At 38.6% G+C, this 72,089-nt stretch overlaps 1 protein-coding gene across 2 annotated transcripts; it reads right to left on the bottom strand.

The window, feature by feature from the left end:
* Positions 1 to 20,397: 20,397 nt before the first annotated feature.
* rgs8 (regulator of G protein signaling 8) lies at positions 20,398 to 47,788 on the bottom strand. Of its 2 annotated transcripts, none has more exons than XM_085436801.1 (5): positions 47,573 to 47,788; positions 28,387 to 28,500; positions 26,737 to 26,798; positions 23,031 to 23,197; positions 20,398 to 22,442 (listed from the first exon to the last, which is right to left on the bottom strand). In XM_085436801.1, the coding sequence occupies exons 2-5, from the start codon at positions 28,485 to 28,487 to the stop codon at positions 22,248 to 22,250; spliced, it is 525 nt and encodes a 174-aa protein (XP_085292927.1). In that variant the 5' UTR covers positions 28,488 to 28,500; positions 47,573 to 47,788; the 3' UTR covers positions 20,398 to 22,247. The 2 variants fall into 2 exon arrangements, with proteins under 2 accessions (XP_085292927.1, XP_085292928.1); XM_085436802.1 differs by having other exon boundaries at positions 28,387 to 28,496.
* Positions 47,789 to 72,089: the final 24,301 nt, after the last annotated feature.

Raw genomic sequence — 72,089 nt, 5'->3', positions numbered from 1 at the left:
TTACTTACAACTGGGCTCGTCAGGCACTCTTCTTGGCTGCAGTGGTTATTATTATATTTACATGCTTCCAGCTCCTGTTTTTGCTTGATGACAACTCGTCCTTTTCCACTCGCCTTTTTAAATACGTAACGGCGGTACATGTATTCCGTTACTCCCCAACACTGAGTCCACTATATAACAGACTTTGAAATAAAACAGGTTGCTAAATGCAATAATAATAATAATAATAATAATAATAATAATAATAATAATAATAATAATAAGCATGGCACTGCACAGGTGACTGCCAGCATCACAGAAACTCTTTTGCACATCACTGGGTTTAATTTGACAGTAAAATGTTCAACTGGCATTTGTCCTTTTAAAATTTTGTGTTGTCAAATTGATTCTCGACACCTCCTTTGTTTTTTTCCCTGATTCAATGCCCTCTAGGTGCAAACACAATCACACTTTACACTCTTTATGAGGCAGATAAAGGTGTTCATTCCTGGGCATTATGGGAAGGAAATGTGATATTCACTCTGTTTAATTATATTTTCCTGAAAGCAGGGTGGATGTACTGCCAACTGCAGGACACAATAAAGCTGAAGCTAGACCGTTTCCCATATGGCAAGCTGAGAGTTGCTTATCTGGGATTTGTTTGTCATATTCATATTACAGTAAAAAAAAAAAAGGACAGGCACATAACCGGTGTTATAACTAGAACCAATAGAACAAATATTAGAATCTGGGTTTCCTCCTGACAGTTGGAACTTTGTAATGTGCTACTTATGTAAGGTTACAGCCATGGGCGTTTCAAGGAACTGAGTACCCACAAGGGCAGTGTGATAAATGCAATAGCCTCTGCTGGTAACATCCCTCCCCCTAGGATTAAAAACCCCACTGTGGTGATTGTCACTTGTGAATTCCCAAGAAACAGCTAGATTCACCATAACAGTATTTTAAACCACTTCAAATAAAAACCATTATACAAAGAAGGATATTCAGCTTCCAAGTGTTTTTTGGTTTTTTTCGTTTTTTTTACTGTTTAACAAGGAATCACATATCAGCCTGGAATCTTATTAGACCTATTAAGCTGTTACATGCTTAGAATGAACTGATAAATTAAGGTACAGCATCAAGACATGACATACATGAGGTTAACCTGACAACTAATTAATAATTCTACAATTCCTTCTCTGAACAACACCAACTATTAATTCATGTGACATTTTTTGAAAGAGTTAATAACTGTAGTTATTAGCAAAAGCAGTACAGTGATACATAGCTATGAACTACTGAACATCAGCAGGACTATACACTGATCACGCTGTTCAGGGCAAACACATGGGACCTGTGCAGTTGTCCTGTGATGTCTGGCACTGGGTTTGAACCTTTGCATCCTGTGCGATAGGTCCCGGGGGGAGTCTGCTGGCTGACTCAGTGACTTGGGCTCTTTGTTGTACTCCTGAACAGTGGAGCAGGGTACACTGCCCGGCCGTGGGGCAGCCACTGCCATTGGGGAGTGCTGTTGCCATATGTGGGTGTGTTTAGTCTTTGAAAACTTTTAGGCGGGTGGTACATGTCAAAACAGTATGTACAGGGTGGGCCATTTATATGGATACACCGTAATAACATGGGAATGGTTGGTGATATTAAAGTCCTGTTTGTGGCACATTAGTACATGTGAGGGGGCAAACTCCTCAAGATGGGTGGTGACCATGGTGGCCATTTAGAAGTCGGCCATCTTGGATACAACTTTTGTTTTTTCAATAGGAAGAGTGCCATGTGACACATCAAACTTATTGGTAATGTCACAAGAAAAACAATGGTGTGCTTGTGTGGAGCAGGGAAATTATTTTACTGCTATTGTTAAATAATCATCATCATTACCCTTGCATTAATAATAGAATCTGCAGCATTGATATTGTATTCAGAGGTTTAAACAGTGTGTGTCTTTTAGAAAGACCAAGTGCAGCAGTTGACAGGAAGTTGCAGAGAGTTTGCAGAAGAGTTTGCAGAAGAGAAAGCAGAAGTGAAAGCAGAGTCTAAGTTATTCTGAGGAGCAGGTTAGACGAGGCTATTTGAATTACTAGGTTATTCAAATTGTCTGTTATACTTTTATATTCTTTTACTAAGCTCTTAGTAGAGGTTCTTGATTAAAACATTTATTCAACATAGTACATGTAGTTTCAGTTAGGTTATTACACATAAGGATGAGCCTCTGGTCTGGTAAAAGGTCAGAAGTGCAACGGGTGAGATGAGAGGGCATGTAAGGTCAACACATACACACACAAACACATTAGTTAGACTCATTTATAGGTGAGAAGTTGGTCATGTTTGTCTCTGGAAAGAGGAACAGCGTCTGGCAGGATGTGGGGCTCGTGTTCCAGACGAGACGAAGACAACGTTCTTTTAAACTGTGTTAAAAGTCATTGTGGTTTTGATTTGACGTGTGTATATATTCTGTCTGTGACGTATGAAGGGGCGTCGTTAATTCAAACCCTGATGCTATAAAAATCTGTGTATGCTTTGATTAAGTCGAAGATCAAGTGCTGTCTGCGTACAGTGGTCTTCCCACGCGTGTATTCATTAAAATCAATTGTTTGACCAAGATCTTCTGGACCTGGTTGTTTGTACTCTCCTTCCTCAATTATGTGAACCTTAACACTTGGTTTCAATGTAACGTAATCCAAGATGGCCGACTTCTAAATGGCCACCATGGTCACCACCCATCTTGAGGAGTTTGCCCCCTCACATATACTAATGTGCCACAAACAGGACTTTAATATCACCAACCATTCCCATGTTATTACGGTGTATCCATATAAATGGCCCACCCTGTACATAAATGTCAGGACCCATGGTTTCCCAGCTGGCAGCTTTATACAAAATCAATTTGTATTTTTTTTTAAGTGACCTTTTGGTCTTACATGAATGATGACCCTCAGATGCAAAGGCGTAATGTGGCTCAGCGATTGAAAATTGCCTGCCAACAATAATCTGCATTTTCTTAACTTTAAATGATGCTCCTTTTCTTACAGTAAGGCAGTGCTTTCAGTTGAAACCTGATATCTGGAAAAGCACTATCTGGACTATCTGTTTGGCACAATACAAATGACCCATAAGACATTTTAGTCCAAGAATATCCCTAAAAAGGAAGTAGTGCAAACCACGCTGCCTTTGATACAAACACATTTTAGCAAAAACATTCACAGTGTGCCAGGGCCAGGCAGCACTGATTAGGTTAAGTCAGCTGATACTGAGGGGACTAATTTTGCTGGGGAGGATTTAACTGCGCCATTTGGTGCCATCAAAGAACAAAGGTTTGCCTGAGAAGCCTGGGGGAACCCGGCTACCCACTCACCTACTCATACAGTCACGGTGATGTCAGCACAGCTCTTATCAATCCTGGTGACAAAGCCGGAAATGAGACAATGTAGGAGACGGTGTGAAATATGACTATGACTGACCAAAGGCCATTTTTGGAAGTTGGGTAGTCACTGTCCTTGGAGCTGGGTGATGCTAGTACTTGATACTGAAAATTATTATGAAAGGTTTCTAGCTAATTGTGATGACTATTACACAACTGTTCCAGCCAAACAAGGATTTAACTACTATGTGCTTCTGACAAAAAAAGCAAGAAAGTGCTCCGAGCAGTTACAATGTTTTTGCCTCAGTTTTCTGTTGCTTTTTACAGCAGAAAACTGAGGCATTTTAATGGCTATAATTCAGGTCAGGAGAATAATATTCACCAGAACATGTTAATGTTTCATACAATAGTTTCCAGTGTTATAAATAAAGCACAGATGTGATGCTGAGATAAAGCTGAGAGAGAAGGCGTTAACATCTGATTTCCCTGAAACTCTTTTGGTGAATTGAATTTAACCATGAGTTTGGATCATCTGTCAGCTAGCAATGCCCTCGAGCTTCGTTCCTTTGTTTCACAACAGCACCACATATTCTTTATAAAGTGCTGGTCATTTTTTCCTGTTGTTAAACTGCTACAGCTCAGACTTCCTGTCAGATAAAAAATAAAAATAAAAAAACCCACTAATGCTCACAGAATGGAGACTGCACAGACACTTTTCTCAGAAAGCCCCTGGGTGTCTTTACCCAGTAGTCAGACTTAGAAAGAGTGTTAGTTTACAAGTGATTTAAGAGAGTTCTTTGATCGCACAAAAGGTCATTTGATATATCTGGGGGGGCTTTAGCTTAATAAAAACACAGAGTAAATGACTGAACATTTCTGCTTCAGAGCAATCTCAGAGGAGGTTATCACTTCTCTTCACTGTTTATGCCATCTGTAGGCTTTGAATTGATTTCAGCTACTATATTATGATATCATGATTTACCAGGTGTATTGTAATGGTGTAAGAATAACATGCATTCATCATGCTCAGTACAATATCAAATGCAAGTCATTTGATATTGTATTGAGCATTTGTTTCTTTTTTACTTTTTGTGTGCTATTTTATGGCATGTAGTCTTGAGGTATAACTGCCTAGCTTATATCTATTCATGTGGCATTTAAATGGTGTAAAAGTTAGTAGTCAAAATGGATATGATGTGCTATTTATGCATATTCTATAAGAATGATGTGCTATTATTTACACCTGGGATTCAGTGAGAGGCAAATAGCTGACAGTAGGTCAAATCTCCATTTCAAGCAGAGCAGAGCTATTCAGTGGATGCACAATATCGCAACAGAATCTTTTCAAAACATGTTGCTTTGTTTCCTTTTCCTCAACAGCACACTCTGCCTCAACAAATAAGACAGTCTCGTTACTTTGGAGACAAAATCTTTATTCAGAACAGTACTTATCATTTGGCTGTGTTATGACAAGAGACAACCAAAGAATTAAACATTTTCAAGATTCATGCCTCGGTCCTCAATCAAAATGAGAAAAATATAAAGAGAATTTTTAAAACTTTTATTACAGTCTGGTTTTTGTTTGTTAGGATAGGATTTCTTGAAAGAGTTCTGGATTTTCTAGTTTATAGTTGTTACAGCTATTTAGTAACTTACCATGTAACTAGAAACTATTTTTAACCTTCCACGAAATCTGATATGAACCTCCCTGAGAAATGGAGCTACATGTCAAGTAGATGCATCCCACAGAGACTTGAATGGGACAGGATTAAGAGATGTTTTTGGTTTCATTATAGGTTAGACTTGAGTTGGGCTCGGGGTATGCCCCCTTTTGTTGGTAAAATGTTTTTGGGTTTTTTTCGTAAAAACTCTGATGTATACTATGAGCAAAATTAAGACCAGTCTACAGACCAGTATAAAGACCAGTCTAGTTGCAGCCTTTTGGTCTGTGACCAGGAGCTAAGGCTACAGTTACTACTGGAACCTGGGGCTGAGATTAGGTTGATGTTGGGCTGAGAAGCAGGAGGACAGACTGAGGGAAAGTGAGCTTGGAAGGATCCAAGTATAACCACTAGATATACCACATGATAGTATCACATTGTCTCTGCTATGTTCATGTATGGGGTTTTTATTTAATCATTTTAATTTAAATTGCAGAATTATTATTTTTTTTATCTTTAATTGAATAAAAACTGCAAAATTGTCAACTTACTCAGTGTGTACCATGCCTTCCACATTGCATAGCCTCTTTCTTAAGGAATTGTAACGTTTTCTTTGCTATATATATTTTAAGATTATGGATTCAACTGATTACATTCAATTTCTCAGGTTTGAACAGAAAAAAATCCTATTAATTAAAATAATTTATTTAATCATTAATTTCTGAGGTGGTTTTTTTTACAGCTATCAAACAAAGGCAAAGTAAAAAGGATGAATGAATAATGAATTAATGTGCGGTTATAATGTTTTTTAAAAGGTTACTCACACTAGAGTAAAAATAGGATAGTAATCTCCTTGTGACTAGAAAAAAAATGGTGTTTGCCCAGTAACTGCACTGAATAATTTGCACTCAGCACCCAGTTGCAAGAAGTTGCACAGAGATTGAGAGTGATGCATGCTGATCCACTTTCAATCTCAAACTATCTTCTAACAATCTCTGTCTGACTCAGACTGACCGTCACAAGGGTTTGAAATAACTCCTGTTTAATTCTTGTTGTAGTGTCTTTACCTTACAATATAGTAAGCTTTGAGGCAACTGCTGTTGCGATTTGGTGCAGACTGATTGCCTACATGTTACAATACATTCGAGTCAGTCTGTGCTGATGAGTGCAACTCGTCTGAAATGTGCATCTTTGCAATAGAAGACTTGACTCAACTGGTTGTAAAAATCAGTGATGCTGAGCACCTATGAGGTTTTGATGTTAAATTGCGGCAACTACATCTCTATTTGTAAACGACTTTCTAAATTTCAGGTTCAAATATATGAGATCCTGGCTGTACTCAGGATTTGACTTTCTGTGCATGTAGAAGGCAACAGAAATGTGAAGTTTAATCAGTATCACAAACAGATCACATGTAATTGACAACTTGACCCAATTCAGACTGCCTTTAGACTAACTGTCATATTGCTGTTTTATTACTGTCTTGATGCTTTGAAGACAGCACATGACTGTGATACCTGGTTCCCATCTTGGAACCAATGATTTGAAAGGCAACAAGATCAGAAATTGCACAAAGTCATAATAATTCCAGTCATGACATAAACTCCAACTACAGTTTTCTCTAGTGCGATTGTAGCATAAGAGCTGAGGCTGATGAGCCAGAATGTCTATGAGTAGAGGTTAACGCAGCTCTGGTCACAGGGAACAAAAATGGGAGTAAAGCCAACTTTGTCTACCCCAGTCAGAAAAAGAAAGCCATGAGTATTGATAGGTTTGTAGCATAAACCTATTCGCTGGAACGTTCAAGACGATTCTACTACACAGCAAGCAAGACACAAGCAGGCAAAGTTCTTTATGTTTCTCGTATACAAGGAAGACCAACTGGACAAACGCCGGTCCTTCGCTTGACCCCAGTTGCTCTTGTCCGCTCCCTCGTAACACTGCTCTTTTATTGAGGTTACATGAATATACATAGGTTCATTAACATATGACGTGTACACACACACAAAGAGTACCTTGCCTGTGCGTTGTGTAAGTATGTATGTGTGTGTGTGTGTGTGTGTGTGTGTGTGGGGGGGTCAAGATGTGACCTCATAAAGGACTTCCCTAAACCTGCTGGTCTGGAAGTCCAGCAGTTCATCTAAACAAAAGGCACTTAGACTAAAACAGACATAGATTTGTTTATCCTACCATAAAACAATAAAAGAAGGTACGACCTCTCCCATGCTCCCAGGATGTAGGTGTGGATGCCAGCACAGTCTTTGCTGACCACTAAGGATCACACATCCTATCACTACACAATCGATTATAAACCTCTAAGTATATATGGTTAGATATTTCCCAATACAAATGACAATAATAAAATATAAATCCAACAAGTATGATTGCATGAGCAGCGTCTGTTGTAGTCAGTGGTGGTGGCAGAGCTGATTGCTGGAAGTGGGACTGATTGAGGAAGTGGATGCAGCTGGCGAGACTGTGCTCAGGTTGTGGTGCACCTGTCTCCACTCCTGCCATCAGGCACACACCAAAGCACAAGAAGGGACAAAGAGAGAGGCTACAGGCATACTACATGTTACTTTTAGGACTAATTAAATTAGAATGATGCATTAAGTGTATATTGTCTGCACATATATTATTCTACTTGCTCCAATTACAAAATGTCTCCATGCATGCATGTGTTAGAAATAAATGCAATTCATATTTATTGTGTCAAATCAGAATACTGAATACCACCCAGGAAATGCACCACAGGGCAGTCCTGATAAACCAGAACTGACATTTACCTTCATGAGTGAGTTTTAAATCAAAGGTCATATCTCACCTCTAGCTTACTCAATCGTGTCTGGGTCAGAAATGTACCTGGGGCTAATCTAGGACACTTAAGTTGCAGGGCCTTACTTTACCTCTGCAAACAGCCCTGTCCATATTACTTGCTGGTCTTTTTACCCCGTGTAACCTAAAATTGCAAGTCATTTAACATCAAAGGCTATCCATCTTAAGCCTAGTCAAGATCTTTTGGTTTCATTCAGCCTCATATGTCGATGACAAAAGCTCATCTTAGACTCAGCATGCTCTTCTCACAGTTCACTTCTGTGTAGGTTTTTGTTGTTGCGATGAAAAGACCGCATTGAGATTATCGCATCTACATGAGCTGCTGCATTGCTGCCTTCGCAATTACCATTGCCAAGGAGAAAATGAAAAATGACACTGTGGTCCAAATTCACCTACTAAAAACATGACCAGCAGGCAATAATATCTGGTTATTTCATAGTGAATTATACCCTGATGGAAATTCTCATAAGAAATCTTTTCATCTTTTCTTCACGAAGCTTCCATTAGCATAAAAAGTAGGTCAAGGAGCTAAAGAGATTCTTCTTATTCTTCTAATTAGGTTCACAGAGAGGCATACCCAAACTTTTCATCGTTTGATATAATTACGTGTTCAGGTTTAATTTTTCAATTTGAACAAAAGGCAGCTGAAAATGTTAAAGACACCTGTGTTCTTGTCCATGTGTCTGCACGTAACATGTTGTGAAATTCACCTACTTTTGCTATTATTATTAGATGATGTTACTTACCACATGTACAGCATCTGGATCTTGCATGACACCTGCAGTTTTTTTCCTAGTTGCTAACAATGGGGTCCTTTCACGTGTCAAGCTGTAATAATTCCCACCATCTGGTAATTAACTGTGAATACTTTTAGGAAAAAAATATTTTAGGGTGTAAAATTTAACTCTGTATTGACAAAAGAGCCCATAAAAATACAGATATAATATTAAAAATTAATTCATTATTATTTTGTGCAGTTGAATATTGTACCAATACACATCCTTCAAAATCCTTCAGCACAGCTAGGCTTGCCTCCCAGCATATTGTTTGGGGACCACTGGTCTGCAGTTTGTGACTTTGGTGGTAATGTCATTGTCATCTTACAGCTAGCTATGGTTGGGACACTCTGTTGGATATTCTAGGTCCTCTACATTGTTTGTGAGTCATTGCTGTCCATGCTAGCAAAGTTGCTGTTGCAGTTGATGGATACCATGGTAGGTAATATATGTCTTGTATCCTCTACAAAGCGTAGCATAAATGTATAAAAGTGGTTGCCATGGGTGGTTTTCATTCTAATAATTTGGATTGCACTGTTGTTTCCACATGAAGCCTTAACCAAGGGTTAAATTGGCTTCGCTATGTGGTGCTGATTGTAAATCACTTAAGCTGCAGAGTACAGCTGCAGAGTACATTGAACAGCTGATGACACTTCAAACTAACTAAACAAGTTGTCTGATGTGTAAGCTTTCAGTGTACTGCCTGGCCATAGATGTTTATGTCAGTGTATAGCCAAAAGTGAATCATTGTGTTGCTCCAGAATGACTTTACACCCGAGGAGCTGATGAATTCGTAGCAATCATTTTTCAAATAACAGCCCCACGTTTTCCTGCTTATCTGGTTGCTTGTGTTCATGGGCAGTTTGTGTTGAAGACAAGGTCAGCTAGAAACTCCCCCTCCCTTCCCAAACATCTGAGTCTCAGGTCATTGCCAGTGTTTCCTGGCATTACATCCGCTTGTTTGTTTGTTTGTTTGTTCTTTTCAGAAGGTCCATCAGAGTGGTGACTCAGTAAAGAGCGGAACAGGAGAGCAAAAAGCCCATGAATGGAAATATTTAAACAGAAAGATGAATTTCAGGGAAATTCCTGCTGGTTAATCTGCCCAGTATACGAGGTTTGCCTAAGAGGTGTTTTACAGGGATAGCCAAAATAAGACAAACGTCAACAAATCAAACAAACCTTTTTTTTAATGATTTTGTGCTGTCTTTTTTTTTAATATGCTCCACTATGCATAGACTTCCTCACCTGTTTGCACGGCTTCCTGGCTCAGAAACTGTAAAAATGATCATTTATATATTTAACAATACATTTACCCTGAGAATGAAAGAGAATGATTGATAGAAGTCGTTATTTAGTAAAGGCAATGAAACATTATGAAAACACCCCACTACACATAATGTAGATTGCTGACAAGTTGTACATAAATTACTGAAAGTATCCCATCAGTCCTATAAGGATTAATAGCACCGCTATAGATATTTGTACTGTGTTGAATAATGCAAAAAATGCACCATTCAGGCCTGTATTGTAGAGTGGTCAGTAAAATGCACACGACAGCACATCTGGAGTTTGTCAAAACAGACCTAGACTCTCAGACGACTAAAAATAAATTTCTCTCGTCTGATAATACAAAGATTGAACTCTTTGGTCTGACTGTCAAGTGTCATGCCTGGAGGAAACCAGGTACTGGTCATCACCTGGCCTATACCAGCCCTACAGTAAAGCATGGTGGTGGCAGCATCATGTTGTGGGAATGTTTTTCATCATTAGGAAATTAAAATCTAGTTGGTGTCATTGAAACATTCAATGAAGCAATGTATAGAAACATCCTTGATAATAACCTGCTCCCGAGCACGCTCGATCTCAGACTGGTGTAAAGGTTCATCTTCCAACAGGACTAAGCATACAGCTTGTGAATGTCCTTGAGGGGCCCGGCCATAGCCCTGAGTTGAACCCGAGTGAACATCTCTGGAGATATCTGAAAATAACTGCACAGCGATACCTGCCAAATCTGATGAAGCTTGAGAGGTCTGCAAAAGAAGAATGGGAGAAACTCCCCAAAAAGGTGGGCCAGTAGGTGTGTCAAGCTTGTAGCATCACACTCAAAAAGACTTGAGGCTCTAACTGCTGCTAAGGGTGCTTCAAGAAAGTGTTGAGCAAAGACTATGAATTCTTTTTTATTAATTTGTAAGAATTACAAGCCAACGTTTGTACGTTTTTTACATCACATTATGGGGTAATGCCCACTGATGTGAAACAGTGTATAGGTGTGAAAACTACATGTGAAGATACCTGACAACTGTAGTTCTGTAATAAATTGTATTCTATCTAGACAGACGCTTTTCATTCACTAATTGAACCAAAAATGCTGGGGGATTTTGTGCTTGGACAATTCAACATTTGTGTAGTGGTCATGTTCGGTCTCTCTGGGAGTCATCTGGCTTTGTGCATGTAAGAGCCTCATGGTGCTCATCTGTCTGATTGTTCTCTGGGGAGGAAAGAAGCAGCCTACAGCAGGGCCAGCCAGATGCTCTCTGTGACTGTTAAACAATAACTACTGAAGTGTGCTCCTTCTTCAGCAACACTATGATCTGTAACTACTCCCAAGGGGCATTTTAGACAGAGGTCAGACAAGCCTACAATGTGCAAAATGTCCTGACATTTGAAGTGACAATCTGTTAAATTCAGTTTTTCATTGCTGGTAATAACTGATGATGTGTGTTTTTCGAATAAAATGAATTAATTTATAGAGTTTCTTTTTTCTCTCCCTCAGTTCTAATTGTGATTTACATGTTTACACCGCTTACATGATTAGCATTCTTAAATTTCATCACTTGTGACTAGGAACTATAGAAGAAGGCTGGTGCACCAGTATACAGTTACAGGCATTACAGATCTGATTAAAAACGACTGCTTATACTAACAGCTGTCAGTCATTGTGACACACTTATAATCACAAAGATAAAATACCAGCGTGAAACAAGCAATGCCCACCAATGCCCACGTGTCACTTGACTTTATGCTGGTGCATGCTAACATTTGGTAATTCATAGTGAATTCTCATTGATGGCAATGTCATTAATCTGGCAGATGTTTGTCTACTAATTAAACTAAGGGGAAATTAAAATTTTCAGCTCATGATGGAGCAAGATGAAAAACCACTGCACAGGGATTCACTATCAAGAAGCCATAATGATCTTTAGCTTGTCCCAAGCCATTTTGTCTTGCAGGTGCCATAAAATGGAAACTCAACCTTTGGAAACATAAATATATTTACCAAATGTTTTGACAGGTCAGTAATACATGTCACAAAAATGGCAGAATCCATCTTTTGTCACGGCGAGTGAGAGGAGTCGTGTGGAGGAAATGAAGGGGGATCCAAACGCAGGCAGTAGTGGAGAGGTGAAGGTGGTTTATTGAACACAAAATGAGGACAAACAGCAAATGGAGCTCGAACTAAACTATACAGGGAAACAGCTAAACTATAGCGCAGAAACCAGAACATGAACATGAAGCAGGGCGAGCAGAAGCAGACGATGGTTAACAGCAGGGTGAACACACGAGCGAGACACGGTGGTTACACAGACGGACCAGCAACTACAATGACGGAGGACACGACTTAAATACACACAGAGAAACACGGGAATTACACACAGGTGGTGGACACAGCTGGGAATAATCCGTAAGACGAGACAGAGGTAAAACTGAACACTCACATAAGACGCAGACCTTCACAATAAAACATCACACGCAGGCTCGACATAGAGAGACAGACAGGAGATGACATATGAAACTAAGCCCACATCTTAAACCCAGATAAACAGAAACATGGAACTCTCATAATAGACATCATATTCATCACCATAACACGACAAGAGAACAAGAACACAATCCCTGATGCAAACTTAAATCAAAACACAATAAACTCAAAATACTGGGTCCAACGGCGACGAACTCTTTCCGGAGGCCGTCCCCGAAGGCCATGATGCCATCTTAGAGGCCCGGAAAACGGCCGGCAGAGGCGAGGCAGAACGGGTCGAGCTGGCTCCGACGGCGGTGTGGCAACCGCAGGATCAGACGAGGCGGGACCAGACGAAGGCGGAGCCGAGGCCGGACCAGACGAGACTGAAGACACGGAGGCCGGACCAGACGAAGGCGGAGCCGAGGCCGGACCAGACGAGACTGAAGACACGGAGGCCGGACCAGACGAAGCTGAAGACACGGAGGCCGGACCAGACGAAGCTGAAGACACGGAGGCCGGACCAGGCGAGACTGAGGTTGAAGCGGAGGCCGGTCCAGGCGAGACTGAGGTTGAAGCGGAGGCCGGACCAGGCGTGGATGACGGCGACGAGACAGAAGCGGAGGCTGGACCAGGCGTGGATGACGGCAGCGGGACGGCTGCGGAACCTGACGGCAGCGGGACGGCTGCGGAACCTGACGGCAGCGACGCTGCAGGAGGTGATGTGGAGATGTGCTGGCTGGGTCCTCCAGGACCGTCAGCAGGTGTGAGGATGTGCTGGCTGGGTCCTCCAGGACCCTCAGCTAGCGAGGCGTGGTGCTGGGTGGGCTCCTCGGGCCCTCCAGCAGACGACACTTGAGGCTGGCTGGGTTCTCCTAAACCCCCAGCAGAAGACACTTGAGGCTGGCTGGGTTCTCCTGAACCCCCAGCAGACGACACTTGAGGCTGGCCGGGCTCCTCAGGCCCTCCAGCCGACGAGGCAGGACGCTGGCTGGGTTCACCTGAACCCCCAGCTAACATGACTTGAGACTGGACGGGCTCCTCAGGCCCTCCAGTGAAAGCAGTCTCTGAAGCAGCAGGTACGGAGACCTCTGCCAGTGTGGACACTGGCTGGGACTGAGCAGCACCGTGGCTAGACTCAGGCAGCAACAGTGGGATACAGTCCTCAGAGGGCTGGAAGTGTTCCCCAATACACTCAGCAGAGGACTGAGGCGGACGGGTGAACTCACTTGAGCTCTCAGGGGGTGCTGAGAGCCGAGACTGTTCAGGTGAGTTCTCCGGTGAGGCTGCTGGTGCTGGTGTCTTGACCTCTAGGGGTCCAGAGTTGGCTGGTGACTGACACCCAGCCTCTGGGGAGGCCCTAGAGGGAGCAACTGTCTCTGAGATGGCCAGCTTAAGTGAACCAGCTAAAGTTTGTATGAAGTGTGTTCCCTGCTTGTGATGAGGCTTCGAGGATGATGGCTGGGTTAATGAGTGGGCAGACAGCTGAACTGGTGGCAACAGAGCTATAGGCAGTGAAGCGGCTACAGACTGAACTGAGGGCAGCTGGGCTACAGACTGAACTGAGGGCAGCTGGGCTACAGACTGAACTGAGGGCAGCTGGGCTACAGACTGAGGTGAAAGTAAGGATGGAACAATATGGTCAGAAAAACCAGTTTCAGAAAGGTTTATAGCTTTCCCTGAAGGAACTGACAGAGACAAGAAAGCTTCCCTGACACTTAAATTCCCTATGTTCGTAGTGCTAGGCTCAGCTACTCCGGGCATGGGAACAACAGCGTGAACATAGCCATTAGCACGAAAAGTCGGCTCAACAAAGGCAGTCTTAGGAGCAATGGTCATGGGTGAGACGGAGAAATCCTTATCATGTTTAGAGGAGACACAAAAAATAGCCCCAGAAGAAATAGACCTAGCATCTGGGTAAAAAGGAACAAAAAGAGTGTCTGCTTCACCCACCACAGCCGACTGTTTTGACATCCTGAAGTCCGGCTGTGGGGTGCCGCGCCGGTGACGCGAACGTCGCTTCCTCCCTGCCGACTGCTCCGGCGGGCCGGGCAAAACCTCCGGCAGGAGAAGCTGACGTGACTGTTCCGGGGCGGCCGTAGTCCACTGCTGCTGGACAAAGTCTGTGGATTCCCGAGCTCGCACCACCCCCCGGGCTTTATGCAGGTTGCAGATTAAGCCTGAAACTCCCTTAAGCTGGCAGAGGTAGGGATTTCCTTCCAGGATTGCCTCGATGGCTTTTAACCCCACCACTCTTGCCCTTGCGTTGGTGGTGTGGGTTACCCAGTCCATCAGGCGTCGGATGCGTGCGAGGTCGCTCTCTCCAGACAAAGCTGCTGGATCCATCTTGTGGCTGGTCCGTACTGTCACGGCGAGTGAGAGGAGCCGTGTGGAGGAAATGAAGGGGGATCCAAACGCAGGCAGTAGTGGAGAGGTGAAGGTGGTTTATTGAACACAAAATGAGGACAAACAGCAAATGGAGCTCGAACTAAACTATACAGGGAAACAGCTAAACTATAGCGCAGAAACCAGAACATGAACATGAAGCAGGGCGAGCAGAAGCAGACGATGGTTAACAGCAGGGTGAACACACGAGCGAGACACGGTGGTTACACAGACGGACCAGCAACTACAATGACGGAGGACACGACTTAAATACACACAGAGAAACACGGGAATTACACACAGGTGGTGGACACAGCTGGGAATAATCCGTAAGACGAGATAGAGGTAAAACTGAACACTCACATAAGACGCAGACCTTCACAATAAAACATCACACGCAGGCTCGACATAGAGAGACAGACAGGAGATGACATATGAAACTAAGCCCACATCTTAAACCCAGATAAACAGAAACATGGAACTCTCATAATAGACATCATATTCATCACCATAACACGACAAGAGAACAAGAACACAATCCCTGATGCAAACTTAAATCAAAACACAATAAACTCAAAATACTGGGTCCAACAGACCCAGAACCGTGACATCTTTGGAGGAACAGAACTGGGCCTAGGCCTTCGAAAAAATAAATAAAATAAAATAAAATAAATCAATCAATTTAATAATAAACACATTACGTTTTCATTATGTATTAAATACATTCCCATATTAAAACTACCCCATTACTGTGTTTGTACGTGATATTACTGTGCTGTTTCATCTGTGAGCTGGTTTCTTGTCTATCTGTTACATAATAGAAAAATATTTTGGGGAGTAAACTCTACCACACTCCAAATCATTTGTTCAGACCTAATTTGAGTTGTCTAAAAATAAAGTGAAGAGCACAGTAGAGATACAGACAGTCCCCTCTAGATTCAATACTGTGCTAATGATAGAGGCCAGTGGTATTATAAACCCTTTCAGAATGCATTCCGTTTTACAAGTGTGTGTTTGTATGTATATGTGTGGTGTGTGTATATTGTGAAAATGTAGACTGTAATGAGAGCTGAGCAGGGTTATCTGGCTGAGCTGAAACAGATTTCACAGCAATGAATAACATATGATGCTCCCCCAACAAAAGCACCTCCTGCAGTGAAATGACAGACTTGTATGTGGTCCTTTACCAGCAGAGCATGCCTTGGAGAAATCACTGCTAATCATTAACTTGAAGCTGGATGGCTTTGTTGTTTTCCCCGCTGTATCCCCACGGTTGGGTTGTGAAATATCAGGCCCAGACAACAACACCGTTGATATTTGACTCTTGTCAACATCACATGCACACAGTATGAATGTACCTGCTACCTTGGAGATCCTAACAAACAGTCAGCAATGACAATATCAGAGAGCAGCAGGTATTATTGCTCCTACAGGCTGTTGTAACTAAAAAATAGGAGCTGACACACAAATGCATTAGCTTATATAAAAAAATGTTACAATTTGATTTCCAAATTACAAAAGAACATTCTTATAGCCGATATAATGCTGTATCACTGTGAATTTAAAATAAATCAGCGTTTTTCTTGCTTTGTGTTTAGAGTTGGACGTTAAAGACAGCCTCATTCACACTGGATCAAAAATATGAATATGAAAATATCAACATCCGTGTGACTAGAAAAAAACTGTGGGTTGCTCAATGATTGCATTCAAATATTTTTGCTTTCATTCACAAATAAATAAGCAACCAACTGGTCACCCAGAGGTTCATGTGAATACTCTTGATTGGAAGGCAATTCAGTGTTTCACCTGGTAGGAGGCAATCAATCACTATCCTGCAGCAGCTACATCACTGGTTGTGGAGACATTTCAGTTTCAATTCTGGGTCTGGCTGGACCAGAAGTGTCAAACATATTTTAAATCATGGCCCACATACAGCCCACTTTGTTCTTAAGTGGGCCGGACCAGTGAAAGTCCTCTTCCTGTTACATTTAATCTATAGGATAACTCACCTTTTCTATAAGAAATGGTTTAATTTCAACAGCACCATTCATTCTTTTTCCTTTTTTTGATAAAGTAACGCTATTGTTCAAAAGTCCAAAATCTATGCCCTCCTTCACTCATGCAGTGGGCTGGACTGGAGTCATTGCGGGGCCGATTTTGGTCTTATGTTTAACACCACTCTGACTGTAAGAATGTGAATATCTGTGTAATGTGAGTTTCTCTGCATGTACATAGTAACAGGTTTATGATTTTTGTAGATTTTCGCCATTATTATCTTAAACAGATTACTTATAATTGCTAACCTGACCACTCTCAGCTACAAACAGACAGTTTATTGCACCAAAATTGCTTTGGTGTGTCAAAATGGCAGCTTAATTTGAATAGTCACAGACTTCGTACCCATCTTTGAATAATTTTAAAGGCAGCAAGTTTGCAAGTTCCTGGTGTCACAGCTTCCAACCACTCATGTGGATACGCTTTTGTCACTGCTAAATGCTACAAAAAGAAATAATGTATGGCACTTTGATAAATTAAGTGTATATTGATGATGTCACTGTATTGCTGTGAAATAATGCATTAATGTTCCAAAATCCAGCATTTACAAACAGTTACATCAAGTGTGTTACATAAGTTCATCATCATTAGGCGCCCTTTCCTGTGCCTTTTTTTAGCACAAGCATTCACCCGATGTCAAGGAGAGCAAGAACAAAATGCCACAGACTAAGAAGTCTATTGGATTGGGAAGTGCTGTAAATGTTTAATCCTAATGGCTTGCTTATTTGAAAAGTGATTAAACAACTAATAGCTTAAATGAACAATAAACATATTGTGTTATTAAAAAGTACTAAGGAGTTAGTTTGTATTATGTTAGCCTCAACACTGTTAACAATTAATGTATAATATATTCCTTCACAGTAACAACTCCAATCCCCAAGTTAGCTTGTATCTCTACTACACATCGTTGGGTCTGTGTAAAGTCGGGTGCATCAGTCTTTCCTTGTTTTGATGTATGGGATGAGGACTGAAATGCATAGTAAATGTACCATAAAAACAAAACACATGGCTAAAACATTCTGTGTTCCAGTAATTTTGTATTTTTTGTGTTCCTGCACAAAATGGATCTTCGCGTTTATAGTACATCTCCCATTACCAGTGAAGGTTACCTAATAGAAACAAATGGGTTTTTTTTCAGGTTGTTGCAAAACAGGCAATCCAATATGCTTTGTTGTTTTCCCGACACTGCTTCTGTTGTTTGTCTCAGGGCTGAACAGGAGGAGTAATTAAATGTTCTCTCATCCTCACCATTATCCATAGTCAGGGCAATACTTCGCCATGGGTATTGTGCTTACTATTGATTAAGAGACTAGAGAAATACAGACTGATTGAGAAACAGAAAATATATTTTGAAGCGAAAGAATAGATGGAAAGATAGGAGAAGATTATAGAAAATGAGCCACAATTTGCCGTTTGTTGCAAACCACCCAAATTATCTTTGTAGAGCAACAACTGGTCAAGACGCATATAAAGCCTTATGACTGTCCTGTACATTTACTGTAGAAATCTAGTTTCTGCACAGGGACTCACACGCCCCGATATTATTTTTTTTTCTAAAAAGTGCATGTTTGCCTTTTAGACAAAATATTCAATTTTTACACAAGTACAATGCTTTTACAGCTGCAAGAGCACCAAGACAGGGCTCATAATGGATCGCTTCGAAAGCTCCAGGAACACCTTCACGTAGTTTACTCTATCTCTTATGTTCAATTACATTACTGTAATTTACACTTTCATAACCACAGACAAGACTGGTCATAATGTGTTGAGTTGATGCTCTGCTTGCAGTTACTTCCGTTGTGAGATATGCATTGACTGCTTGCAGTCTGCTGGCCCAGATAGGCTTGTGTTGTGTCTACCGAGCAGGGCACTGTCCCACATTCAGACTGCTCTTCATTCCCAGAGTGACTAACACATTGACAACAACAGTAAAGTAAATGGATGTGTAATGGGGCAGCGGGCGACTGCGTCACCCGAGTGCCCCAAATACAAGGTATATGTGGTAGTTTCAACTAAGTAAAAATAGTATCATGAATGTTTGACGATGCTTCTGCTCTTTGCTTATTTGCTTACTTTTAAAAGAAAAAAAACCTAAGTCATCTAGTCATCAGTCATCATATGAATCACTGCTGATAAAACTTAAAAAAATCTTACTTAGCATAGGATGAGAGGTGAAGATGCTGAGCAAAGTTCTCCATACCTAACCCATCAGCACGCATTTTAATTTAGTTTAGAATTGCAGTAGTAGTTATTGTGAATTAAAATGATCGACTCTGAGTTTAATAACTGGTAACTGTAATTCTTGAATGTGATCATCAAATAATCAAATATCAAACATCAAATGATTATAGAATAATTCTAAATGTTTTGAAGTATCACTGTTCTCTGGACAAGGATGTTTATTGCTAGAAAGAACAAAATGGAAATTGTTGATGTGGCTGGGAATTTCAAACTCAATATAAAAAGTGGAATTAAAATTGATCATGACATAAAGTTTGCATGTAGCTGTTTGTGGTTCAGGATGTTTGTAGGTTAGTTTATGGCATATACATAAGAGTCCTATTGCTTCATTTTTAAAATTAATCATTTAAATTTAAAGAAATAAAGAAATGTACGTTTCTCTTGTTTTTTCAATTACATTCAGCTCATTTACTTCTTTGAATTTATGTGAGAAAGACTGAAAAGTCATTAGCACATGTGCTCAATAGATTGTATTTACTGAATATTTAGCATGCAAAGTCTTCTAATACAAAAAGCAAAATTGAACAACCAACAATTTTGCAATTTTGAATCTGTTCTTCAAACATTTAATTTTAACAGAGGTGTGAATCATGCAGATGGAGAAGTGGCTTCTCATTAATTAGAAATGTTTTGGTCTGCTTTCATTGCTGTTATAAAATGGCTGGGAAACGAGGTCAACCCGTCTGTCTGTGTGTCTGATCAGTGGATGAGTGCATTTTCATAACTCTAATACCGTTTTGGTATAATGAGAATGAAGTCACACAGTGCAACAATAAATGCAGATTAACTTTTTTTAATGCAAAAAGAAGAAGAGGGAGATTACATTCATGTGGAGCACAGTAACATACCATATATGGCAGTATGCTTTTTTTAGTCTTTATCCGTTTTCTGGCATTTCAAACAGGCTGGCCTATGTGGTACACATGCACTAAAGAAAATATTTACCACTCTTTAAGTGCTCAGGAAAGTTTTGCATTATTTCATTTAAAGGATTGGTAGGTTAAGGAGCACATCTAATGCAGAAACACATCAAATGCTGAAGGAGCACACTGACATATTATAAATAAAGTTATATGCAGTATTTGTTTAACATACTGTACATGTTTAAGAATATATAAACAGTAAATCTGAGTATTGCATCATGCAGAAAACTATTTTCAGCAAAGATTGGATGGAATTCAGTGGAAGAGTATCAGCAGGACATTGTATTTCACTGTAACCTTGATGGAACGTCTGCTGTTTATGCTGCTTGTTTTGGTTAATTGGGTATCAATCCATTATAGAATGGATTTAAATTACTCTTTAACTCTACTTGCAAACTTTTTTGCTAGTCGATAATCCGTAAAAAACAGAAGTGAAAGCTAAACTGCCTGTTGAGCTGAGTGAAATGAGCTGACAGATTACCTGCAGTTTAAGATACACAGTATTATGCAATAACAACATCGAAGTGCAATTGATTATTTTGGCACAGTTTCAGATATTAAGTGGTCACTCACTTAGTTGTTCATTGTAAACACACAAACTACCACAGCAGGTATAATTACCTGCATACAACAGTGTCTATTTCACAGACGAGGTAAGACAAGTAGTGGCAGGGCTGAGCAATAAAGCAATAATGATAATTACCACAATATAGTTTCCTCAGTGATAAAATATATCAGAAATATTCATAAATCCAGTGAACTCTTGAAAAGAGAGAAAATAAAGCAGAGAGACCCTCTTCCCATTGAAAAAGACACCCTGCACAACATTTGTGCTGCTTGCTGTGACCCATGTTTTATTGTGATAGCACCCTCTACTTGGCAGAGTAATATAATGAAAGCAAATAAGAAGGATGATGCAGGGCTGCAAAGTCCACAAAGAGAGGGTTGGGAATAGATGCATAAGATGGAAAAGAACATACAACATGTAGGCCACCCAGTGACTTATATATAACCGGTGCTGTTTATTATCCAGGAAAACTTTATTTATTAAATTATTATATAAATTTATTTCAACCAATGAGTACTTGAAATGTGTTGCTTAAACCAACACCTGGTTTCTATGTGTAATAACCATTCAGGTTAGGAACAGTTACTGGTTGTAATATATGTAAAAGAATGTGAACGGGCCACAACTAGACAAATCATTTATTTTGCTATGAAAATTCCTACAAATTTCTGACCAACTGCAATCACGGAGGTAAACAAAGGTGCGATCAAAGAAAGAAAGAAAGAAAGAAAGAAAGTTCAGTTATAAAAAAAAAAATAATAATAACTCAGTTTTAGTTTTATCTGCTTTTTGCAGATCAGTCCAAGTGGTCACATCATGACTACTTGGACTGGACAAGTCAAATTTGGGAAGTAGGCAGCTGGTGAGAAAAAATAGAGTTGGCAAGGCCAAAAAGCTTCAGATTCAGGTTGCAGAATGTTCACTGTTAGGATTTTGAAAATTCACAGTGCACAACCATAGTAATCAGTCACACACACACACACACACACACACGCGCGCACGCGCACACACACACACACACACACACACACACACGTACACAGATATGTTCTTGGTCATAATCCAACTACTTGCTGTGATATGAAGTTTGGTGTCTGGTCTCTCAAGTCTAAGGACCATTGTGAAATCACAGGTTCACAGTTGGTCACAACTGTACTTCCATGTAGTGATCAAGCAGTAACAATCCAGAGGTGCACATGGAGATTACCATAAAGGTTTTCTTTTGCTTTTAGGACTATTTGAACAACTCATTTGATTTCTTTATTGACTGTAAAGTTTCTTTATTACAGAAATGCATATATCAATTCAAACCACCACTTACCAGTCTCTATTTGAGTCTTTTATTTGAGTCTATAGCCTATAATCACATAGTGCATGACTGATATAAAAATAAATAACTTACATAGCTAAAGAACTAACAAAACATAGCAAATATTGTGATAACTATCATTATTGCATGCTACTGTACTTTTATTTTGATATTTCAGACAGATTGCTCAGCAAACCATTAGCTTATAATCATCCACACTCATTGTATTGTATATTGCAGTCCACAGAGACACGTTTTATCTAGAGGGATTGCATGCATGGAGCTGGTGTTGATAAAGGAAACAGTCAAGCAGGTCACCCCCATCCTTGCAGATTCACAGTATTAAGAGATTTCAAAGGATAAATGATCTACAGTAAAGGTCCAGTTTTATTGCCACTGTTTGTCAAACAGACCTTCGTTGTCCTCGCGCTTGTGCCCTGTTGACTATATCCTGGTACATCTTGGACCTGAGAAACCGTGGGTAGGAGTCTTTCTCCATGAGGCTGTAGATTTTACCTTGGACTTCATTGAGGCTGGTTGGGGTGGGATCCGCCAGGCTCTGCTTAGTCTTCTCCCTGGTACGGTAGTCAATGTTAATCTGCCAGGACAAAGAGAGGAAAGAATAATTTTGAAGAAAAGAGTCATTTACTTTCATTAATGTAATAGTCAGTTTGTTAATTTGTCATAATGAATAATAAAATGTCCCCCTTAACTACATGCATGAACCTTCTCTGACGTCTTCTTCTTTTCCTCCTGCCTGGCAGCTCCATATGCAACATCCTTTTCCCAAAATATGCACTATCCATACTCTCCAGTATATGTGCAACCAATCTTGGTCTTATCTCTCTTTGCCTACAAACTTTGTCTACAAACCACTCAACCTGAGTGGTCAGTCCCATCTTGGTCAGTCCCAGTGGACATCTTAGGATCCTCAGCGCTGCCACCTTTAGTGCCAGCTTCTGTCTTTTTGTCAGTGACACTGCCAAACCATCATAGCAGGTCTCACTACCATCTTGTAAATCTTCCCTTTCAGTCTTGCTGCTATCCTTCCTTGTCATACATCACTATCCTGTTACCATGATAAGAATCTTTTAATTTCTTTTGACTGGGTTTATCATGGGTTTAAAGTAGTGAATCATGGGTTTAAAATTAATAGTCAAGTCTGTAGAAAACTGCATTAACTCACCTCTCTTGGTGCCTGAACCTCAACAAACTCCTTAAATATCTTGTTTGCTTTTGACACCAGCTTAGCTGAGCTCTTGATTTTTTTGTAGTCTTCACAGGCCATCCAAAACTCAATATTCTCATCACTGAATTCTGACTTAAGAAATGTCCGGAAAGCTGCCAGCCCATCTGAGAACAAAAAAAAAAAAAAAAAAGAATCAAAAAGTTAAAGAATGTAAAATATAAAAACACATAAGACTCACGTTTCTGTACAGCAGCTCATTTTACCCTTTATTATCTTTTGGTGTATGATGAACATAAGCAGGAAATTGTATTATAGTTACAGCATAAATAAATCAGAACAAAATATTCCAACAAAGAGAACACATTTTTGTCAGCCAAGATAAGTGAGTAATTAATGTGCTCCCTGTTGACATTATGAGAAGTGGGGCATGTTTTTCTATGTGCCTCTGTCATGCTGACATGTCATTTCCGCCCTTTCTGCTGTTTACCTCTTAACACAGTGCAATGCAACAATACTGTTTTGATTGGCCTCGAACAGCATATACGCTTACTGTGGTGCTTAAAAATTTGTAAACACATTACAATTTTTTGTTCTACTTACCAACAAAAGCATGAGAAAAAAAATCTTACATTTTTTTTTCCAAAAAAAAGGAGAACTCAATTAAACCAAATGAGACAAAAAGTATCACACTTCATTTATTTGAGGATGACTGACAGAAGAATATGAATATGTTTTCTGTATCATTTGGGACCTCGTTCATCACAAATGAGTGCGAGAACTGGAGCTAAACATTTCCAGTAAAAATCACTGTTGGATATCAACTTAATGGACATTTTGCCATATTTGTCTCTAAACAAGTATAGGATGATGTCAGGTTTTTGCACATGAACTGTTACGTTTAGGTCGTTTTGCAGATTTTTTGTGTTATTTGAAGGTTGTTTGTAGATAAATGAAACAAAAGTAAACCTGTTTTACGTTAAAGATACACGAGCAATCCACTTCTATGGCTATATAAGCACTAACAAGCACATAGGCACAATTCTAGGTTCCTGTTAGACACCATCACCAGACTTCTTACCCCTGCTCAATCTGGTTTTCCTACCATGACTGTGATTTTTATTTTTTATTTTTTTGCTGGTAAGGTCAATGGTATCAGATCACAGTTCAAGCCAGGAACCTTCCAATCTGTCCAAGTGTCTCAGCCCACCCCATTGTCTGAGTTTTATCCTATTTCCATGACAGATCTGCCAGATATAGTTTGCATATGTGCACTTCTTCATGCCCAATTGATATTCGTTGCAAATGAGGTTCTACTTATCACCTCCACCTCCTGTCCATTATCAGCCTGTCTCTGTCTTCTGTGTGCATGCCAGATTTCTTTAAAACAGTCACTGTCATCCTTTTGCTTTAAAACCTCTCCCCAGATCCCACCATTTCAGACATTTACAGCCCATTTCGAAACCTCCATCAATTTGCTAAATCCTTAAGAAAGTCGTGGACCATAAGTTACATATTTCTCCTGTCCTAACCCTTTTAGACATTTCTGGTACAGAAACATTAACGTTTTTTTCCTCTCGGTATTTTTTCTCCTAATCTGTTATGCATAAAAAAAGGTATTGCTTGTTATTTTGTTCTAACAAGTCACATATAGCTAACAGTGCCCACAGGTTGAATGCATCCAGATGAAACACACAGTATTCTTTTTTAAAGCAAATTAAGGTTAATACCTTATTACAGGAACATCCAGCACTCTGTTCCTATTGATTTAACATCACTTATGTAATCCAAATATGTGTGTGTTTGTATCTACATTTTGTAGTGTGCTGCTCTAATGCTTGGTCAGTGGAAACAGGATGCACAGGTGCATCACGCTCCCTGTGTCTAGGGAAATCCTCTAGTTTTGCCTGGGAAACATTATTTTGTTGTGTGTCAAACTGATGTGTTATGTCATAACCTCAATTTTAATGAAGCTGTTCAAGTGAGTATGACTTTTCAAGACTACCATTTGTTAGCCTAGTGTTATGGAGTTCATCACTGAACAAAACTGGGATGCAGCTGTTGCCACCCACCCTTTGGACTCCAACGCTTATTAATTTTTGCAAAAATCTTGTCCAAAACACGCTAATAACTACACGCATATTACTGACTTGTTAATATTTCAGTGTCTATTAACTGACAGCAATCTTAAAAGTGCAAGTAACACCGTGCAACAAGGATACATTGATTTGGATAGCACTTCAGTTTTGGTGTATGTATGAGAATTATGGTGTGTTTTAAAGTCTTGTTCTTTATTGTCTTTGCTGATGAAATGATGAGGAAACAACAGAGGGAAATATGTGTTTTTTAATCTGCCAGGTTTGTAACTGCTCATAAACCCTGGTATCTTTCACCTGGAAAAGCCCTAAATTGTACCGTATGTAAAGATGAATGAATTTCATATAATTGTACTAAGAACAGAATTCACAGACACCCAGCTAAAGCATTCACCTAGCATTTCAATTAAAAAACAAAAAAAGAGGGTAACTGTGGATTGACATTTAGTTAGCAAGGACACTAAAAATAAAGATGGTCCTGGGTGAACTTTAAAAAAGTGAAATGATACAATGATGGACACCCTAAACCTTTCCTGTAATCGAACTACTGGGATAATCACGTTATGGTTTTAGACATTCATCATTCACCCAATATCCAGCAGTTCAAGCTCACTCATCTTTGGTTATATTCATGTATAACAAAACAATGATTTTAATTATTTGAGACAATATTTGGCAAATGAATTGGCAAAAAAAGACAAACAAATAGCTAGTTATAACCTCATGTGTTTCTTTATCAAAAATTTTTTTTTTATAGTATTTCTCTCACCTTGCTACAGATACTGACACATTATTGCCACAATCATTGGTCATATAACTGGACAGGTATACAGTGTTTTTATTACCATTTTTAGGGAAGCATATGTTGTAAATTGTGTGCTTGATCTATGTACATGTATGCATACGTACAATAAGGAAGACAAAGCTGTCAGCTCATCAAATGTTACTTGGGGGTCAACAGTCCCAAAGGTATCATTAAACTCATCCAGTACTAGTTGACTGACCCAAGATTTTGAGTTGTTCCAGGAAACGTGGATAGGACCTCAATCAGCCTAGATTAAACGTTCACTTCCTACAAACGACGATTGATTTCTATATCAGTAAAAAAAAATTGATTTGACCTTTGAGGTTCAGCAAGACACGAGCATCCTAATTGTAGGAGGAAAATGTTCGAATTTGATTTGAGTTGATCCGACTCTCACCAAATGAATGTGCCCTTTACTCTTTTAGTTTAGAGTTTTCTGTCAAAGATGCTACGTCACATGGCTTGTCAGCAGAAAATAAATCCATGACCCATTTGTGCAGACAGACATGTGAGTTGTGAGTGCGTGCTGCTGTCTTTTTGGTCCAAGGGGAAGGTCAAAGACGAGGATGTGACTCATTATGCGGCACGGACTCTTAACAACAAAGAAATGACACACTTGCATAACATGGGCTTGAGAGGAGAACAGTAAAATTTGTTTTTCCTGAGTGAAAAAAGGAAAGTATTAACGAAACTGGTAGGGGCTTGTTTACTTCTGTATAAGGTGGCTTTCATTTTCTTGGGGCTGGCTATGAGTGTTCTGTGCAGTATGAACTGTTCCCTCAGAAAATAGAAAGTGTTCACTTACACTTATGAGTGAGGAGGTTATCGAATGATTCAGACCATCGAACAACTTCATCGGTTGATAGTCTGATGGAGAGAAAGACAAAAAGAAGTGGCTCAATTACATGCTAATCAACAACTATGCTTTAATGCATTTTGAGTCCCCTGCAGTGTTTTATATAAATTCTTGAATGGCAACTGAGTTTAATGCATGATTAATTCCTCCTCATACTAATTCTTCTTCTCAAGGCCATAAAATATTTCAAATAACAGGTTACTTTTAAAGATTGGAGGAGACAACAGAGCTACAATTAAATGATTAATGTCTTCCACAGCATGTGCAAAGCAGTCTGAAATATTTTAAAACAATGCCACAAGTTACTTTAGTGAGGATGTGTTAGAACATCTGACAGTGTACCTTTTTTCCAACTGGCCAAAATAATATTTACTTGATTACTACTAGCCTAAGTGCAAAAAGGTCTATGCTAAACAGACAATTATGCTGTACAGTTTGCTCTGTCTGTGCGTTCAGCTCATACAGTTAATGACATTGAGAAAAGATTTTTAAAAAATGGGGTATTTATATATATATGAAGATAAATATGGAACTCAATGTCCATTTATATGCAGCAACATGTAAGTAATCTATATATGATTAAGGGACTGTGTGTTTCATTGTCAAAAGAATAAAAATCATAAAAAGTGGCATGCAAGATTAAATTCAATGAAATACTTTGTAAGCAGATCTATAAAAGAGGACTTTTTCATTTCCACCATGAATCTGTATTTACATGCATTATGGTGAACCTGTACATATGAGTAACATGCACCTGACAAAGAAATTTCTTGGACATGCTTTGAAAAGACTGGAAGGTTGGCTAGATCAATTCACACGGCTTGAAATGCCATCGCCTAACATACATTTAGAAGGTTACTGATCCAACATTAAAGTTTTGATGTAACCCCAAAGTACAGTAAGCTTGACTTCATAATATGTCATATGATATAATGTAATTTCGAGGCCGTAAACACAATTTGGAAATACCAAAAATGGTTATATTTAACATTATATAATATTATTATATTATTTTGATATATTACATGTCATTGTGGTGAAATTAAACTGACCAAAGACAATGTTATAAAATGCTATACATGCTATAAATTTCAGCCAGTTGATAGGTGGGTGCTAGGCAATATGATGATATCATAATATCTGATATAGATAAGAATCAGACAGTTTCGAAGCCTAAAGTGCATTTGTTTGCCAACTTAGGTTGGGCAGACAAACAAACAATGGTTTAGTGCAGCAGTAACATTCATACAGTCATTACAGCGGGACATGCACCGCTGAAGTTATCTCCTCTAGTAAATGCCAAGGGTGATTCTTGCACATATGTTATGACTTAGGACTTGCATTAATAATAATAACTATAATAATAAAAATAATACTTGTGTCATTCTCAGAATGTATAATACTTTTGCCGACATACTGCTCAAATGGAAAGCAATAAATTACATTCATATCACCTCAAATTAAAGAAAGTCTTAAAGGCAACTTTTCCTTGAAAGGTCTGATAATTCTAATTATTTCACACAACAACAGGTCAAGCACAAAAATAATTTGTAGTCTTATAAAACCAGCACAGGAAGGCTTGTTTTCTGGCAAACTCACTTCAGACACCTGGCTGTGGTTTCGTGGGCTGGAGGCAGGAATTCTGAGAAGTCATTGTAGGAGTCAGATTTGTGGGACAGGCAGCCTAGTCTGGTCTTCATGGTGCAAATCTTGCTGAAAAAGAACACAGTATTTAATGGTTTTCAACATTTATTTTTTAAATCATGAAAACTGACTTTTGCATCATTTTCCATATTGTCTTGGTACTTTGCAAGAGTCGCCACTTTATGTAACACTACCTGCATCAGGACTGAACCTGTGCTCCAAAATCATTCACAGCACTTTAACCACAACACAACTCCAACCTTCTCCACTGGACCCCCTCCCCCCAACCCCTTCTTGCTTTTCCCTGTGCCATGCTATTTATAATATACCAGAAACACCTCTGCTATCAAGAACCTTGCTCTTACATAGTTGCTGTTGCCAAGGTGGCTAATCATATGTTTTGTCTTTGCGTAATTGGGCTGTTCCTTCAGATGATGTATTTATGTTCTCAAATGTTGATGGATGGCCTGCTGAATAAGCTGATCATAAAGAAACAAGATGCAGGCCAACTGAATCCAAAAGACAGGACTAAACATGGACAACAGGTGCAACTCCATATGCAATGGCTCTGCCTCATTCAGAATGAAGCTTCAAACATCACTGATACCCAACTTCCCTTCCTGAGAAGGTGTTTTGGTGTGGCTGTATAATGCACGTAATGCAAAGTTTAAAATGATTTTCACAGAGTGTGAAAAGTAAAGATTTTTCATTTTTCAATTTTTCTGATCATTTTACCTGCACTATAGATAATAAAACAAATAAAAAATTTATTTTTGCCGCTATTCTGCTCATCATCTTATTTATTACCATTAAACCAATCACAGTGATAGAACTCCCACCCAATAGCTAGGCTTATTTGTGATTTCTCTATAAATGTATCATGTTTATAGTATTTAGATGACCATTCAACATGTGGGGAGTCTTTAAAAGCCCCACTGTGTATTAACACTCACCCCACCCCCATCGCCCACACCCAACCCCCAACAAAAGAAAAAAACAGCATCTCTCATGGACCACACTGAAACAAACCATATCTCCATCTCTCATCACAGTCTGTCCTGTTTCATTTGTACACTGCTGCTGCCATGTACAATTTGTCACTGTTCTGCCTCTGGGACAGATGGGTCACTCCAGATGGGGCATGGTTATAAAGATGCTGTTTTTTAAAAGTAAGTCTATACGGATAGTCTCAATAAACTGTTATTAAGTCTCAGTGTTGTCATTAGTACTACTTACTTCCTTACGTAATTTTAACTGTAAAATGCTACTGTGCTTAAATACTGTGTATTTAAATCCAGTGATGTCTGTCATCACTGAGGAAAAGACGTACCCTAACTAATAATTCTATGCTATATTTATTATATATTATATATTTGTGTAATTTGGCTTTCACCATGTCTTGATATTGTAGATCATTCATTAAATTTCAGATTTTAATTTTCATAAAATATTTAGTTTGCTAACTGGAAAAAAGCTAAACTAGTTATCTATCAGTTGTTATACATTACATGAAGAAAAGTACTGAGCTACCTACACGTTACACCTGGAGAAGCTGCTCTGGAAGCTCATACTACGAAGCTCCCAGCACACAGTTTTTGTCCCGATGTGAATGCCAAGAGGAGTTTTGGAGAAACATTGGTGACTTTATGTGGCTTTTTTTCTTGGTGACTGAGTTGTTGTCGTTGGTAAACACTTCCACTTCCACACATACATTTGAGCATGGAACACACAAATGGACTTATTGTTTGCAAATACAGACTCAGTGACTAGGTTCTTGATTCTATTCAACTGTGGCACCTTTGTGACTGAAAAACCTTGAATCCAAAGATAAAGAGGTGCGGAAAAGTATCATTGTCCCTACCGTCTTTGACACTTTACCAGATGACTGCATGACTTTTGTTTTATCTGTAATAAAAGCCAAATAAAGTCACTCTTTGTTTGTTTCCAGTCTTTCAGCTGATCTACGGTAAACAGCTGCTGACAGTAGCACGTATTTGGGTAAAGATTTGTCTTGTCCACTCACTTTGTTGCAGTGTTACATCTACAGGATGTTTGCTTGGCTTTGGTGATAGTCCTGGTTTGTAAACATTTCCAGAGTGGGCTACTTTATTAGACACTGTTGAGCTTTAGAATGACTCAAGCAGCTTGTGTCTCCATCCTTCTTTCCATTATAGTTGTTCATCCATCATAAAAAGCCATTATCCCAGTTTAGTGTCCCTTTTTCTTCGATGATATCAGTGCAGCAGAGGAGTTGGAGCACTGGATTGTTTTGATGTTTGGACCTTGAAGTGGGAACATTGCATGAAATGTACTGTTTATTAGCTGACCGAAATCCATTTGTTGGACATAATGGGCTTCGTCCACCACATGAATTCCAAAGCTCTTTAAAATATCACTTTTTAGTTTTCCATCTATCCACTCCTGGGTGTTTTGAGGGGTTGCATGCATGTAAGAGAGTGTACGTTCACTTATGTTTGGGCTGCACTAATGCAGAAGGTTTGTGGTATTGCTATTTAATGAAATTTGTTCAGCACTCTGCCATTAAGTGGAAGAGGTAAGCCAGTGAAATAAATCTATGTTCACAGAGGAGAACATGAGGTTACAAAACAATCAATGAAACCTAGAAGATTGCGCACTGACAGATTTGTTTGGGTTTCAGTTAAGAGTTAATGCTCTGTCAAAAACCTTTTCTATTCATCAAACGTAAATCTAAATAAAGAATGTAGGCGGGTTGTTTCAGATGCACTGCAGATGTGATGCAGCTTGCCCCAGAAACGCCCAAGTTATATATCGGATGTTATATATAAAACAAATCCACTCAACTAGAAAGGCAGCTTATGTGTCATCTATATGAGTCATAATCTCAAGGTGCACTTAACACAAGGTATTATTGAAAATTCATTTTCAGAGAGGAAAGCTAAAATAATAGGCAGGGATATTTTAAACATGATAGACTATGTATAGACTTGTAGTTAAGTAAAGATCACTAGTGAGGGCTGAGTTGTGCGTCAGTAGTTAGGAACATTAAAAAAAAAGACTGATGTTAGAATGAAACAAATATAGCAATAACACCAGAAAGATTAAACTTTAAAATATCACATGACAAATTTGTAATGTCATTTTTTAAATCAAAATTGTCAAATTTAGTGGCTGTTAAGCAGCTTTTACACACAATTTCCCCCACAAGATGATGCAACGCTTTAAACCTATTAACATCCACCAGATTGCTGCCGATTCCTCTGATGCAGTAGGAGCATTTGGTCTCATTAAGCTAAAGAAACATAGTTTCAGATACTTAAACATACTTCCCTTTAAGCTCTCTTACATGTGTTTTGGCCTTGCAGTTCTTCACTTGTAGGATTTTGATTTGGATCTGCCATATAGGTGAAGATTTCATAAGAGTTGATGTGTATATAAGCAACCAATTGAAATATATGAGCTTAAGTGTTCAATGGTAATAGGATTGGTAAATTCCATCACCTGGATGGAAATGTACATGTGTCAAGTAGCCTTAAATCAGGTGTGGAACACGGAAACATAGATCTATACATTGCAGAAGGTGCTAACTTTTTTTTTTTATCACTGAAGTAATGTAATCACCAAATCCATTTACTTGTGTATATGTTTGATTCAAACCCGTTTTCAGTTCCAAGCTGAAATGAAAGCATAATGTATTTCTATTTAGTACTGTCTGTTATTAAATTCAATTTGGGAATACTTATTCATATTCAGCAACATAGTCATTTCTATTCCATTTTAATTTTGACTTACATTATTAAAAAGCTTAGCTTTGTCTCATATTTTCTTGGCTTAAAAGAATAACCAGGCTGTTTCTTTGAGATTAAAATCAAATGTTTTTCACATTTTATTTAATTCTATTAGTGGCAGAGGGCGTGCACAGGGCATTTAGGTGTGTGGAAACAGCAAAAGGTAATGCACATGCTTTCCTACATGAATAATAAAACAATAGTGTTTATAAGCTCCTCTTTTACAAATATTATATTTGCCAAGCAGTTTGTGGCAATAAATATCTAACGTAATCAGCTGCTTCTTCAATAAATTTCAATAAATGCTGCAAGTAAACCCCAAATCCACTTGCTGCAGGTGCTGTAAAGTAAGAGACCTTCTAGCCAGCAGAGCAAACGGTGCACTGCAGTCAACAGAGTCGTGTTTGCAGTGATGAACTTTTCAAATGTAGTAGCATGGCCTACTAGTAAATCACAAAAGTGTTGTTCACTCAAACAGGTGATTAAAAAAAGGAAATGAGTGAACATCCTTAGGTGTCAATTAATAATAGTAGTAATTAATTAATAATAGTCTGTGAGTGAATTTTACAAAAGCAGTATAAAAGTGAGAAAACTGAGAAGGGTGCACTTAGCAGACATAAACAATGACGCAAAGCTGCAAGACTCACAACAAATCTCACTTAAAATGCTCTCCAAGAGAATGAAGACTAGTTAGAGAATTGATTGGGATTCAATCCATTTTAGTGGTGCACAAGAAACCAGATCTGCCAAGGTTAGAGCACAAATGGGGAGTGTCGACATTACTTATTTGCTACTTTACTTAACATAATTTGTAGAAACCAAGCTATGCTTTTAAATGGCACTTCCTGCAAAACAGTGCAGTCATTTAATCATCCCCTTTATGATCAGTGAAAATGAAAGGTTATTTCATGCAGATTGCATAATATATTGAACATATTGCCTTTAGATCGCAATTAGTGATTTAAATTGAAACGCATCTGGTCATGAATTCATGTTTGGCAATAATACTCGAGCATTTAAATTTGAAATACTGGCACGTTAGGCAGCAGCTTTCATCCATTAGAAACTATGCATTATAGTTAGATTTTGTTTGTGTGCCCGTGCCATTCTTTAGCAGGCAGAGGCCATCAAGTGAAATTGATAAGGAGAGACATTTATATATTGATAAGCTTGTTTGGTGAGTGATAAAATTGTCAGTATCATGGCAACAGATGCCCTCCTCCTGTCTTTTCTCCCTGCCTCTTCTTTGTTTAGACAAATCTGTATGTCCGTGGCTGTTGTGAGGTACATTCTTCATCTGCAGTATGATGCAGACACGTGCTGCTGCTACCACTGAGCTATTTATAAAAACCCCTGACAAATCCGTGTAGTCAGGGGGAAGCAGTGCATGTTCTATTCAGCCATGCAGCAAGGCTGGCTCCTGGAGGAAGGAGGCTAAAAACAGCAACAGCGCTCGAATGCCTCGGATACACACAAGTACGCCTCGTGAATCTAAAAGTACAGGAAGCATCCGCTAGACTTCCAGTGTCTGAGTTCCCTGGTGGGGTTGGTGGATTAAGATGTTAAAATGTAGATCATGGAAGCTGCGACTGTGTGTGTGTATGTATATGAATATTCTTTGATGTTACCTAACTTGGTGCAATGCAGGTTTTAAGACGTCTCTCCATGTCCTCATTTTTGCATGCCGACAAGAAACACTCTGCAGTTCTATACACTGTATGTGTGTAGTATCAGCTTTTAAACAAATCCTGTAAAAAGGGATTAGATTGATGTACATATAGCATATTCATCCAAAGATTTTCTACTAGTCAGCATGCTGGTGTATATTGGTAAAATGCATTTATTTGGTGCTAAGGAGAGGGACCGTATTGATTAAAAAATTTATGTTGTACTATTCTATACACTGCATGACCGCGTAGGGTACATGTACAGGGCCCTGGTGACTATGTCGGCAGTGACGCTGCGTTGACGTTAAAAGCAGAGGGCATGCGTGTCAGGTCATCTCTCAAGTTAAGAGAAGATAATCTTATGCACAGGTCACATCCCTGCTCTTGTTCCTGTTGAGTGCCAGTAAAAATAGCAGCCTGTCAAGTTAAAGTTTTATACATTGCTCTTACATTTTCTTCCTGCTTCCGAGCCCATCTCACAGCATACGTCATACTGTTTCGGCACTCTGTTTTGCTAAAAGACACTCACACTTTATTCCAACATTTATATGTTTCCCATTATTGTAAAGTTATTGTTTTCCACCATAGGTTTGTCTCTTCTTGATTGCCACTACTGCTATTCTGCGTCTACTTCTACTTTTAGAAGTACTCTAAAAATTGAAAATAAAAACTCTAGAAATCCTACAATACTGTGTCACCTCTCCAAAGCCAGACATCCATCTAACAACCCATGCATCCATCCATACTCGACTGCTTATCCAACTAGGGTGTTGAATTTATCTGAAAGTGTGGTCTCCATGTCTACCATCATGGACAGGTTACCAATGCCTAAAACTCTACCCTGAATATCAAATGTTTAGTCTAATTTAAAAAAAATTAAAAATCAAAGCTCATAATAAGAGCCAAGAGGATTAAAATAAGTAATTATTTTGAAAATATGTCTCATTTTGAAAATATATTTTCAAAAATATATTCATTCAAAAACACTCTTTTAAATAAGAGCCTTAAAAGAAAAAATAAGACAATCATATAAACTAACGTAAAATGTGTAACAACATTAACTCCCAATGCTTTGTAGAGCTCACATTGTGTGACAGGTCATTCCAGTTCCAGTAAGAGCTGTCTATCTTGCCATTAAATTAAAGAAACAACTCTGAATATGTCACTGTCTAGGCCACACATAACACTGATTGAAATAATGAGGAACTGTTTCACTTTTAGCAGGGTGACTCAGCCTTCCCACTATTTGTTAGTATTATATAAAACCTTTTAAACCCCAGACCATGTTAGATGTCAGTAAAATGGTCTATTATGAGGGGAACTCTTGCACTGATTACTTAGGACATGAGACTTGTTAAGGTTGTTCCTGAGTGGTTCATACGCCAAAATAACCAGCTGCTGTAGTTCTATTTTTGTAAATTATATAATATGGACACTTTTTGCTCCTCGGCTCAGTCTGTTGTGTATAGTCATGTTCATAATAGAGCCATCCTTTAAAAACAATGATTTTGCAGTGTCTGTAGTACTGTCATTAATAATCATCATAAAGAAAAGCATTTGAAAAATATATAGTTATTATTATATGCCTATTTTATATGATATTTATATTACATAAACAATATATTATGCAATGTTACTTATGCTATTATTTTTTCACTCATAAAAAAAATCTTAGTTCTTTGTCTCAGTATCACCACATCACAATATCATTTGAGTACTTCACATCCACACAGGAACTGGCATTCACACATCTTTTAATTAATGGATCTATGAGTTGCTTAATTACTCCACTCACTCACTGTCAGCCTTACACTCACTCTTTTTCACACACATTAAGGAAAGTGTACAGTTGCTTATGTTATCTCTGAAGAACCACTTATGCATCCTGGCTGATTTGCTTCTGTGGCACTGTGTCACCTTGATGTGTGTGTGTGGACCTCTCGCGCTTTAGAGAACAAGTCAAAAATACTCTTTAACGATTCAGCAAGTTCTTCTGGACCAAGTATGGCAAGAAAAATCACACAGAATCTTTTTATGTACATACATTTAGTACATAGATAGAAGGAGAAATGCTACTGGAGTGCTAATATTATGCTTAAATTATTAGTGAAGAAACAACAAAAGAAAGTATTTTCTTTTGTCATTCAAATCCCCAAAGTACTAGAAAACTCTCAAATATTGGCTAGTCTGCTGCCAAATGTCACAATCAAAGTGCGATTGTTTGTCTAGCTCTACTCTCCATTCATTACATAAGCCTGTTTTTGCTGTTTTCGGGCTAATTAAGATGCACTGTGACTCAGATGACAAGTTATAAGGGTGACTTCTCGGCAGTTCAGCTTTGGCAAGTCCATCCATGTCCGTTCCCTCTCTGCTGCAAACTTGTCAGATTTGATACTTGAGTCACAGTAGCACAGCTGTGGTCTTGCACTTGTGCCTTCGCCTGTGTGCATTTGTGTACACTTGGCCACGAGAGCGGAAAACCGACTGCCCACAGAAGTATGTGTCAGACCATCTGATGTGTTGCCACCTTTAGCAACAACAGAAAGAGAAATCATGGCCGATTTCCGTTTTATTACTGGTCTCAGGACAGGCCAATTCACAACATGCATTGCCCTGAAGAACTGTTAGCTGCCATTCTGTTCCAGAAATGTCTGCAGACTAGATTCTTTCTGTTGTCAGAATTGAAAGCCAGTTCAACAAAAAAATGAATAGGTGATAATCAAAGTGTTAAAGAGAAAATAAGGACTGTTTTCTGATATAGAGTTAAGTCTATATATGTTTGGACACTGAAAAAAGTTTAGTTTTTTTAACTGGTTACAGAAACATATTTGGCCTGGAGTTAATTTGAGGTGTGGTGTATATTTTGCTATGGACAGACAACATTCAGTCAAAGGAGGTCCCCATGCAGGTGAAAAAAGCCACCCTTAGGCTACAAAAATTGAGAGAAATTGCTACAATAGTAGCAGTGGCCAAATCTACAATTTGGTACATCCTGTGAAAGAATGAAAGCACTGGTGAACTCGGGAATGCAAAAAGACCTGGATGTCCACAGAAGACAACAGTGGTGAATGATCACAGAAGTGAACAACACTCTGAAGGAGTATCTACCAAGCCTACCATAAAGAAAAGATGGCATGAAAGTAAATACAGAGAGTTCACTGCAAGGTGCAAGTCACTCATTTCATTTTATTCATTTATAAAGCACATTTAATAACAACAGGGCGTTGACCAAAGTGCTGTACAACATAACAATTAAACAGTGACATTAACAACAACAACTGACAAAAATTAAAAACAGATTAGGATAAAAGAATTGGTAACTCTCCTACTGTTTCGAAAGCCAGAGTAAAAAAATATGTTTTAAGATGCGATTGAAAAAGAGTAACAGTTGGGGCCTTTCTAATGTGGAGAGGTAGATCGTTCCACATTTTCGGTGCCACAACTGCAAATGCCCGATCTCCTCTATGAACCATCCTAGACTTATGTAAAGTAAGGAGCAGTGTTGGGGAGTAACGGAATACATGTACCGCCGTTACGTATTTAAAATACAAAATATGAGTAACTGTATTCCGTTACAGTTACAGTTTAAAAAGGTGGTATTCAGAATACAGTTACTTTGTTGAAATAAATGGATTACACGGCGGTACTTTCCTGTTTCATATTGTCGCAGGTCAGGACTGTTTGGGTTTTGTTTGACAGCTACGTTCTGTTGTTCCAGGCGGCAGCGTTACGGTTGCCATGGTTACAGGGCGACACTCTCTCTCTCTCTGCGACTGTGTGTTTCCTGGGTGAGAGAGCGCCTTTTCATTGTTGTTGTTGTTGTGCTAAGCTAACAGGCAGAATGCTACAAGCATAGCTCTAAAGAATGTAGCATCATGGGCAATGTAGTCCGTGTTGCAGGGAGAATGGACTGCCATACACGTTATGGGTCTGTGAGCGTGAGGAGGGCGAAAAAGGGGAGTGGAAAGGTACGAGTTGTCATCGAGCAAAAACGGGAGCTGGAAGCATGTAAATATAATAATAACCACTGCAGCCAAGAAGAGCGCCTGACGAGCCCAGTTGTAAGTAAGCTATTAAGACTCGACTGTACACCGTGTTCATGTTTTCCTCCAAAAACAATAAGTTCCGTTGGAGCAGCCTTTCAACGCCTCTCTCTGTCTCTCGCATTAAAAGTTGACCCAGACAACAAAGTAAAGCTAGTTTTCGGCTACGAGCCGACAGGGACCCCGCCGTATTAGTCAGAGGTCCCTTTACTACAGTTCGGAGTCGCGGACCTTCAGTAATAGTAATAAATCACACAGCAATAGTACATTCACGTTGTTGTAAAAAGCATGATAATATATTAAGTAATCCAAAGTATTCACAATACGTTACTGTCATTGAGTAACGTAACGGAATACGTTACAGAATACATTTTGGGGCATGTATTCTGTATTCTGTAATGGAATACATTTTAAACGTAACCTTCCCAACACTGGTAAGGAGTAGGTGATCACTTGATCGAAGGGCTCTAGAGGCCGTATACAGCTGCACAAGGTCAGACAAATAGTCCGGTGCCTGGCCATTTAGCACTTTATAAGTTAAAAGTAAGATTTTGAATTTAATTCTAAAACGCACTGGAAACCAATGAAGGGAAACAAGCACCGGAGTAATATGTTGGTGTTTCTTCACACGAGTCAAAAGGCGAGCTGCAGCATTCTGTACAAGTTGGAGCCGGGCCAAGCTGGACTGACTGACACCCACATACAGTGAATTGCAGTAATCCAGTTGAGATAAAACAAACGCATGAATTGCTCGTTCCAAGTTTCTAAAGGATAGAAAAGATCTCACTTTGGATAGGAGCCTTAATTTAAAAAAGGACCGCTGGACAACTGAATTAATTTGTTTCTCAAATGTAAGTTTGCTATTCAAGAGAACCCCCAGGTTTTTTTACATGCATTTTAACAGCACATGTTAGGTTACATAAGTCCAAATCTGGGGCATTGAAATTACAGCTTGGTCCAAAAATAATTACCTCTGTTTTTTCCTCGTTGAAGGTAAGAAAGTTTGAGGCCATCCAGGTTTTAACTTCATCGAGACATTTGACTAACGATTCCATGAGCGTAGAGGTGTTTCTATTAAACCGAAGATAAATCTGGGTGTCATCGGCATATGAGTGAAAGCAGATGTTATGTTTCCTAAAGATTAGACCTAGGGGTAACATATAGATTGAAAAAAGAATTGGGCCTAACACGGATCCCTGCGGGACACCACAAGTAAAAGGAGCTGGGGAAGAAATAAAATCATCAAGGCTCACGGAAAAAGTCCTCTTGGAGAGGTACGACCTAAACCATTCCAAGGGGATACCTTTGATGCTCCAAATGGGAGATCAGAATGCTGTGGTCAACAGTATCAAAGGCTGCAGTTAAGTCTAGGAGCAGGAGCACGGCTGGGTCTCCTGAGTCAGTGATTAATAAAATATCATTAAGTATTTTTAAGAGGGCAGTTTCTGTGCTGTGGTGGGTTTTGAAGCCCGACTGGAACTTCTCAAAAATATGATGACTGTTTAGAAAGGATTGTAGCTGCTCAAATACAATCCTTTCTAGCATTTTTGACAGAAACGGTAGCTTGGAGACAGGTCTAAAATGAGCAAAAACAGAAGAATCAAGATTCGGTTTTTTTAAGCACTGGCTGCACTACAGCGTGCTTGTATCCAGTTGGTACTACTCCAGAGCTGAGACTGCTATTAAAAATAGTTAAAATGTCAGGACCGACTACCTTAATAATCTTTTTTAGAAAATGGGTTGGGACTCCATCTGAGGGGCAGGATGATGTCTTTATGCTATTGCAAAGCTCTTCTACCTGGTTAAGACATGCAGCCTCAAACTGGTCAAAAGCAGCTGAGGGGGTATATGTTAATGAGACATTATACAGCGATGGGATAGATGTAGATCGAAGCCTTTCTATCTTATTAATAAAAAACTGCAAGAATCTATCGCAAGTTTCAATGGAGCTATCTATATGGAAAGTGGGGGAGATATTCAAGACCAATTCAATAACTGAGAAAAGAGTTCGGGGGTTATTAGAGTTGGTCTCAATAATGCTTGCGAGAAACTTAGATTTTTCGGCTTTTACGATGGCTTGATATCTAGATAGGCTCTCTCTCAGCAGCAGGAAAGAGACTTGTAACTTGTCTTTTTTCCATTTTCGTTCAGCCTTCCTGCACTGTCGCCTAGCTGATCGAGTTGAGTCGTTTATCCACGGGTCTGAGTAAGCTGTTGATCGCACTGATTTAAATGGAGCGATCTCATCAAGAATAGTCTCATAAGCCTCAAGAATAGAAAGGCTGGATTGGACTTTGCTAAAAATATCTAAAAATAAATAAAAAAATAAAAAAATCAAACAGCACAGTTCTGGGAAACCATTGTTTGGAAAGATGAAACCAAGATCAGCCTCTACCAGAATGATGGAAAGTATGGAGAAGGCGTGGAACTGCTCATGGTCTAAAGCATATCACGTCATCTGTAAAACACGGTGGAGGCAGTGTGATGGCTTGGACGTGCACTGTGACACTAGTGTTTATTGATAATGTGATAAAGGACAGAAGCAACCGATGGAAAATGTAAAGTGCAAAGAAGTGGAATATTATTGAATGCCCAATTTAGTCACATGATCTTAATCCAACTGAGCATGCATTTTACTTCTTGAAGACTAAACTTCACACATAAAGACCACAAACAAACAGCAGCTGCGGTGAAGGCCTGGCCGAGTATTAAAAAGGAGGAAACCCAGCATCTGGTGACATCCATGAGCTTAAGACTTGCCAGCAAAAGTTTTCAACCAAGCATTAGAAATGGCCAATTTATTTTTAGTTATTTAATTTGTTCTTTTGTTCACATGTGAATTTTGTTCCATTCCATTTTCCGATAACTTTGGTGAATGCTGTTTACAGTAAAGTCTGTTGGATTTAAGGCAGTGTTTCCCACTGTAATTCCATTGTATTGTACTGTGGCATGCTTTTATGCATAACAGCAACTCGAAATGTAGAGGGAATGTAGAGAGGTTGTACAATGGTAAATTAATGAGTGAATGAACTGTGAAGGATAGAAGAAAAAAAATATTAAAATACTACAGCAAGTAACTGGGTAGCTGTGTGGACAGCACTAAAAGAGGAGCACAGAAAATGCTCTGCAGTAGAAACGGTACTAAGAAAAAGCATGAGAAAATACAAAACAGGGACAGATGTAAGCAATCCAATGGGCCAAACATACATTTATGAAATCTAGGTGTGATGTGCGGTTGTCTGTCCCTGTGTGTTGGCCCTGCGACAGACTGGTGACCTGTCCAGGGTGTACCCCGCCTCTCGCCCTATGACAGCTGGGATAGGCTCCAGCGCCCCCCGCGACCCTGAAAAGGATAAGCGGAAGCGAATGGATGGATGGTTTAATTGTTTTGGGTCCATTTTTCTGATTCTTTTTCTTTCTGTTGGATTCATCATTTTATTATAACTTATTCTATTTATGACTGATAACTTAGACATCGCCATAAAAATGAATGGGTCTATATATAGTCACACCCATAAGCTAAAGTTGCATGTACAGTTGTGTTGATATGTAGCGAACCTTGATGTTGTTGCAAAATCAGCAAAAAAAAAGAAAGAAATCCTATTATCTTTTCTTGGTTAGTCAAATAGCTTTAAAACTACAATTATCTGCCCTCTTTTGTGCCTTAAAAAATGTCATATCATTGTTATTATTATTATTCTTTTCTTGCATTTAGAACTTTGTAGTCATGGACTTTTACATCTTCCATCTCAGAAGCAACATTCTAAAAGCAATAATGAGTTCTAAAACTCCTCTCAGGTTGCCGACCCCTGACCTAGGTGCTTATTATGGGTTCATTAAGTTGATTAAGCTCATGGTAAATCAACCTTATGATTAACAATTAACTTAATCAGATACATTAATAAAAAAAACTGCAGAGTTTGGTGATACTTTTCTTTGGCAATGTTTTGCTTTATAAGTACAGCTATTAAATATTTTGCATTACATATACAATATTACACACATACAGACACTTTCATGCTTTTTTTATACCAAAGTCGACCCCAGCAACAGCTGATGATTAGTTTTCTAAAATTTTCATTTAGTTAATCATGTTCCATAACGCCACAGTTCCTCAGTCCGCCAAGGCCTGCCATCAGAACACCTGAGCTCATTACTCACCTCACGACTCAACCTGGGGTAAGAACTGCCCAGGGGCTTTTCAGTACATAACACCCTGTTACTATTTTCATCTTCCTTTTACTCAAAAAAGTACATTCATGTACGGTCAGATTATTGTCACTTCCCTGCTGCAGGCTTCTCTTTTTTAGTTTATTGTGTAGGAACATAATCTGTGTTCACTTCACAAGCTCCAGCGGATTATAACTTAATCTCAGACAGAATACAAATGTACAGCACTGACCATTTAAGGGCACAGAACATTATCTGTTATTGCAGTTAGTTTAGGATCCTGAAAAAAAAGACCCATCTGTTTTATGAGTGCTACTACACTTTTCATGTCAAGCGAATATATAATGACACGCACAATTTTGGTCACCCACAGTTTGGTCAAAAGTTCATTGGCTGTGAGTGTATATGTAAAGGCTGACCTGAGCAGCACTGCTCTTTTATTTCCATCTTTTACAGTTTCAAAGTAACAAAGAAGGAAGATTGCTTGAAGCAAATGTTTGGGCACACTGCATGGTCTGTACTTAGTAACCGTCCCCCTCACCCCCAGCAAGTATCACAGCTTGTAAACAGTTTTTGTAACAGCCAAGAGTTCTTCTTGTCTGGGGGAATGTTAACCCACTTTTCCTGAAAAGTGCTAGTTATGTGAGAATTTTTGGGCCATCTTGCATGCACTGACCTTTAAAGGTCTATTTTCAGATTTTCAAATCTGATGTGTGGTGTATTGCAAATTAGAGGCTTAGAGAGTTTTGGCACCCCTTTTGCAAACATACTTTTGCTTTTTCCTGCTGAAATATACTATATTTAAATACCTTCCTTTACAGAACTTGTTTGCAAAATGGAACAAGCTTGTTTAGAACTTTACTTGATAGTTCCTAATTTTGTGGCGAGAATGCACAAAGCCTTGATATTTTTCCAAATGTGGCTGAGTGATGGACCAGAACACCACCAACCTGGATTCTCATAAGCTCTTTTACAGTTAACTGGAGAAGCAGTTCTCCAGAAAAGATCCCTCTGTCTTCTGAATCTCCAACCTTGACACCTCACTGCTATGTCTTCATTACATTATCAGGTGAGGAAAGGGCTGACTAAAAAGGTTTTACTATCATTGTATAGCCTTATGTCTTTTGGAGTCCAATTCTTACTTAACCTATACAACAAAGACATTAGAAGAGTGGGGTTGCTGATTTCAGTTATAAGCACTTCAATGGCATGCCATTCTTTATTTCTTTGTTTATTTTTTTTAATTTTATAGGACTCTACATGCACTTTTAATGTTTTATGTTGGCAGCTGAAATTAATGTTATGGACTGTCATCACTGAGTTAGATAAAAGCTTCAAAAAAAGATGTCTGAATGTGGTTCAAAGATGGCTGCAGGAGCTGCAAGACAGACTTGTAGAAAGAATTAGTTTGGACTGAGGAGAAACAGAGATGTTCTTTTGGACCAATATTAGAAATTTAGATGATTCATTGTATTATGCACGTTGGAAATAAAGACAGTGATTTACATTGAACAGTCAAATTCTTATTTTTCTATTCCCCTTAAAAAATAAAGTTCCAAGAAGAAAGATGAAGATTCTTGAAAGTTACAAAGAAAGAAGTGAATGTAATGTAATATGAAAACACTGAAATAATTAAAAAGACAATTATTGGTGTGGGTGTCCTACCGTCCTTGCTCAAACATATTAGATATATAGTATGATAGATTGATATTTTGGGGGACTCATCACAGGAACCCTCTTTGGTGTCTCCTAATTTCAAAATTACTCACGTACACTCGTCACCACTTTTGTGCATCAATATGATCAACTTCTAAAGACCTCTACAAGTACAAACTAAAATATTGAGGAGCATTATAATTTCCTTAGCCCAGAATTAGAACAGTGCAGTTCATTGAAGCAGTTTGCTGCTCTGAGGGATAATTCATTCCGATTTTGATGCTGCTGTAGCAAAAGCATTTTGACCGGTGTACATTGGCTATCAGGGATAATGCTAATAGTTAACGTGGCACTAATGGTTTTGTCCACCTAGGTGCTTATTATGGGTTCATTAAGTTGATTAAGCTCATGGTAAATCAACCTTATGATTAACAATAAACTTAATCAGATACATTAATAAACCAACTGCAGAGTTTAGTGATACTTTTCTTTGGCAATGTTTTGCTTTATAAGTACAGCTATTAAATATTTTGCATTACATATACAATATTACACACATACAGACACACAGACACTTTCATGCTTTTTTTATACCAAAGTCGACCCCAGCAACAGCTGATGATTAGTTTTCTGTCAAAGCATTGCTGATCTTGAAATTTTAGGTATTCACACCGACTGTGATAACCTGGTATGCCTCTTGAAATCCTTACATTCTGTGCTTTAATAATCTGTTACACATCTTTGCTTTCACCTCCCACAGTTCTCAAGTGACCACTGGGAGCCCTTACCACTGTCACTCACCTCGGGTGTAAAGGGAGGGCAAACAAGGCTGCCCAGTCGTTGGCCAAGTATTTATCTCAGAGCTATGTCAGATTACACTCAAGTAAATCTGCTTGTCACTGGCTGCACAGAACTATTAAAAGCACACGCATGTTTAGGATGATAAGGGCACGGCAATGACTTGCATTAGCTAGTGGAGAACATTTTGCTTAGTGATAAAATTAGAGCTTGTCATCTCCTGTGGGCTAAATCTGAAAATGATGAGATGTGACTAGACTAGAGTTTTTTTTTCTTCTGTTTTTTTCACCACTGTGTCTTTTTTCTCACAGTAGGCTAGTCTAGTGTTTTGTGTTTTGTCTTGCTTTACCTGGGTTCATTGGCCTAAGTGTCAAAACGCTTTGTTCGGTTAACTGCTCACTACTACAGGCTGTAAGCGTGTCTCTTTTTCTCAGCCCGCCTTCAGTCATTTTTGTAATCAGTTTGTTACAGAGACTTATTTTGAATTGTAGAAAATCTGATTCACTCCTAGGCCTCATATTGTGTCTACTAAAAGCATTTCATTTCAGCAGGATTTAAAACTGTGTTTCATACAAATGTAACAAGAATACGCTGACTTCCATTGCTGAGCTACAGTGGTGCACTTGTGGTGACAATGCTAATTTTAAAAAATATGTGATTTTCTTCAATCTTATAAAAAAAGATTACAGGACAACAGAACTGTTAACATGTTCTGCAAAATGCATTATGGTGATTGTACTTTATTTGTAGAGGCAATGTCAGACAATCATACAATAACATAAAACTAATGTGTTAAGTCAAATAATCTTTTATGGGAAATGTAATGCCAAGGGATTAGGCCTCTTTTTTCTTCTTTTTTTGTGACAACTGGCAGCTGGGACAGGCACAGAACATGAGGACAGAGAGCAAAGAGAATGAAACGTGACAGAATTCCCTCACTGGAATTGAACTGGGTACATTGCATAATGCTCACCTTAAATCACTGGTGCACAGGGACACAATTCTGGCATATGCTCTATCGACACAACAGTGTTGTACAAATACGAATACATTGATTAGTGTGTAATAACATCTTCCCAAAAAACTTCTTCATCCTCATACACTTGAAAATAATCCATTAAAAATACCTAAGAGCAGGCATTTGTGAAAGTCAACATGTTGCCCCGCCCATCTTGAATACAGTGACTGCAATACAGTGATGGGCACTGGAACTCTGTCTAATCACATTGTATCCAAATAACAACAGACTGGACACATACTGTAAGTAGTTCTTATAGGCATTTGTGTGGCATGAAGGCAAATTTTAATTCATGCCTGCACTTTCTGACTCAGGATATGAAGGCTCATACCTATGATGAATTGGAACCTCTTCTCAAATGATGAAACAAAGAAGCAAAAACGTGAATCCAGAGGATCTACATAAAGCATTATCCTCTTCCTTCTCATCTGAAACTTCATATCCTGAACTGAATTCAGGACTCTAACACATAAAAACATGCATAAACGTACTCATTTATTATTACTGTCAAAATTAGGTATTGTCAGCAGATTAGACATGTGACCCACCTGTCACTGAACAGCTGACAAGGACAAAAAACACAAAACAAAACAGAACAACAACAGCAACTGGTTATAAGCTAACGTGTTAGCTAATTTTAGCCAGTGTGCTAAAAATTAGTTTTTCCCTCTGATAAACAGTTTCATTACATTTTCACATAGTATGTAACTTATTAGTTAAGTGTTCCTTCAAGAACATTAACAACAAAGTTTCACTAACTAAGGGTAATAGAATCTCCTTCCCCACCCAACATATTGACACTGCAAACATACTGATACATTGCAAACATAGTGGCCTACACCCACTACAGAAAAACTGGAGGCAGAGTTGATTGTCCTATACCGGCCACAAGGATAATGCACTTTAGTTAGGAGCAATAAGCTAACAGAATTCAGTTGACTGCAATTTGCAATACACTGACATCTTTTGGTGAGATTTTACACAGTGTACCTTTACTACTATTACTACTGCCCAAAAAACACTCACGGTAGCATCGTTAAAACTGACTAATCTAAACTTTACTAGTGCTGTCAGCGTTAATCTCGTTAAAATAACGTTAAATTGTTTGCCCCATTCCCAACAAACTGCATGTGTTTGCACATTTTTCAGTGACATTTTGCACATTTTTTGATTGAAATGACTAAATGCATTTCTACTGGGGGTTAATGTTCTTTTTTTTTTTTTTACTTTGCCCATCCAGAGTCTAGAACCACCACTGACAGGATGTGAAGCCTCCCTTCCAATGTAGAGATCCTACTATTAAAAAAGATTATCAGTATGACTCTCAGAAAATAGGGTTTCCTCGTCAAGTACAAGTAAAAATGGCTAAAGGTTCACAGAGGAAAATGATAGAAATTAAAAAAAAAAGAAGTCATTCCATATTTTAGGGGGAATTGACCCTTTGTTAATAAAATCAATGGCTGAAAAAAGGTAATAAGGATTAAAAGGAGTTTAGGAAGGTTCAGGATGCAGCCTCACCCTCAGATGCCACTTGTGTAGACTTCAAAACCCTTCTCCGTTATTGATAGCAGTGCTGAGTGACATTTACTGGACTGAAAAGCCCTCAGAGCTACCAGAATCAAGGGAGGGAAAGTGGGAGGGTGTGAACTGATTTTCAGGAGTGCTTACAGGAAACGGAATTGAAAGCATGTGAAAATAAGAAAACACTTAGGAAGACATTTAGACTGGCAGTGTACACAAACACTCCTTAAAATTAGCTGCATGACACTGATGTTCATAACTTCAATTACTCTCCCATAATAGTTTCATTAGTGTTTCCAATATTAGCCCCAAAGACGTCATATCACTTAGACAACAGTGTTCTCCCTGATTTACTAGTAAGCCTCCATTCAAAGCTACACATAATAATCCGTGCTGTGAACCATCAAGAATAACAAAGACCTACATAATGCCTGGAGCTCGGTGTCTACAACAGAATTACATAACACTCTGTCACCCAATAAATTAATATGGATCCTTTACCTTGAGTCCGGTGTGAGAGAGCAGCTGGACTCTTTCTCCCCCTCTTTTTTATCACTGCCTATCCCCAACGTGCCTTTTGGCTGAACGCAGCCTCCGTCTAGCCAATGCTGTTGTGTATTTGTTTGAAACTGTACTGCTCAGCACTGAAGATATCTAGTGTTTCTGATGCCAGTGAGTGGGAGCTACATGCGGCATGCTCATTGGTGTGAAATTGTGAGGTGGGGGGGAGAGAGCAGCTGAGATGGATGGAGGCAGAGAGTGGGGCTGGAAACAGAGAGAGAGTCGTAGGGGAGGAGAGCTTTGTTTTCATGGGGAAATCTCCAAGGACAGCCCAGAGCACATCTGTGGAGAGGAGAGGTGCTGTTCGGTGATGTCAGTGAGGTTGTGTTTGAAAAGATGGGAACGTAAATGTAGCACAGGAATACAGCTGTGCGTGGCTACTGATGCCTAAGGTTGACTACCCAAAATTCTCAAGAGGAAACTAAAACTATTTGTTTGAAATTAACACTCTAAGAACTGTTGAAATTGGTTTGATTGTGAGATATTTTAGGACATTAGGGCGATAGCAACAGAATTATCATTCAATCATTTAATTTTTTTTTTTGTAATTTTCTTACAGTTTTCTCTCACTTTTTCTGGCCAGGAAACTGCATATGAAATTCAACCATTTTAATATAGCGTTTAATACTTGCCTAAGCCTCTGTGATTAATAAAGCATTTTGATGCTGATTTACATGATCAGCATAAAAGACAATCACTTTAATGTCCGTCCTCTGAATCACTAGAAGCTGTGCATCCGAACGAACTAAAATAAATAAATAAAGATTACGTAACCCAAAACCTAGTGTACACTCAGGAAAACTGGAACAATGATGATAACATGATTTGGTAGTCAACGGAAGCCCAGTTATCTATGCGTATGTGCAATTTTGGATAAAACATAAAGACAATGTGTGGAAGAAGTGGGATTGCACCTTCACTTGTTTGTAAGCCAAAAGCATATGGAAAACGGCACATGACAAGCTTAGGGCACATAGATGCGAGTGAAAGTGAAAATTATTTGTCTTACTGCAACGTGAAGAGAAAGATAAGATCTGCAAGGAACTGAGAGTGTGAAGAAGGCAGTCTGGCTGAGAACCAATAATTCTTGCTGCTGAATAGGCAACTAAGTGTTATATAAAATCACACACATGCACGCATATGCACATGGACGCACACACACACACAAAGCAGTTAAACAGCACTGCCTACGTGCACATGCTCTGAGTTTCCTCCCGTCTCGTTTTCTCCAGCTTTGGATGTGCACTCACACATGGGTAAACGGTGTTACAGTGGTAAAGTGTAAAAAGATTTAGCAGCTTGAGTAATTTACACCACTATTCTTTTGAGAAAGTAAATCTACAAGCCAGTTAAAAACATTTTGCACTGGAGGTTTCAGGCAACGTTATGCAGTTTGATAAGTACTTTGTGTGAAGCATACTGATGCACTAACCCCCTCCAAGAGAGTGAAGTTAAACTGCTTGCTTTCTTGCTGTGTTGGCATCAGTTAAAGAAGATTAATTCCAACTGAAACTGCTTTTTCACTTCAGAGCAAAGTGAATCTCGTACACTACATATTAAGAATTAAGGTGTACAAAGGAAGTTTAAAATTGTTGTAGAAGTAGTGCATAATCATGCTGGGAGTGTGGCTGCTTTGAGGTGTACAGGTGTAGTGATGCACAAAGCTCTATCTGATAGCTGGCTGCCAGAACTAGATTTTTTAATGGTGTTTTTGCCTTTTTAGATAGTTTTTCATGGAGTCATTTGACAGATAACATAATATGCCTTGCTGTGTGATTTATTAGGGACATGTGAGATTCAGTTTCGGTGAGTGAAACTGTGGCATTTTAAGACTTTAGGCTAAAAAAGCTAGCTAGCCTCAGCTGTTAACTTAGCAGTCTTGTCCAAATATTGTAACTCCTGGCTCCAAAAAAACAACATGGTGGCAGCCATAAAAGAGCGTGTAACACAAGCCGACCTACAGAAGGTCAAGTTAAAACTGACTTTTACAGGTTTTATAGGGGTACATGTGTTTGGATGGCTAATAAAAAAAAGTTCCCTATGCTTTGCCCCAGGTCCGAACCTTTCTTCAGTTCCCAAACTCAAACAACTCTTAGATCATTGAGAGTTAAAAATAGTCAAAATTCCTTCATGTTCAGTAAAATGATTAACGTGGCTGCTTTGCAATAAACGTTAACATTCAGACATGCATGAGAAAGAGGATTTACAAAGTCTAGCAAAAGTTGAAGTCAGCAGGAAGTTAGCCCGCTACGTGTCATCTAAAGACGAAATACCATGTTTTGACTGAGGAATTTCTAAAAAAGTAAAATGTGCAGCTCCGCTATCACTTTCAACATCAGTGTGGTCAGAAAATTAAACAGCAGAAATGTTTGCAGGGTTACTAATGTTGGGTAGCTGGTACACAATGGTGTGCTACCTAGTAGTTAGCTACACAGTTATGGTTTGGATAATATTATAACAGAATAATATTATTAACAGAATGAAAATAGAAGATGAATGCTAACTTTTTTTATCCTCAATAAAAGTTTATTTGAGGCTCCCGAATGGCGAAAGACAAACGCAATCCTATCAGGGCAGGGAAAAAGAGGCTGAAAACAGCCAAACTTCAGTCAAGAGAGCAGGTTCGATGATTCATCCACAACACAAAGTTAGTCATTATGTTACTGCGTGGTTTGGATTACTCCCTATGAAAAAAATTGGTGCCTTAGCTACCCATTCAATTCTTAGTTAACCTCAGAGTGATTCTTTTCTGAATCATTTTAATGTTTGGTGTCTGGCATATTGTGAGCCCATGGGCTGTAGTTACATAATATGGTTTTAAAAATTGAGCTTATAAATGCAATGCACATGAATGATGCTAACAAATAGTCAGAAAGATTGACAGTCACCATTGAATATTTTTACTGGCTTGTTTATACATATAAAAAACAGACAGCCTTAAAGAAGGAGTTTGGACCCAGAATGAGGGTCGATAAGTCATATGCTCAGTCATATGTCAGATTTCTAATCACAGATATACTGATAAAGCAGATGGTACTTATAAAAACATTTGTAAAATTCAAAGTCACTTAGAAAGCCATGAATTGCTTTACCCTTTGCTGTAAAACTGTTGTACTCCTTTATGAATAAGCGAAACAAAGTGGCACATAGTAGAACACTGTCTTGTCAAAAACTTGAGAGAATGTCAAATACTTCTAGCCCTTCACTAATATTACTGAAAAATCTAAGTATATAATACCAGTGGGCCTGGATAAATCACTTAAAGGACATAGTAAATACAAAGAAAAGATTAAACACATGGCTACACTTTTTATGGGCAAAAGGCAGTTTGTTAAAAAGAAAAAAAAATCCCTTTGGTGCATTTCAAAAGAAGAGTAAAAACACTAGCAAGAAAGTAAAAACGCAAATAAGCAGTGATTCCTTGTTAAGTCTCCTTTTCAACTTGAACTTGATGAACAGGACAAATTTACCTTGTGAGTCACCAATTATGTATTGTGATAAAAGGGAGTGCAAAAAGCACACATCTTTGTCTATGCGCCCAAAACAGGAAATTGTGCTCACACACAACAATGGTTTACACAATCCATTTTTTCCCTCTGTGTGCTTATGTCATCTAGCAATTACACACATTACACAGAGCAGAGAATAATTTGAGCAATTCAAAGACCTTTTCATTTAGAAGAAGGCTGGCCACATAGAGAGGGTGTATAAAGAATGTTCACCCACACACATAGTTGGCCAGGTGCGACTTTCATGATGCTGTTTACGTCACAGGTTTCCCAGTCGCCTTTGTCTCTTACTGTATCTCTGGGGGACTCATCGGAAATCCTCTCCTGGAAGCAAAAATCTTTACCTCATCAAGTGATTTATGTTTCACGTTGCCTGACACGCACACACCCCCAGCTCTGTTTGACATTTTACACAACTCAGATGTCAGTGATTGAGATTTGAAGGATGAACATAACAAAAGAACTAAAGTATTTCTTATATGATCATTATTATTTGTTGGGATATCTTAGTCTAAACCTTCAGCTTTCTTGATGTTGGCTAACAGAACTCTTTTTCAAGGAGAGCAATCCTTGCAATTACATTCTTGAGTTTATGTCCAATTATCTGGATGAGTAGTGTTGTATAGGTGTATGCCAATTCATGGGTTTCCAATATGCATTTATGTCTTTTTATAGTACTTACATTTCATTTCTAATCCTGAAGTCTGCAGCTATAACTGCCATTGCTGATGCATCTCTACCTTGCACTCCTTTCTTGTGTGGGGCCACCTGAGAAGTGTATAAATTCTGTGATTCCCAGTTGTGGCACCAGAGGCTAAGAGAGAAAAACGCTGAGCACCAAAGACCCAGCATGTACTGCGAGAGGGAAAGGGCACACAAAAACAAGTAATTACCAAGTGCATGCTGGGCCTGCTGTTTTAGTACCATTCTGCATTTTTCTGTCTATCTAACAAGTGCTGTTTTAATGCATGTGCTTAATTTGGTTTAAGCCTCATGGCATGATGGAAAGGGGGAACATGGCTCAAGAGGAAAAAAAAAATCAGTGCCAGGGTGCAGAGTTAATGCAGGTTAACAAAAAATCACACTTCTAAATTTGAATTTTATTCTCAATTTGCACTACTCGTTTGGATCTTTTTTGTTTTTGAATCTTTTTTGAGCTCTTTTGATATTTGTTTAGAGTGCTAAGAGTGTTCACCTTTTGCCAGGCTGTCATTATACAGGTGGTCAGAAGTTTACATATGCTCATAATGGGCAACAATGTCATTATAATTTTTAGGCTTTTAGTGATTTCTTTGAACTGTTCTTTTGCTAGGGTGGAAAGATAGTTAATGATGATTGTCTTTTCATAAGTGCTGCTGAGGAGTCTACAAGGTCCCTTAATTTGACAAGGACAAGACCTATTAACTTCATGTTAGTAATCATGATTGACTACAGATGGTAGTTTCTCTTTGCCAGTATAAAAAAGGAATTGATTTGACATCCCTCATTGGATTGATTGATACTCAGAACAATGGAAAAGTCCAAGGAACTCGGTGAAGATCTAATATAGACATTTTCAGATGCAGATTCAAGATCATCAGTTCAAGCAATTGCATGAAATTACAAAATATTTGGATGTAAAACCACTTTTCCAACATCTGGAAGATCCAAGCTGTCCCCCACACTTTGCCAGATGACATCTAAAATAGCCTGAGCAGTCCTCAGAGAAAAAACCCAAACAGTTCTTTGGACAAATGAAGCCAAGATTAAATTGTAACTTGTAACTTGAATGAGGGGAAGAGAAAAGTATGGAGACAGGAAAGAACAGCTGATAGACATTATGTAACATTGTGGGAGATAGTGTTAGGAACTGATAAGAATTTAGCGTTTCCAGTGCAGTTTGCACTTGAAGAACACATTCTCATCCTTTTGTGGAATAAAAATAAAAGTGTCTATATCCACACTGTAGAGTGTCCCCCTACTTTCCTCTTCTGACACACAACAACTGAAATTCACTGATTGTACCATAAAAGCAAATGTAACCAATAAGTGGGTTCAATAGGCAAGCAGACGAAGAATTCCAAGGAACGGAATGGGGAGCTGTTCTCTACAAGAATCAGTTCTCAATTCTCACCCCTAGTTGGTATTTTTTGGCATGGTTATGCATGGCTGCCAGTGGAACTGGGCTGCAAGTGTTTACTGATGATGTTCCTGCTGATAAAAGTAGCAGGATGAAGTACACAGCTACACTCAGATTGAGCCAAATGCTACAAAACTGATTGCCAGGCACTTCACAGTGCAAACGGATAATAGATTTGAGAAACTGCAAAAGCATAAGGCACAAAATATGATGATATTTTATTTAATGACCAACTCAGTCACCTGGTCTCAACCCAGCAGAGCGCGATCTTCAGTTACTGAAGGCATTGACTGCAAATTATTTTCTTTCATGTATTAAAAGCAAGTCTTACATTTAAAATAATGGTAGAATGTTTGAATACTTTTAGGAATATATTCAACAAAAAAATGTGTAATGTCAAATGAATTAATGCAATACTTTCATTAAACTGCACTTCAGTCACATCTTGATTGTTTAATTTAAAATCCACTCTAAGGGTGCACAAGGCTAGCTACAAAAACTCTTATTGTCCAAATAGTTAGGACCTGGCTTTATGCATCATTGAAGCAACTTTTGCTCTCTCTGGACTGAAGACTAGAAGCTGATTCAAAGCACGATTCACTCAGTTGTTCATTATTCTTCTCTGAAGGGCTTTAAGCTCAGAAGTCAGCCCATATGGAAAAGAAATAGTAAAAACTTATATGTGATTACTCATGAAAGTGGCTACTTTCATGAGTAAATCATATAAGGATTACATGATTTACTCATGAAAGTGGCCACTTTCTCATTACTTTCATATATTGTTTTAGTAAGTATCCAAAACATACAAGTTTCATTATATAATTTTTCAAGGGATCTTATATCTGTTTTCACTCTTATATGCTTTTCATACAAGTTTCACACAAGACAGATAAAAAACTTAATAAGATTTATATATATCTTTTCCATATGGGAGGCTAAATTGCGGAGCGCTATTATTAACCCTGGAAATTTCCTCACCCTGTATGAAGATGTATAAATATGAATAAGAGCTCATTTAAAGTTACAATAATGTTGGATCAGTTTCTGCTTTGTTGGAGCTTGATTGAGTATTTTTCATCTACAATACCAGAGATGTTTTATCATTTTACAAGAATAGTCATGATGTTGCTCTTTGTTTTTCTAGTTATACTGTAGCTTTGTAAGGGGAAAAAGTACCAATAGCAGTTTCATAAAGAAAGGCTGTGACCTAAAAAAGTATATTGTTGTTGTCTTCTCTGGACTGTTAAGGCTCCACTATGAGACAGAGCACTATGTGGAAGATTTACTGGATTCTAATTCTGGTGTCATATCCCTTTCATCTATTTGTGGTGTTTATGCCCTACATCTTCATTATTCTGTCATACGCAGTAAAAAAAGACACACACACACACAAGGGGGAGGTTTATAGATTCGTTCAGGGATTTTATGTTACCCCTACTAAACCTGTACAATACAAAATGATTGTCCCCGCATCTAAATATAGAGATGCTGTTAGTCACTCTCTTTTCAATGTCTTTTCAATGATCCCATTTTATTTTATTGGTTCTTTGCTCATCTTTCTGCCCGTCACTCACGTTGTATTTTTGTTTCGTTACACACATCATCTGGAATTTCCCGAGCTCTCTCTCCAAATGGTGAACATATAAACCTTGGTATTATTTAATCAAGAGTTATCTCATTAGAAATGTATATCCAATGTCATTCATAAATGACTTTAAAAACAGAAACCACTGACCAATGTTTGCGACATAGGACCACAAATGAGTATATTATATTAAAATCAATAGAATTAAAATCACAACACAAAAAAAAGCATAACATTTAAAAAAATAAAATAAATTAACAACTTAAACTGTGTCAAAAGCCAAGCAGAAGAAGTGGGTCTGAAGAGGCCTTTCTGTGTATATGTCTAATGAAATTGAATTCCACACTTTGGCCTAATTATTTGGTAAGAAAACAGTGTCATAGCATTTAATGGTTATGGTTACAAAAGGGTTTCTGTAATGCACATTTTCTGGGAGCTGTTTATTGTAGCTAATACCCAGAAATCTTCAACAGAAATTACTTGATGACCAGATATCGTCATCAGCGATGTGACAAAGGTGTGACAAAGGAGTGGTTCACTACAGTTTTTCCAAATGGCTTCATAAAGGGTCATAGAGACTATCTGATGTCATCATATTTATTGGCCAGAGACAATGACAATGTAGGCCACCATGCCACGTGCCACAGTTTAATCATGTCATTAATGTTATAGTGTTGAGGCAGAACAAAAGCTGAATAGTTGTGGCCTATATTAATACAGTTAGGGTGTAACTTTGCTATCATGACCTATTTGTGAAACAGATTATGTGGATTGGTGACCAACAATGGTTAGTGTCTACACTTCATCATATTACTGTTATCCATTTCAAACACTCCAATGGAAAAGTTTTTTTTAAATACATTATCATCATACAGTATCATTTGTGTTAACCCACACACCTGTTGCAGGATATTGCAAGGATAGAGTTCCAAACTAGCTCTTACTGTGTTAGCCAGGGCATTATGCCCTCACATTATCTGGCACGGAGAGCGACAAAGTGTCAAAGACATGCTTGAAGCAGTATTGAGGAACACAAGTAAGAGTGTCCATGTGCAGTGTTTGTGAACTGCTGATCAAAGCAGAGAAGACTAGAAGGTTTCTTGTATAACACGTCTCTTAGTAGCCAGTTGGTAAGAGTAGATATGTGCAATAACAAGATATATCCTCTTCCTCTTTGCTACAGTTAGCGTGGTTGTGATGTAACCAGTGTATTCTCTGCCAGCACATTGGAGTAGTCTGCTTCATCAGTGACTTTTTCTATTTCAACAGTTTGAGTAGAAAATAACATTATCAAGCATTGCTCACGTGCAGAGATTGCATCCAAGATGCACCAGATCTAGTACACCTTTTTTTTTCTTTGAGTGTTTAAGTAAAAAAAGAGAAATGAAGTAGGGCAATTCTTCTTATTATTGATAGGCACCATACCTGTAGAGTTAGTGCTGACTCACAGTTTTAGGAAATGTAAATGGCTGTCATTAATCATCACCACTCATATATCTGTAAGCTGAAAGAAAAGGAAGTTGACCTTTTAGAATGCCCTTTTGCTCTATGTGTGGCTCAGTAGTCAACAGATAAGTAAAATAAAGCCACCAGTTTTTGAAAAATGTGAGCTGCTGTAACAGTTCCAGATTTTACAGCCGAATGCCCAAAAATGTTGGCCATGTAACAGTTGTGTGTGGGATGGAGAGCAGAATATTCTCTGCACTTTCTTTCTGAATTCTCCAGAAAGAAAAAGCAATGCTGATGGCTGCCAGGAGCCTGTAGGACTCTGGCTCTGGTGCAGAGTGTAGGTTTCAATTTTTTTTTTTACTTTTGTTGTGCCAATAAAAGTATAACTGCTGAGCTTCAAAAAAATATAGAGAAAACAAGGGTTAAAACTGCATTTTCTCTTATTGTGACAGCCTTCAGCAGGGGTCAGCAAATGAGCTGTTTGTTTTGTTTTAATTCTAATGATGAAGGCTCTCAAATTACCTGTTGAGCGCAGCAGTGAATGGGTTTCCTTTATGATGCTATTTTTTGCAGCTGTCTTCTGTCGTTGTTGTGTGCTGGTCATTCTGCCTTTAGTTTGACCTTTATCAAACGCATGCTCAATTGGGCTTAGATCGGTCATCTCAAAAATTGCACACTCAGTATGACGTGTATAGAAGTACACGTCACCAAAACTGACTCCGTCACTGGAAGCCATGCATGCCCGTGCATCTCATTGCCTCCAGTGACGTTTACATGTATTGTAGTGTGCTTCAGACATTACAATCAAGCAATGGTAGATATTTGTATATTCATCTGATGTTTTTTAATTTAAATTTTAAAAAAGGTCAGCGTCAGTGGACCGTTACAACACAAATAAAGCTAGATAAATGCAAAGAGAAAACTGTAATTATAAGAGCTCCAAAATGCAACAAAACAAAACAAACAAACACAAAAATCGTCATCATTGCGTTACAGTCTCAGATGTTTGTTGTTTCCAGTTAAAGGTTCCAGTTTTCCCTTAGATGTGGAATATGAGTTCTGAAAACAGCCATCAGACCCAAATATTCGATTTTTAGTTGTAACATCCACATAAACTCACTTACATCCTATGTTTTTATCCCTTCCTTTGCATGATTCTCCCGTCACCTCTCCTACAGACATGTTTGACCAGCTGGTGAGTTAGACAGAGGATTATATATAAGAAACATTCGAGACACACAGAAACCGAAATTTAGCGAGGGCCACACTCATACCAGTGCCTCAATGTCATTTACATAGAAAAAAGCCCTTTCTCTAATCATTTAGATCACTGGCTCTTGGTAAGCTGACTTTAATGACGACATAAAACAAGCTTAAGTAAACCTAATAATATTGGGAAAATAACAATTAGGTATTAATTTTCCAGCCCTTATTTTGAGTGGCAAATGTGAAAGCCACTTTACCATACATACACAGAATAAGGCTCCTAATTACAATGACGAGCAAAACCATGGGACATGCCATTGTCAAGATGTTATAAATTAGAGTGTGTGACACATATAATATGCCAGCTCATTCCAAGTAATCACTGCTCTGTTATCCATCTTGTAACCTTGATTAGTTTACTGACATAATTATGAATTGTAGGTCAGACGTGAGCATACATAAATCATCCGACCACTTGTGAATGGTCATTTCCATATTTTCCATGATCCTGACTTCTCTATGGGGTTTATGAATAAAGGCAAAAATTAGTTTGTACACCGCCTGCCGAGAAACCCAGCAGAGGACAGCTGACTTTAACAAGGTCTCTTTTTAAACAAGGATGATGAAGAAAACGGAACAAATAAAGTTCTAGTTCTTTGAATGTGGTTCCTGAAAATAACACATGTGCAAGTATGCACATATTTAATAAGCAAGCAGTAATAACACACACAAACAAACAGCAGTAGTGGAAGCAGATTTTTTGAAAGAGGCTTTAAAGTCTCCAAAGCAATTGGACCTGTTACCTGGCAACAGCACACTGCTAGAAATATACTTTCTTTCTTTTTGATTAACAGCCAGCTCGGAGGTACTAAGGAACTGAGATGGTGCAAACAAAAACCCGGAGTTGGCTCCTTAGCAGTGCAGAAAAGTACTTTCTAGAAAGTCCAGGAATAGTTACTGTGCATTATGCATCAGGGAGCTCATGTTAGCGAGGCTATGAAGCAGATCTTTCACTGTCACTTCATTATTCCAAGAAATCCCCCACAAAAATGTGCATGCATTGAAAAGGAAAATTAATTGCTAGGCAAATAAGTGTTTTTCATTCATTATTAATTAGCGGGAAAAGTTGCTTTAACTGGAAATTTGTAAATTCTTTTCTTACAAAGTCTCTATTTAAGAAATATTCACCAGACAAATTGGTTTATTTTATTTATTAGCTTATCTGTGTATTTGCTCATTACACTGTAAACATATTCATATGTCTTTATTTTAATTTACACACCGTTTGTTGTCTTCACAACAATATTTTCTATTTTCCATGTAGGCTTTTTATACAAGAAATACATTTTCAATTGCTCAATCCAGTCATTTCTAAAATCTGATTAATTCAAAGTGCTGCTTTAATGGTAAAAGTGAAGAATAGTCTGTGATTGAATTGCCATAATCTGCCACAAAGGGTTCTGCTGCTCTCCAGTGGCCTCTTCAATCCACTGCACTTTCACTGTTTAAGCCATCTTGTGTGATGAATCGATTAGTTTACTCCTACTGACGACAGACGGAACCACAGCCATTACTTAATGGACCAGTATTGATGTACAGAGATTGCTAGTGGTGACAGTTATACAAATTCTCAGTCTTCTTGTATCACAGCGACTCATCACAGTTAAGAGCAGACAGGTTAGTTGGAGGTGATCTGTGGCATGCTGGTGGAGCGCAGTGTAAACCCCTGACTGCAAACAGGAGAATAGTAAAAAATAAAAATAAAATGGGAAGCAAAGACAAGGAACTGAACAAGGATGTGAGAATTGTTTGCACTGAGGATGATGCCTTCACTGGATGCCCTTCAAGTATTATTTTTGATCTGGGGATATTTTATGCAAATATTTATTTTTTCTTTACTGCTAAGGCATTTTAGCTTTTCCTTTCTTTATATTCCTCAGTTTGTCATTTAAAGTGAAGCTAACTTAACATACATACAGTTTCAAAAACCACTGGTTAAACACTTTTGTTAAATAATAGCCAAGTGATGACTAATCAATTAAATGCTAACAGAATTATGCTAGAATATAGTTCGAGTGTTTTTCAGTTTCATAATTTAATACTTCACAATATTCTTGTCAAACAAAGAAATGCAGATCTCAGTTTTAAATAGATTTCATACATTATTGTATGTAAACAACAGTTAACAGGAGGTATGGCCTCCTCTGGGGATGACTTAAGTAGTCAACTGTCTGTGCATGGACTGCAAAATTGTGATTTGAAACAAAAAAGTGAAAAATGTATTTCACAAAATAAAAAGTTTTTTTCAATGTCCCCCATAGTAACCATGACAATTTCAGTTCCTTCTGTTCTGATTCTTAGGACAATCGTTCATATCACTTTGTGAGAGTTAAGGCTATATTAGTGGTGGCTTTTACGCATATAATCACACAGATGAGAGGGAATCAACACAAGGAGATTTATAGATAAAAACCAACAAATGGGAAAGTCTGTGAATATACAGAGATGGCCATTTAGCAGCAGCATACAGAGAATAGTAATGTGCACGATTTCCACAGCCAGTAATAAAACATAAAGCACAGTGGTAGGCAGTATCCAGCCTTTTTACTGGGCAGGTGCTTTCAAAAAAGCAGATCACTAACAAACTAATAAAGGTAAAAAACTTGCACATGTCACTTGGAGAGAGAAACAAGATTGATTTCTAAAAAAGTAATAATGCCTTTGCAAAGTTTACTTGGAGGACTGTCATAAAGTTGATGTAAAGAGCCCCTAAGTCTTTTAGGAAAAACACAGAAGGGGTTAAAAGAAACACTTTAGAATATTAGTGGAAAAATGATGCATAATTATGCATGCTCACTGATCAGTGTTAATAACAAAAGTAATAACATTTGGTGAGCATTAGTATAATTTCAAGCATTAAAACATAATATATCTGCCATTTGCAAACCTACTTTGCTTTGAGTGGGTGTGTCCTTTGTTTCTGTGAAGCAGGACACAGCTGCCTCCACTCAGCAATCGGCACTGGAGGACACCAGAGTTAATTTTTTTACTACAGGTTTCTTATTAAATTTGCCTTCTTTTAATGCAGTTCAGGGGAACATAAAGTACAGAAAATGTGTTCTCAGAATGCAGCTGTTGCACCTTTGGAGTTCTAAAGTAATATTATGTTGTGGTAAGCTGGATAAGATCGAATATTTTTATGGCATGACATCCATTAGGATGTTAAATATGAAGCTGCAGTGCAGCAGGGAAAAAGGAAGATCGCAGAGAAGATTCATGGATGCAGTGAAGGAGGACTTGCAGAGAGCTGGTGTGACAGAGGAGAATGATGAGGATAGAGTGAGATGGAGGCGACCTCTAAATAATAAAACTGATTTTCTCAGTTAGCTTTTGATAATGTATAAATAAATCTGTCTTTTACTACAATTTTATAACATATATAGTCAAATAAATGAGAGTAAAACAAACATATTAAACTTGGAATATTAAAACAAAAGTCAAATCCTGACCTTAATCTATGTGCATATATTGTAGCACCTGAGACGTGTTGGGGAGCTGCAGGTGCTTGCTGTTGAGGACAATAGCAGTGAGCGTTTTGTTCATGTCCATGTACCATCGTGCAGTGCTGGAGCTTTAGCATCCCAGCTACCTTAAAACTGGGGAAATACATACATCTTACAATATAGGTAGTTCTATATAGTAGTAATATAGTAGTTCTTTTATCAGCTCCACTCTGACAAATAATAAACACAGTTAGGCCTTTTTTGGCTATCAAAAATGCCTCCATTCATTATAGACCCGTAAAGGCTTAGAAGGAACGCTTTGCACAGAACATTGCGAGTTGGTAAACATATTTGGCTGCTGACATAAATACGTAATGTAATCCTATATGCAGATAGTGGTTAGACCCATATAAACTATTTTGAAAGGGAGCATGTGTAGCTGATCCAGATGTTGTCAGTTAGATCCATCAGGAATACGGCCCCAGTGATGAGGAACGAGAAACCCCCTAGGACCACTTCTCCCCACACAGACCACTCCAGAGACATGTGGCCCATAACAACAGTGGCAGCAGCTCCTAAAGGAGAACACAAATATTTTTAGAGTAAATAAGAACTGCCAAAATGTGACAAAGAGTTTTTTTAAATTAGTAACACAGTGGAAATTTAAGGTAACACAAACACCAAACAAGAAAACTTCTCCTTTTGAAACAGTTATTGTATTTCAAAATGTACTAGGGAAAAAAAAAGACTGTAATATTTTGAAGACAACTGGAAAGGAAATATGAAGAGTGTACTCTCTCTGTGGTGTATACAATTATATGGCTTTGCCCCCATGTCAGGAGCATCTGAAAAGATGATTTACGTCCTGTCATCCATTTTCAAATTGCTTTCTGCTGTATAGTAGAAAACAACTAGGAGGACGTCAAGCAAAAGCAACACATCCCCTTAACATCCCCCTTACTATGAGAACACTTCAGCTATATTATTATATTTAGGAAAAATCAAACAGATAAAATGACCCTTTGTGTATTATCATGTGGAATCTGTGAGGTATACTACGTTTATATTTTGGGTTTTTTTTACTTTGTTTGCTGCCTTTTAGCTACAGAAAATATTGAACAATAAACAACAAAAACTCATTACTTATAGGGTGGACAGGTAACAAGAATTTGATGGATAGTGATATTTCTCACTTGTGCCACATGGTGGCGCAGTGTGACTGATTTATCACAAAGCTCCACAAAGCTCCTTTGGGCACATGTGAAGGAGCATTGAGACCTATGAGAGCATATGAACCTGGGGGCTGTGACTCTTCGGAGCATTGATTATTTTAACCTCTTCCTCATTTTGTTTTGTCCTCTCGCTCTCCTCTGCTCTTATTAACTGAACCTATTTGCTACATGTTCATCATATATTTCCCAATCAATGCAAGTAGCCTTGTCGAACTGTACTTCTAATTGCTGATGGTTAAATAGGAACTAAACCCGAGTCACGACCATCAGTCAGGTTGGTGCAAATGAGAACACCCTAGAGACACAGATCCACTCACTCAGAGCTTTTTATCTACCAAAATATAAACACAGGTTATGTGTTTCCTTTGATTCCTGAACCTTCCTGGCCAATCCATGCTAATAGTCCAGCATAAACACCCCTAAGGCCAGTCTGTGTATCTAACATGTACTTAATCAATCCCCTTGGCTCTGATTTTCAGACTGGGGTCAAAAGAAGACTGAATAATTAAACCAGTTTCCAGAGCAGTGTCAACTGGAGGCTTAGCAGGGTCAGCCAGAGCTAGCTGTAAAGGTTCATAGAGAGAGATCAATAATGTAACAGGATGTTCACACTGCAGGAGTTCATTTAAAATATCAAATGCTTTGATTAATTGGATATGTGAAAATATTTTTTAATTTAAATCATCAGATAGCACATTGAAAGCCTTCAAGAGGATTGTGCCTACGTCTTTTCTGAAATATTTTCACTGAGAGTTTGCCATGGACAACAAATGAAAGCTAGCATAAAAGACTAAATCTGTTGTATTTACATGATGCCCTTTATGTTATTTCATTTGTACTGCCCTATTTAAAAAAAGGTTAAAACTAACTGCTTACTGGAGTAAACCCAGCATTGCTACATTATGCTCAAGATAAGAGAAAGCTAAGGTTAGAGAACTGTGATTCATGGTTGATGGAGTGAAAATATCAGAAAGGTCGCAAGTGTGTACGATATGATCCCCAATCATAAACGGTGCTTTACAAATAAGCACGATGATTTGTGCATAGTTTTGATTACTCAAAAATGCACTCTCCAATCCACAGACAAATGCAGGAATATGCATTCATGACTGACACACAGTTTGAAGTTTATCTGCACAAATGAGATCATCATCACTTTCAAAAGCTTCCTCTGCCTACAAATGTCTAAAAAATATTTGTGGCATTCATTTCACTCTGTTTTTTTTTTTTACCTTTCAGTCCAAGGTTACTGGGCTTCTTAGATATACAGTACCTGTGCAAGGTTTTGAGTCTGCACTGTCCACTGACAGACCGACATGACCCTCCAGACTAATAAGAAGGGCACATCTTTCCTTAGATCCCCTCCTGCGTCTTTAAATATCCACATATGTTGAACTCAGGTCCCCAGTTTAACACCCATCATCAGTTTTTTAAGAAGATCACGAGTTCTAATATCATAGTTTAAAGGTTCAGACACAAGCTGCAGATTTTCAACCTTAGACAGGGAAAAATTGTGACCTCATTCATGCTGGCTTTTCACACTTATTAGATGGCATCACACTGTGTACAAGGTTACAGGTGGGGGATGTGAATTAGTACATGCTGTGTTCTGGTATATGATGAACACTGATGCTAACGTGGTAGCCGGTGTGTTAAGGTGACGAAAAGTGGTCTCGAGTAAGCATCAGCATGCGAAGGGTTGAGAAGTTGTTTATGTTGCTATCTAAATTGAACTATATTCAATCCTGGACATCCCTGACCTGGAGAAGGGAATGTCCTCACTGAAAACTGAATATATTATTCAGGTGTTTGATGTGCAAATGACTTGAACTTACTCCTTTAGACCACAGATAAATAGATGGGTCGTGGTGCTCTGTAACATCGTCTCCTTGACAATCACACAGTACAAAGCAGAACTCAACACATGCATTTTGTCTCATTCTAATACCAATAAGCTTTTTTCCTTCCACACTCCAGGGCATACAGTTATTAATATGCTGAATATGAAAATAGTAAATTATGTTGTGCTTTTCTTCCATATTTTATCATGTTGGTAATCCATATTCATATGTTCCCTATCGGTCTCCACCAGGTTTTTTCCTCAGGGATGTTTTCTAAGTGTGGAATAGAGAAAAAATACAACAGGAATCTTTGGGGAAATATCAGACATGGGCCCTACAGCTTGACTGCATGTTGGACTGAACCATTTACAAGTGAAAGGCATACAGCTGGATGTGGTTTACACAGAGTAATTGCCTTTGGTTTCTGGGGAATACAGATATGTATCAGTGCTATAATCAATAAAAGTGCACTGGCTGGATAGCAGCAGCAGCTGCTATACCCATATGGGGATGAGAGTATGAAATTAAATAGTCTAATTAATGCTGTTCCTATTGTCTGCTGTGCTTTGGGGTTTGCAAAATACTGACTGTAGAATAGGGTGGTGTTTTTTTTCTGTCTGTTTATTCAATTATTTTTTGTAATGGAATGTGTATAACATCCATAAGCTTTAATGAATTTTTTATTATTATTTACAAGAACCAGAAGTAGTTATGTTTAATATGGGACTGCAGTAGTTGGATTATTATGTCTTGCAGTGATGTTATGAATCTGATTATTTCTGCTACCATTCACAATTGTCATGTCTATGTAACCTTGTCGTTTTTGCTCTTCCTCGCAGCAATCGTTGGTGTAAGTATTGGCAGATGGCATTTTTCTTACTGACAAACTTTTAAGGTGCACTGAGGTTTTTGCTTCGTATTTGTATCAGCGTGACATAATCAGCAGACTTTTTGAAAGCCAACGAAGGATCATTTGTTTGCCCCTTGACCACGTTTTCCCCCAGACAGCACAATTTTCTTCTATTACTAATGTCAGGAAAAAATATGTATGTTTATACGCATTAAACGCAATAAATGGAATAAAAGATTGTAACGTGACTGACGGAGGCCTTTGTTTTGGAAAGCTCTAATAGATACAGTATAGATACAGTATATGTGAATCAGTATATTTGAATATTTTAATGTAATAAGTCGTCAGGAAATCGTATGCATGACTACAGGGGGAAACCTGTTTCGATTCGAATAATAATAACAGAATAACCAGTAGTGACTAAATACTTTAAAATTGAAATATATTACCTAAAGCTGCACCAGTAATTACCTAATGGCTTACATGACTTGCATGTAATGTGATAGCAATTGCTTATAGTGACCGATGACCATCCCCTCTAAGCTTTACAGAAAGCTTTTAAGTGTTTCATTTTTTGCTGGGAATTTATGACCAGTGCCTTTACTGTTGTTGGTTTACTCTCACCAGTGTCATTGTGGAGACAAACTGAATGACTAGCTGATGAAGTAGGTCAGCTCATACCAATGCTGACACTTTGCTTTTTGGAGGAGATTAAATGTAACTCAATGAGAATGAATAAATTAATCAGGAGGTAAAATGGATCAACTCTTCGTTTTTACTGTATCTAAGATCCCAAATTGAAACCTTAATGTCTAAAGAGGCGTTCTTTGGGAGAGTTAAGTTTCAACACTGCAGACCCACATCACAAATTTCCATCACATTGTCACATGATTAGGGTCATTAAGTCGAACTGTTTGACCACATTCATGCTTTTGTCCTCACTCCTTGGTTGTATTTGGTGCTGATGAACTGACCCATAGAAAAAAAAAATTAATGAATGAATTAACCTGACAGAAAGGAAAGAAAACTTTAACAAGTCTTGTATAACTTATTTTATAGAATGTATTTTTACATTTGAAAATAAGCAAATGTCAGAGGGTAAAAAGTTGTTTCTATCAAGCTATTTTAATGTGGCCTGGAAGCTGTACAGGGAGTGCAGAATTATTAGGCAAATGAGTATTTTGTCCACATCATCCTCTTCATGCATGTTGTCTTACTCCAAGCTGTATAGGCTCGAAAGCCTACTACCAATTAAGCATATTAGGTGATGTGCATCTCTGTAATGAGAAGGGGTGTGGTCTAATGACATCAACACCCTATATCAGGTGTGCATAATTTTTAGGCAACGTCCTTTCCTTTGGCAAAATGGGTCAAAAGAAGGACTTGACAGGCTCAGAAAAGTCAAAAATAGTGAGATATCTTGCAGAGGGATGCAGCAGTCTCAAAATTGCAAAGCTTCTGAAGCGTGATCATCGAACAATCAAGCGTTTCATTCAAAATAGTCAACAGGGTCGCAAGAAGCATGTGGAAAAACCAAGGCGCAAAATAACTGCCCATGAACTGAGAAAAGTCAAGCGTGCAGCTGCCAAGATGCCACTTGCCACCAGTTTGGCCATATTTCAGAGCTGCAACATCACTGGAGTGCCCAAAAGCACAAGGTGTGCAATACTCAGAGACATGGCCAAGGTAAGAAAGGCTGAAAGACGACCACCACTGAACAAGACACACAAGCTGAAACGTCAAGACTGGGCCAAGAAATATCTCAAGACTGATTTTTCTAAGGTTTTATGGACTGATGACATGAGAGTGAGTCTTGATGGGCCAGATGGATGGGCCCGTGGCTGGATTGGTAAAGGGCAGAGAGCTCCAGTCCGACTCAGACGCCAGCAAGGTGGAGGTGGAGTACTGGTTTGGGCTGGTATCATCAAAGATGAGCTTGTGGGGCCTTTTCGGGTTGAGGATGGAGTCAAGCTCAACTCCCAGTCCTACTGCCAGTTTCTGGAAGACACCTTCTTCAAGCAGTGGTACAGGAAGAAGTCTGCATCCTTCAAGAAAAACATGATTTTCATGCAGGACAATGCTCCATCACACGCGTCCAAGTACTCCACAGCGTGGCTGGCAAGAAAGGGCATAAAAGAAGAAAAACTAATGACATGGCCTCCTTGTTCACCTGATCTGAACCCCATTGAGAACCTGTGGTCCATCATCAAATGTGAGATTTACAAGGAGGGAAAACAGTACACCTCTCTGAACAGTGTCTGGGAGGCTGTGGTTGCTGCTGCACGCAATGTTGATGGTGAACAGATCAAAACACTGACAGAATCCATGGATGGCAGGCTTTTGAGTGTCCTTGCAAAGAAAGGTGGCTATATTGGTCGCTGATTTGTTTTTGTTTTGTTTTTGAATGTCAGAAATGTATATTTGTGAATGTGGAGATGTTATATTGGTTTCACTGGTAAAAATAAATAATTGAAATGGGTATATATTTGTTTTTTGTTAAGTTGCCTAATAATTATGCACAGTAATAGTCACCTGCACACACAGATATCCCCCTAAAATAGTTAAAACTAAAAACAAACTAAAAACTACTTCCAAAAACATTCAGCTTTGATATTAATGAGTTTTTTGGGTTCATTGAGAACATGGTTGTTGTTCAATAATAAAATTATTCCTCAAAAATACAACTTGCCTAATAATTCTGCACTCCCTGTATGTTGAGCAGGAAGCAAATCTTGTACCTTCACCAAGTGCTTTGGGAATTTGTTTTTCGTTAGAGTCTAACTGCCAAAAATAGTTTACATGCTGATGTTTTTGCTCTTCTTCTGAATTATCTCTCCTTCTATGTTAAGAGCAGAAAATTGAATTAGTGCCACGTGCGCATTCTTTGGAAACTTTTTTTTCCTTCCAACTTCATATAAATTTCAAAAGTCCCTCAGGCCACAAGTTGAAAAGGTAATTTGCATCAACATGATTGAGCATCAAATGAATGCATCTGCTATAATTTGTGTGAACAATGCAGATCTCATTCCACCGTGTGCATCACAAAGTGATTGTCATTGCAGAAGTGTGAAGGATCTCATTTTCTCCTTAATGCCAGTGAGGCAGGATACTGTAAGGGCTCTCCTGCTCCCCTCTCTGTTCCAAACTTTATTTCATCTCTGAATTCAAGTTATGTGAACATGGTGGGACTACTGATGTCGGTCTTATGCATGCTAAGACCACTTTGCCCCAGTTGTACATGAATTTCTCTAGAGAAGATGACACTTGCATGACCACTTGCGGCCACGTCACCCCTACTTGCGACCCATATATTGATGTGAAGAAATATAATGAAATTTGTCCCTTGAAGTTAGTCTAAGGAGCTTGGAAAGAAAAGCGTCTGGACTTCTATAAGTTTTCTTGAAGACATTTCACCTCTTATTCAAAAAGCTTCTTCAGTTCTAAGAGCAATTGGTAAAGAGTCCCAGATTTTAAGCCCTATAGGAGTGACCCCAGGAGGGTCATGGACCCCTTTTTGATCCTATACCTAATCACATGAGCCAAGGTGTGAAAACGGGTGTGGGTCACAATAAGCCAAGGTTTTGAGTGAACCCACTGTGAAACCTAGCCCCGCCCTATCATGCGGTTTATTGAGGTTAAATGGTCCAGGATGTTAGTGGGCTAAGGCGTTTGGGAAAGGATATCAAAACTGAAAGTTGGGGTCCTAAGCAACACATTTTGGACTGAGAAGACAGATGGTTTGAAAGAGGAGTGAAAGAAGCCATCTATGTCCACTGTGAATAACCATCTTTGAACAGAGGCAGTGGCTTATCATTTATACAGATTCATACTCCAATGGATGGATCAGAGAGCAACTACGGGTTAGTATCTTTGGTGTCACGGTTCGATATTTTTTCGATACAAAAAAATGTTCATGCCTTTTTAATTTGTCATTTATTAAAATTATAAATATATATTTTAACTCAAAAGTACAGTTTTTAAATTTATTGTTGCTGAAACAACAAAGTAATAAAAAAACTAAATCTATCTGATCGAGAAATCACTCATCTTTGGAAAAGAGAGTTTATTACAGAGAAATGGCTCTTTCCAAAATACAGTGGGGCAAAAAAGTATTTAGTCAGCCACCGATTGTGCAAGTTCCCCCACCAAAAAATGATGACAGAGGTCAGTAATTTGCACCAGAGGTACACTTCAACTGTGAGAGACAGAATGTGGAAAAAAAAATCCATGAATTCACATGGTAGGATTTGTAAAGAACTTCTGCCCTGCGCTCAGTGAATCTGCGTTCGACTACTCCGCCTAGGCTTCACTGTCGAGCGCAGATCCACTGAGCGCTCAACACAGACAGCATCGTCAGAAGAAAAGTTGATAAAATAAATTAAAAATTTTGTATTGTTCGATACATATGCGTACCGAACCGAAAGCACTGTATCGAACGGTTCAATATCGATACAAGCATTGTTGCACCCCTATATATATATAGGGGTGTAAATTAAAATTTATATATATATATATATATATATATATATATATATATATATATAACATATTTAACAGGCTCTTCTTTGTCTTACCTTTTGTTTCATAATGATCCAAATCTTTTGAACTGGTGAATGTTCTGGACTGGAGGCAAGCCAGTTCGCCACCTGGACTCTTATATATGCAAGACCATTCACTAAAAAAAAGATGCAGCATACATGGTTGTAAAAGCTGTACATGCCCTTTAGAATTGATCGTGTCTTTCCAGATGTGCAAGCCACCAATTCTTCAGGCATGGTACACCACAATACCATCTGAGATGAAGGCTTTTGAACTGAGCACTGATAACATGGAGATAGATCCTCTCCTCTTTAGTCCAGAGGTCAAAGGCATTCATGATTTTCTGAAAGAATTTCAAATTTCAATTCGTCTGCCCACAGGGCTTTTCCACTTTTTCTCAGCTCATTTGAAATGAGCTTTGGCCCAAAGAAGATGAAAGCTTTTCATGTTCCCACATTGCTTTTTTTTTTGCTTGATAGATCTTCGACCTGCATTTGTGGATGCATACTGAGATTTCTCCAGATTTTTAGGCTATTTATTGATAGCCATTTAGACAGAAAGATTATCCACCCAAATACCCAAGTGTTAAATACTATGATACTTTTTCAATGACAACCTTATTTCCAGGTAACTCAATTCCATCCATGTTCCATCTGCAATGTCATTTGTGAAACACACTATGGGCTAATGAGATGCATCACTGACTCTTCCTATAAGGAGCTCATGATTAATAGAACTAAATGTTACGTTTTGAGCAGTGGAACTATAAAAAAGTCCAAAAACATACATTTAACTACTTTTGTTTGGCTGTTAATTTTTGGACTGTAAAGACATCTACAAAAACTGTGATATTCAAAGATGCTGAAATTTTGATCTAGTATATTGCCTAACTGAGAACACAATGGATATATATATATATATATATATATATATATATATATATATATATATATATATATATATATATATATATATATATATATATATATATATTTCAACTACTCCTTAGAATCGAAGATGTTAAAAAACATGGTAGCTTGTTGGTATTGTGGAGAGATATCTTAGCCCCAGCTGTCTGCTTAATGACGATGTTCTGCTTTATTTGTGCATGCTCCATAATGAAAACAACCCAGGCAATCTAAAAACCTTACTCTTCCATTATCTTACAGCGCTAGCATATTTCATTTCATAGCTCAGTAGTTCACTTGCTCAGTGGTGAGATTCTTCTGAGTTCCCATGAGAAACTCTGTCACAAAGGCTCTATGGGCCTCATCATGGAGCAGAAGCCATAGATGCAGAGCAGTACTGTAGGGCCCACCCATCCAGCCTGGCAGGGCACATAATGGCTTGCCCAGAAAGGCCTATTGCCACACTTCCTGTTCCAGCAAAAGCCCATCGCTCCTCTCCCAGTCCCTAGAGACGTCTAGCTGCATCCGGCGAGAGCACAGCCTAATTTAGGCAGTTTAATCTGTTGAGATATAGAAGCCCCAGATAAGGCCAAGGTGAGACTGACTGTGAACACCAAGCCGCCTGCTTTGCCATTGTTGTTTCTCTTCTCTGAAGTTTTCCTGGCTAAGGCAAGACAGGAAAAAATGTGAGGCTGTGAGTGAAGATACATTAAGATGAAATATGAGGTGCTGAGCCCCTGGGGCTCCAGCAGGTTATAATAAATACTGTCTCCTATTCTGTCTTTATACAAAAACACCCTAATTTTTGCAGATATTGTGGAAGACGTCAAGCAGAGGAATATGTATGAGTCCATGCATGTGTGTGTAGAAGTGTGCGTGTATGTGTATGTGAGGTACAGCTCAGTAGTGTGTTTACCTGCCCTGAGCCTGCACACACTGTTTATCTAACCTTTTCCACCATTAGCCAGCACAGTCCAGCAAAAGGTGTTAAATCCAAGCATACAGATCATCAAATCAAAAATCAAAAAAATATTCTAAATAACTTCCCGATTTTATTTTTACTTAATAACCACTTTCATACCTACTTGAACCCATCCTCATTCCAAATTAAATGTAACTGTAAATAAATGCTACAAGGTTAACTTTAGTTGGATGGCTTCACAATGGACCCTCAATATTTTGGGAAAAAATAAGTAAGTCAGTTATTGCTCAGATGAGAATCACTGCACTCTGCAATTTAAAATATCCAGCAGTGAATAATGACTCACCAGTGAGGTGTCAACAGAAAGCTCTGCCTCAGCTCAAACTGTCAGGCTGCCTCCATGACTAAATTCTCAACATCAAGGTCACAGCAGAGAAAATGTTATTCACATCCATATATTTCACATTTAATGTTATTGTGTTTACAGCATAATGTACAGTGACTACAGCTGGGGGGCGGGGCATTTGAAAAAAATATGACCTTTCAAATTTCATAAAATCATGAAGCCTGGAATGATATTCTCTGCTGTTCCTCCCATTCTCTTCCATTCAGTACATGCTGTACAACCGGTAATATAGTTGGCAGTTCGTCTTATAATCGGAAGGTTGCTGGTTTGAGCCCCGGCTCCGACAGTCTTGGTCGTGTCCTTGGGCAAGACACTTCACCCGTTGCCTACTGGTGGTGGTCAGAGGGCTCGGTGGCGGCAGTGTTCGGCAGCCTCGCCTCTGTCAGCG

Source organism: Copadichromis virginalis, linkage group LG17, assembly GCF_057382275.1.
Source record: "Copadichromis virginalis isolate Kocher_CV1m ecotype Utaka linkage group LG17, C_Virginalis_male_GT1.1, whole genome shotgun sequence".
In the NCBI taxonomy this organism is placed as follows: domain Eukaryota; kingdom Metazoa; phylum Chordata; class Actinopteri; order Cichliformes; family Cichlidae; genus Copadichromis; species Copadichromis virginalis.
This window is presented reverse-complemented; position numbering and strand designations above follow the sequence as displayed.

Bases quoted from the DNA above. Each gene is read 5' to 3' on its own strand.
- rgs8 (XM_085436801.1), bottom strand. From the start codon at position 28,487: ATGAAGACCAGACTAGGCTGCCTGTCCCACAAATCTGACTCCTACAAT. The intron at 26,799-28,386 runs GTGAGTTTGCCA...TCTCTCCATCAG, and splicing joins ACCACAGCCAGGTGTCTGAA to ACTATCAACCGATGAAGTTG. The intron at 22,443-23,030 runs GTGAGTTAATGC...TTGTCCTGGCAG, and splicing joins AGGTTCAGGCACCAAGAGAG to ATTAACATTGACTACCGTAC.